General features: G+C 51.8%; 1 protein-coding gene across 2 annotated transcripts; it reads left to right on the plus strand.

Moving 5' to 3' along the window:
• Positions 1-7,310: 7,310 nt before the first annotated feature.
• On the plus strand, positions 7,311-56,991 carry SLC6A17 (solute carrier family 6 member 17). 2 transcript variants are annotated; one of them, XM_057729163.1, is made up of 12 exons: positions 7,311-7,618; positions 23,507-23,880; positions 28,810-28,967; positions 30,608-30,734; positions 31,493-31,674; positions 33,365-33,475; positions 49,595-49,836; positions 50,136-50,328; positions 52,352-52,544; positions 53,116-53,275; positions 54,902-55,064; positions 55,564-56,991. In XM_057729163.1, exons 2-12 carry the CDS (start codon positions 23,595-23,597, stop codon positions 55,930-55,932), a joined length of 2,184 nt encoding a protein of 727 aa, XP_057585146.1. In that variant the 5' UTR covers positions 7,311-7,618; positions 23,507-23,594; the 3' UTR covers positions 55,933-56,991. The 2 variants fall into 2 exon arrangements, with proteins under 2 accessions (XP_057585146.1, XP_057585215.1); XM_057729232.1 differs by lacking the exons at positions 28,810-28,967; positions 30,608-30,734.
• The last annotated feature ends 3,957 nt before the right edge of the window (positions 56,992-60,948 follow it).

The following is a 60,948-nucleotide window of genomic DNA, read 5'->3' on the forward strand; positions in this document are numbered from 1 at the left end:
ACCTGGTAAATTCCCATACCACACCTATTACTCTCCTTTATAATTTCCCTGGATACTTTTGCTGGTTTCTTTTTTCAGATGAAGCTTAGAATCAGCTTGCTTAGTTAAAAAGAAAAATAAAACCCCTTTGTTATTTTCATGGAGATCATTTTAAAATGCAGATTAATTTAGAGAATTAATGTGTTCATTACATTTTGTCTTCCAATCTAAGAACATGTTGTTTCTTTCCTTATGTTCAGACATCCTTTTGGGGTTCTCAGTGGCATTCAGGAGCTTTCTACACATCTTTTAAAGTTTATTTCTAAGTATTTTTCTTTTTTGTTGTTGCTATTGTAACAAGCATTTCTTATATCTTTTTACGGGTTGCTGTAGATCTGAAGGTTATAGATATCTTACATGTTAATTTTGCAGCCAATCACTTACTGAATTATATTAAGTTTTAAGTTGTGAGTTATTTTTTTTTACATCTTTATTGGATTATAATTTCTTTACAATGTTGTGTTAGTTTCTGCTGTACAACAAAGTGAATCAGCTATATGTATATCCCCATATCCCCTCCCTCTTGAGGCTCCCTCACACCCTCCCCATCCCACCCCTCTAGGTCATCACAGAGCACAAGCTGATCTCCCTGTTCTATATAGCAGCTTCCCACTAGCTATCTATTTTACATATTGTAGTGTATATCTGTCAATGCTACTCTCTCAATTTGTCCCAGCCTCCCTTTCGCCCTCATCCACAAGTCTGTTCTCTACATCTAAGTCTCTATTCCTGCCCTGCCACTAGGTTCATTGGTACCATTTTTCTAGATTCCATGTATATGTGTGTGTTAATACACGGTGTTTGCTTTTCTCTTTCTGACTTACTTCACTCTGTATGGCAGTCTCTAAGGTCCATCCATGGATAATGACTCAATTTCATTCCTTTATATGGCTGAGTAGTTTTCCATTGTATATATGTTCCACATCTTCTTTATCCATTCATCTGTCAATGGACATTTAGGTTGCTTCCATGGCCTGGCTGTTGTAAACAGTGCTGCAACGAACATCGGGGTACATGTATCTTTTTGAATTATGGTTTTTCTCAGGATATATGCCCAATAGTGGAATGTGAGTTATTTTTTAAATGAAGTTTTCAGATTTTAAGGAAAGAAAGCACATTATATTTTAAAACCTCCAGGGTAAATGGGCTATTTAATCATTCAATGAGTTAATAGGTGTAAGATGCTTAGAGTAGCATTGAATACATCTTATGAGCTGATAGCAACAGTGGGAATATTGCCTTGAGTTTAAACAGGGTTTTATCTCATTTAATCCTTACAATGACCCCATGAGGTTAGAGAACAGATTGTTTCCATTTTCCAGATAAAGCATCTGTATGTCAGAGATATTAAGCAGTTTGTCAAAGGTCACCTGGCAAGGCAGTGTTGGATCAGAACCTGAGTTTATCTGACTGTATACATCACACTGTCTCAGAGAAAGAGATCAAGGCAAGTCCTTTTGTCACGTGAAGGGTCCTTTAGAATAACTCATCCCACAGGTGGGTTTTGATTTGTGTTCTGGATGTTTATTCAGGGGTATGTTTAGCTGAGGCACCTACCCTGCTTGATACAGGCCCTATGGACTCAGCTGCTCTGGGGACAGCCTTCTAGGCCACTGAGTCCCAATAAGCAGAAGGTCAGGCTGCCTTTGGAGCTGGGCACTGAGGCCTGGACTACCTTTGCACGGTGCCTCTTGTTCCTGTGAAGAGCTGTCCATTCCGCTGCTCCAGCACCGCACATGACCACCTCATGAAGCTGATGCCGGGGGAGGCGAGAAACCAAGCGGTTCACAGGCTCCCCTGAGTCACACCTGGGGAGAAAGAGGTGGCAGGTGCAGGAAAAAATCTGGAGGCCCCCTTGGTCCTCCTGGGCCTCAGACTTCTCACTGCCTCTCTCCCTCTTTGCATTTCCCTGACCCTGTTCACAGCTGGGGTTCTCTCAGACCCAAAAGTGAGGCTTCCACTTTACAGCCTGAGGCATTAAGGTCAAGAATGAAGAGACTCAGAGCTTCTGTGAGGTGGAACCTGGGAATAGAAATTGCTCTCTCCTCTCAGGGAGCAGGAATGCTTCTGAAGGGCTCTGGGTTGCCACCTTCCGTTTAAGTCTAGATAGGAAGTCATCCCTATAATCTCACTATCATGCTCAAAAACTTTCAGTGGCTCTCTATTACCTTCTGACATAAGTAGATGCCTTTTTAGCCTAGCATGTCAGGCCTCCACATTAGCAAATCCAACTTGCCTTCTGGCTTTATCTCTCACTTGTCCCCTAAGCCCACAGCTTCTAAATGGCCTGGCTGGATCCAGACCTAGGTCTGTGAGGCTGGGGACATAGTAAATTTCTTCACAAGCTTGTCTCTGGTTGTTCTCTATTTCTTTAGAGGGATCCTCTAGCTCCAGAGAGGAAGCTAGATAGACTGGTTATAACCATCCTTTCATCTGAAAATGATAATTCTATTAGTGCAGCTCAAACTTACAGTAGCTGCTTTAGCAGCATTTCACATTTCTGCTTCATATTTATAGCTTAAAATAAACTAAAACTCCAGTTGTTTTTCATATAAACTCTGATGGAACTGAGAAGGATGGATTTTGAGATGAAACAGAAATGTAAAAGGGAGTGAAATCATCTGTCTGTGCTGTTTCTACAAAGATTCGTACATGAATCATATATATGTGTGTGTGTGTATATATATACATATATATACATATATATGTATGTATGTATATATATTGTGCAAGCCAAGCAAAGAAAGAGAGGGTTGAGGGTAAGAGATAGAATCCTGTTCCCTTTTCTAAGCGCCATAATACTCAGAGCAAAAACTGAACTGAACGTAACCCCTGGGTGCTAACAAAGTCCCTCTTTTGCTGCTTCAGGAAACATTTGCTTCCTCTTACAGACATAAGATGAAGTTCTTATCCCATCTGGGGCTGCTTTGGGCCTTTTGTTAGGTTCTGGCTTAGGCAGAGGAAAGTTGCTTAGCTCCTAACACCTTCCAAGTTATCCTTGACTGGCTGTAAAAACCCTGCCTCTGAATTCAGCCATGAGCTACTGAGCTTAGTACAGTGCCTGACATGGACTAGCTCTCCCCAAATATTGGGTTGGCCAAAAAGTTTGTCCGGGTTTTCCCATAAGATGTTTTGGAAATATCCAGATGGACTTTTCGGCCAACCCAATACAATGTAGTTGGATTTGAAGACCAGACCGCTGCCTGTAGACAAGAGCAGGTGTGCTCAGAGCTGTATGAGGGGCTGCCGTCCTTCAAAGTTGGCACCAGGTGAGCCAAGAGAGGAGGGACCGCTGCCTGCATGTCCTGACTCTGCCCAGCGAAGTCCCTTCCCCGTTCAGGTTCCTGATGCTCCCTCCTTAACACGTGACTCGTTTGAACGGTGACCTCCTGGATGGCCTGGTTTGCAAGGCAGAGCTCCAGGCGTTGTTCCTTCTGCACGGGACCCCAGGACAAAGAGCTCTGCCTGGAGCACCCCCTTTCCAAGCCCCTGGCCCAGCTGCTCACTGTGTATCATCGTCACCACCACCAACACCACCACCATCGTCATCTCAACACAGCAGCAGTTACATGTACTGAGTCCTCCCTGTGCACCAGGCTGCTGTTAGAAATACTTTACTTGGGGGAAAAAAATCTCATTTAATGCTCAGTATCCTATGAGGGGGTACTATTATTCTCCGTACGTCACAGATGAGGACGCTTGGCCCTGAGAGTTTCCAAGCTAGTCATAAGGGGGTGTGCTATGAATGCTGGCACCTCCACTGCAGGGGCCAAGCTTTTAAGCGCAAAGTTCTCTCTTCTGTGATAGACATTGTCCTCTCACCTCTTGACTCCTCCTCTCTGTCTTCTTTCTTGACCCTTCTTGATCCTCCTGCCCCTTAGCAATAAGCACCGCGCTGCACCCCCCAAATTCTGTCCTCTTGACTGTCTTCCACATACTTTCTCTGCCATCTTTTCCTCCACTTAACCACCCCCGTTATGCTTATGACCCCAGGCTGCATCTCCACCCTCCTTCTTGGACTTTATGCCCATATTTCTAACCACGCTTTGTTTTTTCAGCAAATCTTCATGAAGCGTCCACTCTGTGTTGAAGATGGTCTCTGCCCCGTGGAGCTTCCACCCCAGCCAAGGAGACCATCGCTCAGCCCCCAGTTACACCACCAGGTCCTCAGTTACAATCATGATGAGGGTCACAAAGGAGAAGCCATGTCCACCTGGGAGGTGGACTGGATTCTTCTCCAGGTCAGGAGAGGCATGAAGAAGTAGGATTCGAGGTGCACTCTGTGGGGGAGTGGATGGGGAGCAAGGGAAGAGGAGCGGGATGTAGCAGCTGTCGGCAGATAGGGCACAGGCACTGAAGGCTGAGTCAGGAAGGAGAGGGTGAGCAGGAGAGCTGAGAAGGTCATGTAGGTAGTGGGCAGCAGGGAAGGCCGTGGGGAGAGGGACGTGAAATGAGACTGGAGATGACGAGGGGCCTTGAAGGACACGTTAAAGATGTAGGCAAAAGTCTGCAAGGTGGAGAAGGGTCTGTGCTTCTAAAAGATCATGCTCACTGCTACGTGGAGAAAAGGCAATGGGACTGAAGTCGGAGTCAGGAGGTGATTGTGAGAGTTCACTTGGGTGGTGATTGTTGCCTGGCTAGGGTTGTGGCAGCAGAATTAAAGAGAACTGGCCAGATTCTAGAGGTACTTAGGAGATAAAATCTCCAGGATTTAGTGGTAGATTTTGTGAGGGAGTGAGAAAGAGTTAGGGTCTGGGTTAGGGTTATTGGGCAGGGTGTTCGAAGAGCGTGGAGAAGGTTGGAGTGGCCTTCATCAGAGTGGGGATGTAAGTCGACCAGGGAGCCATAGGAAGGTCATCAGGCAGCAGGAGCAGCCCGCCTGAGGTTGGAGACCACGGAGTCTGAGGGAGGCCCATGTACCCCTGTGGTGTTTTTCTCTATAGAACTTGACCTAGAGAAACCAAGTATTGAGTTCATTCAAGGTTAGGGTTTTACTGGGTAGACGTGCTACAAAGGCAGAGAGGCAAGGACATCTTCTGGTTATGGCTCGATGTCCCCGGATGCTTCAAATCCATTATTTCATTACTTTCTTCCCCAGTGCTCCCCACATCTGCTTCTCTTTCTAGATTTCTTATCTTGGTTAATAACAATACAATTACTCGGTAATGCCACTAATAACAGTAATTTATTAGGCATGTTATATCAGGTGTGATACCAGATATTTTAAAGGAATCATCTCCTCACCATTTTAACTTTATGGGGTATGTGTTATCCATTTTACAGATGTGGAAACATAGAGGTTACATAACTTCCTCAAAGTTTCTAGTAAATAGCAGTCAAGATGAAAAATTAGGTCTGTATGATTCCAAAGTCCTTCCCTTTTCCCCTCACTGCACCACCTTCAAGTTCTCTGCCTTACAACCTCCTGTCTTGGACTCTTTCCCCTTTTCTCTCCTATACCAGGTCAGTCATCACATTCCATTGGTTTACCTCTGTCAAGCCTCCTGTATCACTTGCTACTGCCTGCCATGCCCCTCCACTCTGCTCTGCATCGCTGGCAGGATCCACCAGGGTGGAAGCTCCACAAGGGCAGGGATCCTTAATCTGTCTTGTTTTCTGCCGTACCCTCGGGACCTAGAATAGCATCAGGCAAACACTAGGCTAACACCAGGTAGTGGTTGAAAGAAGAGATAAATGTCTATCAGAAGATAATTCTCCATGTGTGACTCAAGTTTCCACAAGTCTTGTGGGTAGAGGCACTGATGGCTTTTTGTTCCAGACTATCTTTTTGAGGAGGTTTGCATGGCAAACAGCCTTGAAAATAGAGATAGTGTCTTCCCCAGTGGAGGACAGGTTTGTTTGTTATCCAGTATAATAAAGATAATGTCTCCCTTGGGGGCAAAGTTGGCAGGTTGGTAGCCCATTGTAAAAGACTGGGGTTTCCTAAGCGTGGAGTTCCTCAGCATGTGCAGTATCACCTGGGCCCAGCCGTGTGTCCCTCCCATGGGACTTGGAGGTTAGAGAAATTAACTTGCATGTTAAGCTTATGCCACATGCTGTGCTATGAGTACGAAAGTCCTTTGTCTCTGGCCCAGAAGTCTCATGGTAGATTCAAAGGTGAAATCTCAGAGCCTTCAGAATTCACGACAATGGTCCTATTTCCTTTCAGTAGAGCAACTGGTACAGCCTCCACCTCCCATTCCTCCCAGACACCGACCACTAATGCCAAGGTCCCCTTAGTGTCCTCCAGAGCTGAGATAACTCATCCAGACTCCCCACATAGCCCTCCAAAGCCCTGAGGGATGGCTCCTACCTTCCTGACTGCACCTCCTCTCAGCCCACCCCTGCTCCAGCTCATGCGGCCATCCCGACAGCACACCTTCTCCACTCTCTTGCATCCTTGCCCTTATCATGCTGTCCCCTCCACAAAGGTCATCCCTCCTCCTTTCCATTGAAACCCTGTCCATCCTTTGTGGCCAGGAACGTGGCCTTCATAAGGCCTGCCCAGAGCTCAGTCACTCTCCCTTCACTCACTTTACTCATCTGGTTAGGTCCTCCCATCCTTCTGTCTTGAATTGTGGCTTCCTGGGTAAACCCCACTCTGCCTCTCCCCGAAGTTCCATGCCCTCATCTCCCAGAGCGGTGATCTTCACAACTCCTGCAGCCCCTGGCATACAGTAGGAGCTCAGTGGATGAGTGATGTATCAAGGAGTTGAATGGCACAGGGAAGGGTCTTGCAGAATGGTAGGAGGGAAGGACAGTGGAGTGGAAAAGTGAGGAGAAGAGAGTGAACCAAGGCATGGAAGTGGGAGTGGCTAGGGCAGGGGGATAACCACTTTGGCTGGGGTTGAGTTCGTTCCATACCAGGCGACTGAAAGAGATGGGCCTGGAAAAATGAAGGAAGTGAGGTCCAGGGCTCAGGAAGCCTTTGGCCACGAGGCCCCCATTCCTCTTTGAGGGCAGAACCTGGTAATGCTACTCCAGAATCTGAGTCTCTTGGCCAGGGGTTCAAGAGACTGCTCCCGGGGCAGCCCCCTCCCACTCCCTGCACACCCTCTCTGCCTGCGTCGTCCATCAGCGCCACGCTCGCAGCCCCACAGCCTCGCGTTGACGCGGGCCGGTGAGTGAGTCAAGCCTGCGTCACGGCGCCCCGCCGCCAGGGTGGCCTTTTGCAAAGCGAGGGAACAGTGCGCGCTGCGCTGCGCTCCGCCCCGCTCCGTTCCGCTCCGCAGAGCCGGCACGGCCAGGGCGCAGGGAGGGTGACACTCGGCCCCGGCGCCTGCATCCTCACGCGCTCCCTCCGCCGCGGGACCTGGATTCGAGGACCCCTCCCCCGAGGCCCGAGTACACCGCGGGCGGCAGCCGGGCCGGGGCCGGCGGCGAGGGAGGGAGAGAGGAGCGAGCGGAGTCGCGTGCGCCGGCGTGCGGCTCCGGGTGCCCTCCCAGCCCCGGCCGGGGCCCGTCGCCGCCACACTCGGACTGTTCGTGGGAGGGGCTGTGCGCCCGCAATCCGTCGGGGACCGCAGCTGCTCGGTAGGAGTGCAGGGGCCGAGACCGCGGGACGGCCCACGCGGGACAGGTGAGTCGCCGGCCGCGCCCCGCTTAGCTTTATACGGGACCAGCCATCGGAACTTCAGCTATTCCGGCCCCGCCCTAGCCAGGGAGGCCTAAGGGCCGACGTGCGAGGCGGCGCTGCCCGGGTATCAGCCAAGCCCTGCGAGGGCCGGGGGCGCCTCCCGCCACTACAGCCGCGGTTGCCTGGCAACGGAGCCCGGGGGCCCGCGCTCCTCGGACGCTCCGGGGGTGCCTTACGCCGAGCTCACGGGTTGGACACCGGGCTCCAGCTTCCGGGGCTCAGGAGGGCCCAAGAACTCCGGAGGTGATCGGGCAGAGATACAGAGGCAAGCGCCTGCGGTGGACCGGGGAGGAGGCCCGGCCAGAAGCGCCTCCTGGAGCTGCGCGCCCAGGGCGCAGTTCCCGCGGGGAAGCTCCTGCGCTACCGGATACCCCAGTCCCAGTCGCTCGGCTTCAGGCCCGTGACCTTGACAGTAACATTGGCAAGAGAAGCAGAGCGCTCACGCCCGAGATGAATGTTTAATTCCCAATCTTGGGGCTGGTCCTCGCTGAATTCGGAGCTAGCCGGGTGGCCATCCTCCCTCGAGGGAAGCGCATCTGAGAACGGAATAGCGGAGATGAGGGACGTGCGCGGGATGCTGGTCTGGAGGGGGCGCCGCCTCAGGAGAGAGGCCTCTGCCACATTTATACCTGTGGGCACCGTGCTCTCGAGCGATGCTTACAGTGCTCCAGGGAGGGCTGCTCCCGCAGGGGCGCGGCCTCTTCCTCTTTCCTTTTAAAGCTAAAACAGCCCTGTCAGGGCTGCAAGTGTTCAGAAATCCCGGGGCCACTCACCTTACAGGACCCAGTCGCTGTGATAGGGAGTTAAAAAAAAAATCGTTCCCATTCCTCTTTCGTTCTTTGAGAAAATTTTTCACGGACCCTTTGAATTAGGAAATATCTAAACCAGAGCTACCTTTGGGGCAAATTAGCTGTATGAGGCAGATGGGGCCGAATTGGGGAGATAAGTCAGGGGTGCAGAGAAGGAAGATTCTTTTGAAGGCACTGCCCCTGCCTGTTAATAGGAACTTTCAGGGACTAAGAAAATCCTGTAATGGCTCCCCCCAAAATTCAACCAAAACTTTAGTTATGCTGTGGTGGACCTACCAACTGATGTCTGAAGAATAAGGTCAGAGTGTGTGGAGGTTAACAGAGGGCTTCTCCTGTCTCACACTGTGCTTGCATTATCCCATGGTGTGGTGAGGTGGACCCATCACCTGAGCAGGAAGAGCTTTGAGGTCACACCTGCTTGTCCTTGGCCATGGCCCATGCATGGGGACCATCAGAGGCTCAGCTCCTCTGCTGACTTTTTCTCTAGTGGAGCAGCTGTGGCTAAGTAGGTGGTGAATTTCAGCAAATCCCTGCATCTGAGCCTGGAGGGTGACTCAGTGCAGAAGGCAAATTGTGCCCACCAGCTCTGATTGGAGTGAGTGTGTTCGGCCTGAGTCACACACAGAGTTGTGTGTCTGCTGTTTGTGAGTTGAATGGAGTTCTTTACCAGGACTTGTGAGTGGCAATGACCCAAGCTCTCAGTGTTTTGGAGTCACTGACCAGAGATGAGCAAGTCTCCAGAGTGAGCTACTCAGCGCTCAGGCTGTTTGGCTGCTGGGCCAGGGTCCTGGAGCTCTGACCCCATGGGGAAGGTGAGCAGGGCTGGGTGGGAGCGGGGTTGGAAGAGAGGTTCAGGGGTGGGGGGAGGCCTTGTGATTTCAGTGAGAACTTGGCTCAGTGCTCTGCCATGTGCCAGTGTGGGGTGACCTTGGGCAAGTCCCTTTACCTTCCAAGCCTTGGTTTCTTCAGTTGTGAAGCAGGGATGTCAGCGACACCTTTTCTGCAGGCTTATTTTTGAGTCCAGTGCTAGACATGTAGCAGATGCTCATTAAAATTTAGTTCCCAGCCCCTTTCCTTATGGGGCTTAATCATAAGTGATTCTTGCTCTTTCCGTCCTTGTTTCTTGGTGTGAGGGGGGCATGGAGACAAATGAAAGTGGCAACGGCTTTCCATGTGGTTATGAAGGACCCATGACTCAACTTGACTGACCTCAGGTCTCCCCTGGGAGATCCTAAATGGGGAAGCCTGAGTAAGAACAGTACTATCGGGGAGAGGGGGTGCTGGTAGAGTAAGGGTGGGGGATGGGTAGGGCTGTTCTGGGTCTGCTGGGTACACTTGGCTGCCTGCAGTTGTTTCTGGGTGAGACTCTAGCACAGACTGTGACTCCTGAGGACTGTTCATGACTGTGGCCTACACCCAAGTTGCAGCACTTGCTGAACTTGAGGGGTCCCTGCCCTTTGATCAGGTCTTGCCATCCCCCTCCCCACCTGTCCTGTCCATAATGGAGTTGGGAGCTGCAGAAAAACAGTCCAGGAGAGGCTAGGCTGGCCTTCCTAGAGAGGAACAGAGTATGTCTCCTGCCTTTCCTGAAAGATCCTGGGCCCATGGCTTCCTCTTGTAATATGTCTAGACCTGGTGCTGAGCTAAGATGTGTACACCTCAAGGGCAAAGGAAATAAGGGGATCCCCAGGGCAGCAAGAAAGAAGCCATGCTGACCCAGGGGACTTCAGTCTGCTACTGGAAATGTGTGTGTGTATGTGTGTAGGGGGTGATTGGGTGGTACATGCACCCTGGAATCACTGCTCTCGCAGTTGGATCCAGGAGCAAATTCCAAGGATGATAAACACAGAGATGAGAGGATTCCTAAGAAGCAAGTTCATTCTGCCTGTGCAGCATCCCTTCCCTTGTGCTCCTTCCTGTCCAGGTTTGCTGCAGCAGGACAATTCATCATTAATCCCTTCAAAGCTGCTAAGATAAGCAGCAGAACAGTTTAAAAGGAAGATGGATTTCCCCCCCCAAAACCAGATCTGAGTTATTGCTCGGTCTCAGGCTGGGCTGCAGGAAGTCCTCACAACAAAATATCTGGAGCACCGGGATGGAAGAACTCTGTTCCTCAGCCCCTACAAAGTCCTTTTACATCAACCTTCCCCTGACCGATATCGCAGGCTTCCAGAGGTCAGAAGCACAGTACCGTGGGTAGATCTGTGTTAGCGCACTGCCCCAAATGAGGGTGGCATGGTGATCTGTGGGGAAATGCCTACTTGGCCTGCTTTTTGGAGGGGTGGATGCTGGGTTCCAGCAGCTCACTCGGTGCTTGGCACACAGTGACAGTATCCAGGTTTTTATTGAGGCTTGTGCTAAGTGCTTTATTCATACATTATCTCTTTTACCCTTCATTACAGTCCCAGGAGGCATATTATTGCTCTTAGCAGTTTACAGATGTGGGACTTGAGGCTCAGAGAGGTTAAATAATTTGTTCAAGTTCACACAGTAGTGAGTGGCAACCTGAGAATTTGTACTCAGGTCTGTCAGATTCCAGACTTCATGCTCTTGATGTCTATGTGATGTGTCTATAATGAGTTCTTTTTTTTTTTTAATGTTATTATCTTTTTCTCATCTTATTTTTCTTGATTCTTTTTATAATAAGTTCTTAATAAATGTTACTGACAGCCTAGGCATTTACCCGAATGAGGTTGTCTAAACCTGTTTAGTTCTTTAAGCTGGTGCTCTGAGAAGGCAATATGAGCCTCTGTTAATGGGAAATTGGTAGAGAATGAACATACCTCAATTTTTAAGGTTTGGGGAGTACAGTATGTGGTTCCAGGTAGGTTGGGATCCAGAAGAACATCCCAGGCTCCATCTTGTTGCTTTACTGTCCTGTCCATCTTTCTCTTCCTGACCTCTACCACCCCTGACCTCATTCCCTTAAAGTTTGCCCAAGTCTGGGGTTGGTTCTGGGAGCAGTGAGGGAAGAGTCAAAGCAGATTGGAGGTTGCCCTGAGGATTTCTGTGTCTGCAGAATCAAGGACAGCCAGTCACTGGTGGGAGCTCTGATGTGTCAGGTTTCTCTGCTGGAGAGTGTGTGCCAGGGACCTGCAGCAGTTTCTGGTGAGGTCCCAGACCCCAGAGCAAAACTGCTAACACTCCAAGGTTATTTACAGCAGCTGCGGCATGGGCTGTCAAGAGGGATGCTGCTTGCTTCCTGGTCCTGTCCCGTGGAGCCCACTCTCCTTATTCTTGGGGCTCCACTGCTGTGTCCTAGGCTGTTCTGGGAAACTTGGCCTCTGATTCCTCCTGGTTCTCCATCTCTTCTCTCTCTCTGAGAAATCACCTGGAGGAATAGGCCCGTACTGTCCTAGCTTGCCTGGCATCTTCAAGCCATCTTTGATCACCATGGGGAAGTTTCTGAAAGTGAGGGTGGATAGTTAGAATGTAAGCATCTCTCCCAGGCCCGGTGGAACCCTTGCTCCATAGGCAGCCATTTTGAGGAGATACAGCATTTGGGTAATTCTCTCCTTCCATCTCCCATCCCCCATGGGAAATTTTAAAAATTAAAACATCGTTCATCTCTGGATAAATCCAGTTATTTAAAAAATATAAGTAGATATTCACTGTGTACAGAAAAGTCACATGTGAGAACATAAGCTCAGATGCAAGATGGATTACTGTACCAAATTATTCTCATGTTTAAAACAAGGTATATTTTGGTGGAGAATAATTTTGGGTCAGGCGAGGCCTGGGCAACCTGAGTTCCCAGCGTGGGAGCTGAGACTGAAAGGGCTTTTGCTCTGAGGCCTCTTGTGGAGTGAGAGTGGGGGGAGCGTGGGACCAGAGGAAGTAAAACCCCAGCTCCCGGGCCCCCAGGATCATTGCATCAGCTGCATATGACCCACTGAGCTGCCACACTCTCCCAGAGCCTACCCGCAGTTAATTTGAAGATAACAAGTTGCCTCTCACTGTAGTCCATCATTTCTAATCACTGGATTAATTCCACTGGGTTATGTGCACCACTGATTTGCCATCTATTATTTCACTTGCAAATAGCATCTGCTGGTCCACACCCCAAATTTCTGCTGGTTGCATCTTCTGTTTAATTATAAGACTTCTGGTCTCCTGTAGTTTTAAATCCAGCTCCAGGTCAGGGGTGCTCTTTGATAAAGCTGCCTTTCAGGAGATGTGAACAGTCACCTGGAGGAATGGCTCCAGCAGGTGCTGCCAAGTGAGTGTTCAGGGAGGATGTAGACCTCCTCCCCTGGGGGTCTACAGGGAGCAGAGCGAACATACTTCTGTGCTGGGCAAACTGGCCCTGGCTCCCAGAACGGCCCGGTGGGTGCTGTCCACGGTCCTGGCACACCTCTGAGACAACCTGCCTGCTAGTAATTTGGGGACTCCTTTAGAACCGCCGGAAGGAATCTCCTTAACCAGTCCCCCCAATTGCATTATGTCTTTAGCTTTGGGAAAGGACCTGGCCAAGTGAGGAAGCTCCTGACCTTAGTGAGGAATGATGGTAGATGGACTTGTTCCGCTGTTGACTTGTGGAATGAGAGTCATGTTATGTCACTTTGCAGTGTGCCATGGTGCATTGGAGAACTTCCTAATCAGGAACCCAGAGGGGTGGCATGTGGCCCAGAAATAATGACACCTTCATTCCTTGCAATAGCCTTGAGTGGCCTAGGGTGGTCAAGCCTTCCTCCATTTACCCCAGTGTGCCGTAGCAGTATTCTCTTCTCTGTGTGTCATCACATGTGGAAGGTTGGAAAGCACCAACGTATCATAGGAAAGAGCATGGGCTACCAAGCAAGGTAGACCCCAGTTAGAATTCCCTCTCCTCCGCTTCATGGCTGGGTGATCTTGTACATGGTGGTTAGCTTCCCTTAGCTTAGGCTTCTTCATCTGTAAAATGATAATTCCATGTTATCCCAGGTTGTTGCGGGGTGAATAACATATGTAAGCACAGTAGGTCTTCAAACACATGTGCTCCCTCCACTGCGATCTCAGGTGTCCTGAGACTTGCTCCCGACGGAGTGCTTTTCTGCCCACCCCTCCACAGAGCTGCACTGGAGCCTGGGGAAGAAAGAGACACAGGCGTTTCTGGTTCTCAGGAAAGAGACATCATGTGGGGACTGTAATTAAGGGTCTCTGATCACTATTCCTTCAAGTGCTCTTCGGCAGTCTGATGGGTAACTCAGGTAATTGGACACCCTTGATTCCTTCTGTCTCCCTCTGAGACAAGAGAAAAGTGTGGCTGTAAGAAAATCCAGGTCAGGGGATTTGGGCAGATGCTGTGAGGACCCATCTGTCATCACCTTGTCTTCCCATGAATAAGAAAAAAAGGGAGGGAGGCCTTCACGCGTCGCTCCTGGACTTTTTATTTTCACAACTGATTAAAAAAAAATTTTTTTTTCCTAATCAAGACAGTCTCATGGATCTTCTGATTGGGACCTGTGTGTACTTCAGTGCCCTGGGGTCCTTTGTTTCCCTCTTTAAAACCTAAACCTTACCCAACAGCCATCCCAGGTCACCACCATTTCTAACCTGCCCTCCTCTCTCTCTCTTTTTTTAAATTTACTTTATTGAAGCATAGTTGATTTACAGTGTTGTATTAATTTCTGCTGTACAGCAAAGTGATTCAAATATATGTATACACACACACACACACACATATATATACCTTCTTTTTTATATATTCTTTTCCATTATGGTGTATCATAGGATATTGAATATAGTGCTATACAGTAGGGCCTCGTTGTTTATCCATTCTATACGTAATAGTTTGCACCTGCTAATCTCAAACTCCCAATCCATGTGCTTTTTAACTTGTACTATATTGATCCGTTTAAAAACAGTCGGATGACATCACTCCCCTGCTCGAAAACTGCCAACAGCTTCCTGTTAGCTTTGAGAGAAAACCCAAACTCCTTTCCATGGCCACAGGTCCTGCTTGCTCCCGATGTCAGCTATCCTCCTGTCTCAGCACCTCCCACTTTTCCCTGGCTCGATGCTCTAGGTGCAGGGCTCTTCTTTCTAGCCCTTGAACTCACCAAGTGCTGCTCCTGCCTCAGGGCCTTTGCACTTTCTGTTCCCTCTGCCCTGAATGCTTTCTCAGGATATCCACATGGCTTATTCTCCCATGCTCTCAGGTCTTTATCAGAGTTGCTTTCCTAACCCGCCTATATATTGTAGTGTCCCTAACTCACTCCATCCCCTCTATATATTTATTTGATATCACTATGCATATAGTGTATGCCTATATATACAATATTAATTATACATTTGTCTGATTTTTATTTGTCCTCTGCCATAGAATATACATCCCCCAGGGCAGGGACATTGTTTGCTCTGTTCTCTGCTATACTAGGACAGGGTCTGGTGCATCCTTAGTGTTCAGTAAATATCTGTTGAAGGAAGTAAAGGACAGGAAGGAGGGAGAGAGGGAGGGAAAATGGAGAGAGGAATTTTTTAAATCCCATATTTCAGCAGTATCTCTAGTCCATGGGAGTCTCTGGGCTGCATTCTCCTTCAGCCCAAGAGGGAAGTGGGAATCAGTTGGAGCTCCAAGCACCTGCATACCTCCCAGCCCCCAGCACCCCCCTGACGCCGCATCCTCAGGTACCTGTGCACTTGTTCCACACTAGTTCCTGGCCGTTGCGGGATTATGGGTAGATGGGCCTCTGCTCCTGGTTGAGCCCATTTCCCCCATGTTCTTACAAGGAGGGGCAGCTGCTGTGGGTTTACAGTGTGCCCCCTGCGTCATCTCATTTTATCCTCATAACAGCCCCACGAGGTTGGAGCCTCATCCCCATCTTCTCAGCTCCAGAAGCTGAAACCAAGAGAGGTTGTGTCCTTTCCCAAAGACTCATAACTAATAAGTGGCAGCAGGACTCAGACCCAGCTTTCCCTGGCTCCAAAACCCATCATCTTCCTGGGACAGTGTGGTTGGTTGAGAGTCGGATTCCAGAGTCAGGCTGTGTTGGTGGGGACTCTGGCCTCCACTCTTTGACTGTGTGCTATATTTCATCAATTCCAAGATGCTAATTTTGCAGTGTCACATCTTAAAACAGGATGTGCAATCAGCAGTGTCTCAGATCGGCTGTTAGTCAGGTGGAGTGGTGACCTAGTTGGGTGAAAACCTTCCACGGACCCTTTCTGGTAAGTTCAGGAAAGTACCAGCACCAAAGGGTCTTAAGTTAAATGAAACGTACGTAATTAATCCCTCTGAGCCTCTACTTCTTCATTTGTAAAATGGGGATAAGAGTGGCACCAGCCTCATATAGTTATTGGTGGGGTTAAAGGAGATAATGTCTGCTCAGCACAGTGGCTGCTACGGAGTCGGCCCTGAAGAAGTATCACCTATGTGCTGCTGTTGTCATTTTCATTATTACCACCCCCCACTCTGCCCTCAGCACCTAAATTCTAGGGCAAGGCTTAGGCATCTGTGGGGCAGCCGTGGTGCTGCTGTTGCCTGCACACTCACTGGGCGTGCACTTCCCCCTCACATGATATGGTAGAACTGAACCAAAAGATTTTGTTGGCACTGGCCCCACCCACATTTTCCAGTGCCAGTTCCTCCCCCTGTGGACCATCTGCCCCTTTTCCTGCTTTCCTTCCTCCTTGACTAAGAAAACAAAATAGCAACTGCAGAGAACACGCTCAGCAAATGCAACAATAAGGTGAGATGGGCTGCAGAAGATTCCACTGGCTTCTTTGTCTGTTTCTTGCTTGGAATGGTCCACCAGCCTCTGGAAAACTCCATGCCAAGACTGTGCCCATCCAGTGCTTATTTCTCTGCAATGAGGATGGATCCTATCTGCAAAGTGGAGGAAAGGAGGCACTAATCATGGCTCCTTATAAAAGGCAAAGTCAGTGAGCAATGGCCAGACTTCTTGGTTTACCTTAGCTTTAAACTGCCGCTTGGGGCATCACATGTTCCTGGAATCAGAATATCATGTCAGAAAATGGGGAAATTTTGAAGCTGGAAAATTACATCAGATCTTAGGAAATCTGGGGATTTCAAAATACATTAATTCATTGATTCACTCCTTCATTCAGACCATATTTATTGAGCACATGTAGTAGTAAGTCATCCGGATTCGGCCTGGCAGGGGCAAAGAGGCTGTCAACTGGGATGAGGACGGAAGACCACAACACAAACCCAGCAGATCTGTGGAATGGAGTCATAAGTGACCGTTCTTTTGATTCGGCTTCTCGGTACGCTTTTCTTTCTCTTTCTCCTTCTATCCATGTGGAAACCAGATGTGGTTGATAGGTAAGCCCTGTTCCCTATTTTCCAGATGAATAAGGAATAGAAAGCTGTCCTCTAAGGCCTGGGGTCCTCCTCACACGTGCTGCAGGGCTGTGCCGGATAAGAGCCCCCATCTGGGCAGGCGACTTCTGGTGGCTTTACCACCTCCCTACTCAGCGCTGTTAGCTTTGCGCCCCAGCCTCTTTGTTTCAATGGCAAAAGCAGGGGTTCAGATTTCAACAGAGGAAGCAGGTTGTTCTTGGAGGGTGGGCAGGCGGGGACTCCGGGGCGTCTGTAAAGACCGCGTGCTGTTTGGTGTGCCAGGCCCTGCTGGGCCCGGGGCAGTGGGGAGGCCACACAGCTGAACACACCTTGGGTCCTGCCCTCAGCCTTGTGCTTAGAAAAGGCATCAGGCTTGTAAACAACTAGCTATACTAGAACGTCAGATGGTAAAAGTATCAAATAGTCTTATAAGGAGGGCGCGGAGGAGGGGAATGAAAAGGACGTTCATTCTCATATAGAGAATTGCAGAAGGTGACACAGGCGAGACGGTGGGCCTTCAGCTGGATCTTCAAAGACTAGAAGGGCCAGGAGGCAGAGGACGGGGAGTGGTGGGTGGACCAGGGAAGAAGGGGGAGCGGAGGCTGGGGAAGCAGAAGGGGGCCCAGAGGAGGAGCGGCACATGTCTCAGCCAGGGCAGTGCGGTGGCAGTGGGCATGGGGGGATATGGTATCCAAGAAACCACCTCTGAAGGCCTGGAGGAGAAGTGAGCTGGGAGCTTGCTGCCAGCCTCTAGTGGAGAGAAGGCCCAAGCCAGAGCACGAGGGGTGGGAGAGGACAGATCTTAATCCACTGACAGGACTTGGTGACGTGGGGATGGAGGGTGAAGGAGGGGGAGGCCAGAAATGGTGCTTGGTCCCTGCCTGTGCATCCTGGGTGAGAAAACTCAAGGTGAGTGGCCCCCATGTCCAGGCCAGTGCCTGCCAGGAGCAGTTTGCACCAGGTGACTGCCAGAGGTTCCACTAAGACATTTGAAAATAATTTGGAGGACACTTTGAGTCTCTGATAACAGGCCAACCTGTTTCAGGCTCAGTGGAAGCCCAGAGGCTCTGAGGTAATTAGGAGAACTGTGTGGGCCACCACCACTTGTCACCTGGAAATAGGAAGCTGTCAAGTCCCCTGAGAGAAAGGGGCCTGACCTTGCTTCCTTCCCACCACCACTTAGTCCTGAGTTGGACCTTGGCTTTATGGCCCAGGGAGCTGGGCGTCCTCCACGGCTCTCCTTTTCTGGGGGCTCTCATGGCTTCCCCGCAGTGGAGGTTTGCATTTACAAACGTGCAGCACTCTCTCCAGAGCCCCCCAGCCAAGGGCCGCAAAGCTGGGCAGGCCTCCTGAGGCTCCGTGGAGCCAGCCCTCAGAGCCTGTAGTCTCATTGGCTCCTCTTTTCCCGAGATGGCAGCGTGTCCACTCAGCCACTCAGCCCCCCTGGGGTTCTCCCTCTAGTTAGCTGGTACAACCTTCCTGACCCCAGGAGGCAGGTGCTCAGAGGGCCCCCTCCCCCTCTCTGGCTGCTGTTGGGTGGAGAGGCCTCTGGCTGGGCCTTGGTTGCAGGGTGAGCAGCCACCCCCTGGGGTCACGGCTGAGTGCTGTGCTTGGAAAGTTGTGGACCCATCAGCCCTCTGGCAGGAGATATTTTTACCTGTCTGCCTCCTAGTCGCACTATTCTGTCTCTTTTGAAGAAGATTCACAGTTCACTCGCTGGGCCTGCTTCTCTCACGTGTGCTATTCTGAGCTGTAAGCTGCATCTGTTGCTAAGTGACAGATCTGGCACTGAGGGCTTTCTCGGCGTTCGAGCCCCTCTGCATTGCACTTTAAGTAATTGAGGCGTTCCTTTCAGAGAGTACCACGGCACTTCATCATCTGATGCACTGCGCTGCTCGTGAAAGCAACTTTACAACCCACCCCCAGCTACTACAGGGGGATAATCCAAGTATGGCTGGACTGGCTGTCAGAGCATCCCCATGACGTCCCACTGAGCTCTCAGCTGCCAGAGGGTGGCCTGACAGACAAGCCCAAGGACCTGCAGTGTCTAGTGGCTGGGCCAGGTCACACCTTGCTCGCATGCACATGTAGGAGGGGCACTCCCTGGATAGATGCAGAGAGGAAAGGGTCTCAGAGATCACCCAGACCAGTTCATTGCACACACAGGGAAGTCGAGGTCCAGAGAGGTCAGGGTGATGTGCCAATTTGCACAGCTGGCTGTTGCTTGGTCAAGACCAGCACCGAGTGGGGCTCCCGCTGCCTGAATCATGGCTGGCTCCACGGCCGGCAAAGGCAGGGGCAGAGAGGAATCTGCCCCGCCTGGGTCCTCTCTGCTCCTGGTGCTTGTCCCTGGAAGTGCTTTGCAGTCACTGTCTGGGTACACGTTGGGTTCCCAGGCCCTGGTCTGAAAGCTCACCTCTCCCTGCACGGGGTCTCCAGGCTTCAGGAACTGGGGGGTGCCAGGAGGGAGGGTTGTCCTGAGTCGCGGCTGCCACCTCCCCTTTTAAAGGCACAGGAGAGAGGAGACCTGGGTGCTGACAGCTGTGTGATGTGAGCCACGCCCTGTCCCATCCTGGGGCACAGCGGTCCACCTCACTTCCCCGGGCCGCCTGTGAATCCAGTGAGATGATAAGAAGAGGTGATGTTTGTGGGCGCTTGCTGGGGGCCGGCCCCCTTCTGAGACCTGTACAAACTGTCCTCCCCACAACATTGCGGCGTGGGCACTGCTCTCCTCGCTGCCTGGGAGGAAGTGAGCTCAGTGAGGTGAAGAAGCTGCCCAGGCCGGCAGTTGGTAAGAAGCGGAGCTGCGATTTGAACCCAGGCAGTCCGGCTTTGGAGCAGAATCATCCCCCCATACGGTGCCCAGAGGCTGTGTAAAACATGTTTTTAGATGGTTTCAAACTATTACAAATACGAGCTACGGTTTGACTGAAAATATTGCCAGGCTTTACTGTGAGGCCATGTTTTTATCAGGAGTCACCTTTCTGATCTTTGGGCCCAGGACCTGGCGCCGCACGGCCCTTCCCTGCTTCCCTCGGACCCTGGGGCGTGGTGAGCGGGCCTGGCCGTCGCAGGGTGCTGCCCCACCAGCCTCAGGGTGGTGCCGCTGCTCCCTAACGGAAAAAGGACATCCCTGAGCGGGTGGTGTTGCAAAATGCTCTCCACCCTCCATCCCACTCCCCCCGCAGCCTCATTTTGGCTTTTCCTGAGGAGAAACAGGGCATTTACGTAACGAAATATAAATAGGGGGACTTACGTAGTTTTGCATGAATAAAGACACACAACACCCGGCTTCTAGGTAGCAGCCCCTACCATGTGGGTCCTTCCTGGTGCCAGGCCCTGCACCAGGCACGTCGTATGCTTCTGCTCACTGAATCCTCACGCAGCCCTCCCTGGGAGGAGGGAACTGTCATCAAAAAGAACCTTTTCCCGGGGGGGAGGGAGGGAATACGGGGATATGTGTATAAAAACAGATGATTGAACTTGGTGTACCCCCCCCCAAAAAAAAAAAAAAACCTTTTCCCCCACGAGGGGGCTGATGCCCACATAATTCAAGTGAGGTGGCTGCCCACCTCTCTCAGGGCACCAGCCAACGTCTTTACAGTTGGCGCGGGGGGTGGGGAGTGGGAGGTGGGGGGAGGTGAAGGAAGGTGGGGGGGGAGGGCAGGGGCTTTGAAGTCAGACAGGCACTTCATTCATTCACTCGTGCACTAGGTATACATTTCCTGAGTGCCTCTGCTCACATGTCCCCTCCTCAGGGATGCCTTTCCGGACCATAAAACACCAAGCAGCATTCCAGCTTGCAAGCCACCCTGCTCTCCACTGCGTGATTTTGGTCTTTATAGCAAAAATCACCACTGGCTATTTTATATGTTTATTTCTTTCTTTAGTATCTGGCCTTTCCACGAGAAATATAACCTCCACAAGGGGAAGCGCTGGGCTTTTTTTTTTTTTGCTGCTGTATCCCTCACACCTAGAGCAGAGCCTGCTACAGAGAAGGCACTCAGTAAATGTATGTCGAGTCAATGAATGAATGAGCGAGTGAATGAATGAATGAATGAAATGGACTCTCAAACCTGGGCCTCTCTGACTTCAAAGCCCCTGCCCCTTACCATGAGAGATGACTGTCTTCTTCCTGTGTCCCGCCGCCCTGCTGAGTCTGACCCAGTGGCTTTTGGCAATTCACTTCCTCTCTCTGGGCCTCAGTTTCCTCATATAGAAAATGAGAAGGTTCCTGGGATCCCTCAAACTTTAACCCACATGTTGGACTCCTTGTTACATGAGCATATTCGTAGGGCACAGAAGGTTCCAGTCATGATTGCAGCCCAGCCCAGGGTCTCAGCTTGCAAATTTGCACCTGCACTTTGCTTCTTGCAAACCCGATGGCCTAGGAGGACCCCCATTCTGCAGTTCAGGATGTTCATGCACATCAGGGATTCCTGGGAAGAAGGAAGAAGCTCATATTGAGCTGATGCCTGTGGTTTCCGTGATGCTGCTGTGGACATCCTTCTCTGGATTTACCAGAATGTGTTAATTTCATCCTTGAGCCCTCTTTGTTTCAAATGATGCCTTCCTCCCCTCTCCCAGCCCCTCATGCTGGTGACAGAGCTGCCACTCACTAATCTGTTTATAAGGAAGCTTGTTCTCTAATTGGTCAGCCTGAAGATAAATTCTGCAGACTTGCAGGAATCCCCCTTGGTGTTCTCCAGTTGGGGCAAGATGAACAGTGTATCATATCTAATGCATTGCAGGTTGTTCTGATCAAATCCTGCTGCAGGCCAAGTACCTGCAGAGAGGCTCCAAGCTCAGGCACCCTAGTGATTGCGGTTGCAGGAGGGACCCGCCCCGACTCTCCTCCCCAGCTCTAGTTTTTAATGAAACTCTTGGCGTAAGCTGAGGAGAGACGGAGTAGCTGGACAGGCAGCCACTGCATGTGTCTTAGGTTTTGTTCTCCATTTGAGAGCCTGGGGACAGGGACCTGCTGACCGGGGAGGGGGCAGGGCCTGTCCTGGCAGCCCAGGCAAGAACACAGGCCTCCCCCTTGCACAACTCCTAGGGGCACCATTTGCTTCTGTAGCACAAGCACCATAGCAGCCTGGGGGGAGGCTGGGGGTGGAGGGTCCACAGACACACAGTCCCACCTTGGTACATACACCCTCTAGGACATGATGGAGTGTTCAGCTGACCCACCGTGAAGCAGAGTCCCGACAGGGCGTTTCTTGCAGGGAATTCTGAGGTCTTTCAGGCAGGCTGGCTCTGTCCCAGTCACTCCAAAGCCCAAGACCCGGACTGTGCCTGGGGGTGGAAGGAAACAGTCGCTAAAGAATCACTGTGCCCCTTAGATGAGGAGGGCAGGAAAATGTCACCTGCTTGTGTGTTCCAAGGCCTGGCCTGGGGAGGGCTGGCTAACCCTGCAGACCGGGGTGGACACTTGTTCCCACCTGCCAGGCCTTCTAGCTTCATTATGTGTGTAACAGGATCTGGCCAGCTGTGTCTCCTCGAAGGTCAAGTGTTGGCTGGAATCAGCCAGGAGGTCTGGGTTAAGCCCAGCAGGAGGGGCAGCCCTGCACGCTTCTGCTACACAGGGACCTTGCCCATGTGTTCGGGTGGCTCATGCGAGGAGAACAGAGGCAGCTCCTTCCCTTCATAAAATAATGACAGAGCCGGATAATTTACATCCCTAGAAAGATGCAGGGCAACTGCAGGCCGGGGTGTACGTGGTTTAATTTTAAATCCTCCAACCTTCCCTTAATGAGGAGGTGCTTAGAAACAAGCAGAATGTTAGGATCTTTCAAAGGACTCATTTCCTTGGTGCTTTATTTGTTTAAGGGAAAGCATGAAAGACGGATGGGGAATGGTAGGAGCAAGGAGGCTTTTGCTTCCCCCGCCCGCGTTGTGCAGACATTATCTGCTATAAAACTGTCACTGAAGGATGGAGAACTGGCTCTTGGCTGTGGTGGCCTTCAGATAATGTCACTGCTGAGCGATGGTCCAGGATTTGTTGGCTCTGAGCAAACCCCTCTCTGGCTCTGCTGCCAGAATCCTTAGCTGAGCCTGGTCAGCGCTCCTGCCTGGGGAGGGCTGGAGCCGGGGATGCTCGTGTCCAGGGCCTCCATGGTAAGAGCTCTACTTTTTTTTTTTCCCAAACATTAATGTCCCTCTGAATCACCTGAAGATTCCGTAGAAATACAGAAAATGATTCAGTAGGTCTGGGATGGGCCTGAGAGTCTATGTTTCTGACAAGTTCCCCATGATGCCACTCTTCCCAAAACTGCATTTTAAATGCAGGTGCTGGCTTCCCTGGGTCCCGCCAGGTGGTTTGACTAAATAGAACACAGGAGGGCTAGGACTTGGCTACACCCTGTGCTCCCCTGGGAGGGGAAGGCTGTGGGGCCTCCAGATGTTCTTGAACATTCTAGGGTCTGTGATTATGAAAGGGGGCAATGTTGTCGTAGACGACCCTTTATTTGGGTTTGGTGCATGGTGTTGCCTCTTCCGTCCTGTTAGGCTTGTCTTTCTGATGATGCTCGGGTTAGGAGGCCAGTGGGGAAACTGAGTGTGCAGACCTTGAGCTCCTCAGTGGGCATCTCGATGGGGAGGAAGGCGAGCTTGACATTCAAGACCACTGACCAGCCTCTGAGTGTGTGACGGGGAGTTGAATTGATTGGGTCATGTTCACTTGGGCTCCCCACCTCTCTGGTGTAGTCAGCTAATCCTCTCCTGCTCTTCTGGTTTCAGAGGTCCCTGGATGAGAAGCAGCTGACAGCAGCTGAGTCCTACCTTCTCTGCGTGCTGGGGAGCAGGGCTGCATCGCCCAGGTGGCCCAATGCCGAAGAACAGCAAGGTGACCCAGCGCGAGCACAGCAGTGAGCATGTCACGGAGTCGGTGGCCGACCTGCTGGCCCTCGAGGAGCCCGTGGACTATAAGCAGAGTGTCCTGAACGTGGCTGGCGAGGCAGGCAGCAAGCAGAAGGTGGTGGAGGAGGAGCTGGACGCGGAGGACAGGCCAGCCTGGAACAGCAAGCTGCAGTACATCCTGGCCCAGATTGGCTTCTCCGTGGGCCTTGGCAACATCTGGAGGTTCCCCTACCTGTGCCAGAAAAATGGAGGAGGTAAGAGGCAGCTCTGCTTGCCCTGGGGGTGCCCTGCACATGGGCTGGGATCAGGGGAGAAAAGAAACACCCCTTTTGGAGGCAGAACCAGAGCCCTTGTAGGCTGGAGCTCAGGACTCCAGAGTGTGACTCCCCAGGAATAGCTAGCAGCTAACAGCTCTCCAGAGGCTGCAGGCATGATGACAAGAATGTGGGCTCTGGCCCTGGACAGCCTGGGTTCAAATCCCAGGGCAGCCAGTCAGCTCTGAGACTCTGTGCAAGTTGCTTAATTTCTCTGTGCCTCACTGTTCTGCATCTGTAAAATGGGAATAATAGTACTTCTTGCTTCACGGGATAGTTGGGAGAATTAAATGAGCTTTACATGTAGAATGCTTACCACTGTATCCGACACATAGTAAAGAACAACTATTGGCCATTGTTATTAAATGCTTATAACTGCCGGACACTGTTGTAAGCACTCCCTGGATATTAGGCTGAAATATATGAAACTGCTGACATGTGAGCATCTTGGAACAGCCAAAGCACTGATTTCATATGGTTTAACTATCATATCCTCCCAAAAAACCTGTGTGAGGAAGAGTTATTCTCATCCTCATTTTAGAGACTGTAAAACAGGCACAGAGAGGTTAGAGGACTTGCTCAATGTCACACAGCTAGTGGTAAGGTCAGGATTCAAACATGGACAGCTTGGCCCCAGAGCCTGAGTGTTTAATCACTATACCTGCTGCCTTCCAGGTAGGAGGGGCCCTCATACTGCCCCCTTGAGTTTCAGTTCCCCCCCAGAGGATCTTGCCCCTGGTATCAAACCTCTTCTACTCACTGCTTCTAGCTCCCAGGGTGGGTAGAAGCCCCCAGACCTTATCCCCCAGCACCTGAATGTAGGCAAGAATGTTCCAAAGGCAACTTGCTTTGAAACCAGGGGGAAACTAACCAAAAATAAGCAAAGAAAAATCCAGTGGACTAAAAACAGTGATGCTTCCAAGCTCAGACCTCTGGTCCTGGGAAAGTGACTTGAGCCAGCAAAGAGCTTTGTGCCCCTGAGTCCCTGTGCCCTGGGACTGTCACCCTCCAGCCAGAAGGTGTGGCTGCAGCTTTGCCGGCATTTTAACCCTGCTGCCTCCCTCCCTGCCCCACGGGACTCTTCCATGTAGCCTCTCCCAGAGATGCAGCTCTATTCAGGGACCCTGCTTCCTCTCCAGGACACTCTCCCTGGTCCAGAAGGCAGAGTCTGGCTGGAGGCTTCCCCTCCTTTGCACTTTCTAGTGAAGGGCAGGGAGTGAGAATGCCCACCTGACTTAGGCCAGAAACTTCCATCTTTCCACCAGGGCACAGTCTATTCCCTCCATGGTCTCCTGGCTTTGAAGGATCTTTTTTTTCCTCCCCCAATAAATAACTGCCAATCAGAGCCTTCAGTGCGTATGGCATGGCCAGGCCCAGGTCGCTGAGCTGATATAAGACCAGCCCAAAGCAAAGATACAAATAGAAGTATGTGGTTCCCTTAAGTGCTGTGAGATGTTTGGAGCTCAGAGCACCCGAAACAACTTCGAAGGATGCGTTGCATTTGGGGACTTTGGCTGACAACCTCCAACCTTGTCCTTTGTGGCCAAGATAATCAGTCTGCCTGAGCGCTCGGTGCTGAATCACAGAGTCCTTCTCCCCACCACACATTCTGCCTCCCCCCTCCACCTCACGATCCCCTGGGCAGTGTTCTTGCCAAAGTCTGTTAGTTCCCAGCGTCACCAGACAGTTGCCACGGCACCAGACATCACGAACAACCCCCTGAAGAAAAGTGTTGTCAGGTCTCAGGACTCAGCTCCCCGTTCCATATTCCTACCTTCATTTTCCCATCCTTTCTGATTCCTGGAATCCCTCTTTATTTCTGCCTTTAACTCTCCTATATTTTACCGGTTTTATAATAAGTCATCTTAAATGTCTTTTGGAAGGAGGCAAATTATCACAGGAAGGAGATGGTTGGTCTGAGAGTCAAAACTCTGGTTTTGAGCCCTGGGTGTTCCAGTCAAGATTGCTTAATTTTGGATGGAAACTCTGGAACTCTGCCTAGCTCCCCGAGATGTTGATGGTTTCTTGGTTCTGCATCCTCTCAGTTTGCTTTCTTTTCTCTTTACTTTTATGAGAAGGAGGCAAATGGTCATCGAGTGCTTACTCCGGGTAAGTCACTCATTTAATCCTCACAACAGCTGTGTGCAATAGGTATACAGTTGAAGCATATGAAATGGCCATTTTCATTAGTCAAAAATGATGAAATATCAGCAATTTCATACGGTTCTACTTAATATTTTTATCCTCTTTACATAGATGACAAAACAGTGGCACAGAGAGGTCAAGCAATTTGCCCAAAGTCATACAGCTAGTAAGTGGCAGAACCAGGATTCAGATCCAGGAGGTCCGGCTCCACGGTCTGGATCTCAGCCCTGACTCAGTGTGCATCTCAACAGGCTGAGATCAAGGTGGTCTTTCAAAGCCCAGGATTAACCTTTGGGTTTGCTAGAAGTGGGACATGTATAGACCGAGACATAGACTATTAGAGATCCAGGAAACATCCGAGATCCCAGAAACCAACTTTCTACAGCAGTGTTCTGCTAATTCCTAACACCTTGAATGATGCTTCCAGCTGTTTAGACTAATGACCCAAGGCCCCCGAAAGCCACTGAAACATCAAAGGAAGTCCAGATGTGTCCCAAGTTGTATTTTGTAAGGTAGAAGAGGATACATTTCCAAATGATTTCAATAAGGGTTGATATGAAAAAGTACCTGTGATTAACCCAAAACTCTGCTCAGCCAGACCTCTGTCCTCTGAGCACTATGGTTAGCTAGACCTCAGTGTGTTGGAGAGACCTGCAGTCCAGTCAGCTCCCTGGAGCCTGAGTGGCAGCTGGTGGGGGCTGGGTCTTTGCTGCAGGATCTGTCTTCGGACAGCACTTACCTGGAGACTTTCCCTGGTTCTTTGGGGAGAGGAGAGAAGCATCCGCAGAAGATGCCACCCTACTTCTCTGACCCTTGAAACCCATCTTCCTGCACATCTTGCCTGACCTGAGGTCTCACGGGTGAAATACAAAACCAGGGACCAGCTGTATCCCTGTGCTTTCCTGCAGCTCACTTCTCTCCTCTTCTGCTTCCCTGAGCTGGAGATCAAGAGACAGAACTAGGTTAAAAGATAGAGCCAGGAGTCCATCAGGCCCTCCTCCTTTTAGGATTGGGATGCGGCAGCTTGTTACTGACAGGTTGAATTTTTTTTTTAAGGGAGGGTTTCGTAGGCATTTAATTTAATTTAATTTTTATTTTTGGCTGCGTTGGGTCTTCGTTGCTGCGCGCAGGCTTTCTCTAGTTGCAGTGAGCAGGGGCTACTCTTTGTTGCAGTGCTCGGGCTTCTCATTGCGGTGGCTTCTCCTGTTGCAGAGCACAGGCTCTAGGCGCTTGGGCTTCAGTAGTTGCAGCGCGTGGACTCAGTAGTTGTGGCACAGGGGCTTAGTTGCTCTGCAGCATGTGGGATCTTACTGGACTAGGGATTGAACCCATGCCCCCTGCATTGTTAGGCGGATTCTTAACCACTGTGTCACCAGGGAAGTCCTAGTGACAAGTTGAATTTATGTGTGCATGTGACCATGTGCACCTGTGTGTTTAATGAATGAGATGCTATTATATAAGGTGTGGGGGGTTGCTCACCTGGAAGCCTTTCCTGATTAGCTCCACTGGACCCACGCCCCTCCCTTAGCACGCATGTGCTCAGTTGGCTGTGTGTGATGTGCGTGTGCATGTGTGCATGTGCTGACATTGCTTGTGTGAACCTGAGGGTCCCACCAGCTCTCCTGGGATAGCGTCTGTGCCTCCTGTTGCCCTGATATCCCCACTGCGCATGCCTGGTACAAAGTAGATTATGGCTGACTGTTGCCAAGTGCAGGGTCATGTGCTCCAGAGATGCCTGACCCCTGGGCCCATTGGCAGATAGGGCACATATTGGGGACCTTGTGGGATGTCATGTTATGGAGGGCAGAGCAGTGTGGTGGGGGGGGGTTTTCTGGAGATTCCCAGTTTTTGGGGCTTGGTCTGGGGGTCCTGGGCGACCATCAGGGCACTGGTGATGGGGCTGGTCTGACACTTTTAACAGGCAGGCAGGGCTGTGCCAACAGCAGGGCTCACAGGACTAGGTTGCTGGCACAACTCTCTGCGGGGATCGCTCGTCTGTGTCTAGACATGGTTTTAATTCCCCTGCTAAATGCCCTGTCACTTGGAATCGAGATTGTGTCTGCAGTGAGGCCTGGGACAGCGAGCTTAATTTATCGTTGGGAATCTTTAGTGAGATCCGTTCTATCCTTTATGATCCTCCCGGCTATGCTTTCCTGAACTGCTCATTTCTCTCCCGTTCCTCCCAATTAGCTGTGGATTAATGGCGATGCTGGTCTGTCCCTCCGTCCCTGGAGAGCGTCCAAGCTCTGCTTCCCTGGAGCTGCCAAGTCTGCTGCGTCAGCATCTGGTTCCCCAGATGCGGGGAACACTGTGCCCCAGGGTCTGTGCCTCTGGGGATTCAGTGATCAGGGGCCCACTCCCTTTGGGCCCCCTCCTCTGTGGGTGGGAGGGGGTGTGAACAGGTGTCCACAGAGTACGCCAGGAGGTGGCTGTGTCTGTCTTTGAGCCTAGCCTTGCAAATGGGAGGTGTTGACATACATCTGGATCCTCCTTTAGTGTTTCGGGTTGGGGAGCCAAGGGGGAGAAGGAGATCTGGGCGGCCAGTGTGTGGTAGGGCACACGTGTGAGCCAGATCCTTTCTGGAGGAGCTCGGGGACTGGTGACAGTTTGAGGATGATCGGAGACGTTGGCCGAGGCTATAGGACCTGGCTGCCAACCGCCCCACCACCCTGCTGCTGTGCTTCAGACGCCCTCCGACATCCCTCCCTCCACTCCCCTCCCCAGGTGCCTACCTGGTGCCCTACCTGGTGCTGCTGATCATCATTGGGATCCCGCTCTTCTTCCTGGAGCTGGCTGTGGGCCAGAGGATCCGCCGCGGCAGCATCGGCGTGTGGCACTACGTGTGCCCCCGCCTGGGCGGCATCGGCTTCTCCAGCTGCATAGTGAGTCGGGGGCTGGCGGCGGGCACTAGCCAGGAGGCAGAGGGGCTGCTCTTGGGCACAGGGTTTACAGACCAGAGGTCTGGTTAAGGGTGGGGTCAAGGGCAGGGAGGGAGACCCTCATTGTGAGAATTGCATCCAGCTGGTGTCTCAGGACCATGTATCTCCTAAACTGCGAATGGGCAGCACAGCTTGAATGCTGTACTATTTGGGATTGTTATGGAGGAAAGGCCTGGGACATCTCAGCCAGAGTTCTCTGGGGCCATGTGCACCATCCTCTCTGCTCACTGCCCATCACCTCCCTCTGTGAGGGAGGCCTGTCGTTTCTCCTGGGCTAAGGAGTATTTTATTTGGGTAAGTGGGTGGCACGAGAAAAGGCAGCCCTGGGGGCGTGGTGTCTCCTTGCCAGTCTGCTGTGGGCATCAGCAGAGCTGGAGAAGGACTCAGGAGCCCGTGGCCGACCCAGGAGGGGTGAGGCTTTGGAAGAGTGGGAGACAGGGAGACCCCACTGGGCTGGATGGGGGACTGGTCCATGGGGCTGCAGACAAGGCCCTGCTTGGCTCTCTACGTGAGGAAACCGAGCCTCCCTTAAGGGCAAAGCCCGCAGGTGCCCATGCTCACATCTGGGGTAAAAACTGGAGTCTGCTTCTGGAAGGGACTGAGGATCTGTCAGGCCTAGCAGCAGGGACAGCCCAAATCTGCCTCACGCAGAGACTGGGAGAGATGGCCTCTGCAGAGGTTGACATGGCTGAGTACAGCGCCCTCTGCTGGGGCTGGCCAGGCTTACATGCACGAGTGTGAGTGGTCTCCCCCTCAGACTGCTTGGATTAAAAGCATCCAGGTAAAGGCAGTGGGTGTCTCTCCTTCTATATTCCACATAAGGTGTGCTGTAGGAGTGTCTGCTTGTGCATACCCGGGCTCAGGTGACATTAATAAAGCAAGGGGCTCTCAGCTCTCATGCTGCCCAGCCGTGTCACTGATGCATCACATAGCTGGGTCCCTGGAGACAGAAGGGATCTCTCCATGTCCAGAGTGGATACAGCAAATCTCTGCATGTAAAAGCATTGCTTTCAGAGAAACCCCTTGAGCCCTCAGTGAGAATCCATGTGCTCCTATTTTAAATACAATTCTACCAAGGTTGGTTGTCGTTTCCAAGAAACGAGAAGTGATGTCTTTCTAGAGGCAGGCCGCTGACAGTGCCAAACAGAAAGTAGCATCCTGAGAGAATGAAGGACGTGGGAAACCAATGCGAAGCATCTACAAAACCTCAAAAAGCACAGCAGTCCGGGGCCATTTACTGTAGCGGCAATAGCTGTGCATGCCTCCGTAGCCCCGGAGGGCAGCTCTGGAATTGTAATCCTGAGTCATCAGGAAATGATGGGGAAGTGCTTCAAGCATCTTAGAAGAATTTCAAACTGGAAAGGATTAACATTTTAAGAGTTTATTGCTTTAAAGGAGAGAACTTTAATATCTGAAACATTCCTTTGTGGATTCCCCGAATAGCAGATGAGGGGAGGATTAGAAGCAGGCCCTCAGCCGCCACCGTCCCATTCCTCCTCCTCCTCCTTCGAGGCTGTACGTGGGCAGGGGTGGGGGTGGAGTTGCCGGCAGCCTCCATGACCCTCATGGACCCCCGTCTGTAGGTCTGCCTCTTTGTCGGGCTGTACTATAATGTGATCATCGGGTGGAGCATCTTCTACTTCTTCAAGTCTTTCCAGTACCCACTGCCCTGGAGTGAGTGCCCTGTCACCAGGAATGGGACCGTGGCAGGCAAGTATGGTTCTTCCAGGGAACCCGCCAGGGGATTCTAGCCAGCTCTGTCCCAGGAAGGAGTTGAAGGAGGTGAAGAGGCGAAGGCACAGATTTGGGATTTCATTGACTTGCTGTGTCACCTTGGATAAGCCACCTACCCTCTCTGATCCTTATTTCCCCTTCTGATGCTCTCTTGCCAGCCTATCCCACAGAGTTCTTACAGGGATTGAATGAAACAGTGAGTGTGGGTATAACTCTGAAAATTGTGACTTTTGTTTAGTTATTATTAGCTACACTGTGTTACCCTAACACCATCCTATCTGGAAACAATCTTAATTTGCATGCCAGTCCTATAAAAGGCTGGATGGCTTATCCTGCCCACAGATGGGTAAACTGAGGCCCAGAAACAGCTTTCCCATGGTCACACCACTGATTTAAGCAAGGATGGAGAATGAGAATGCAGGTCTCCAGCTCCTAGCTCAGAATCTTTCCTAAGGAACTAGAGGCCAGTTCTGCCTAATCCTTCCTGCCCTCCATGGATGGATGTGGGCAGGGGGATGACATGAGTGAGAATTCAGTCAGATCAGTGTATCCTGAAGCCTCCCAGGCCCCTTGGGAGCCCAGGAGTCCTCAGGGTCTGCCAGATCCTGGCTAATCCAGAATGATATAATTCCTCCCTGCTACCCATGCTCAGCTGCCCTGGGGAGGGGTCCAGCGGAGGAGGTGGTCCCACTGGCCCCGCCACTGAGGCCCTGTGGCGTTTGTTGCCGTTTTAGTGGTAGAGGCAGAGTGTGAGAAGAGCTCGGCTACTACCTACTTCTGGTACCGAGAGGCCCTGGACATCTCCAACTCCATCTCAGAGAGTGGGGGTCTCAACTGGAAGATGACCCTGTGCCTTCTCGTGGCCTGGAGCATCGTGGGCATGGCCGTCGTCAAGGGCATCCAGTCCTCAGGGAAGGTGAGCGGGGGGCGGGGGGGGGGCACTCACACCTGCACAGGGGAAGGGGTGCTGCAGAGAAGCGTGGAGGGCAGGGGTGGAGGACTCTGGGTCCCCCCTGCAGGCTTCTTGGGGTGGGCTTGGCCTCTGGATAGCTCAGGATGAGGACACAGGCCCCCGAGGAGGTGATGGGAGTGTCACTGCTGCAGTATCATTTCCTGTGGATAGCTTGCCAGGGGTGGGCTTGCAGAAAGTCATTGCTTTGACCCCAGCTGCCTCCGTGCTCAGATAACTCAGGGCTGCTCCACAAACTTTAAAGAGAAGGAAAACCAGGAGTATGGAGCTAGGACATTCGGCTAGATCCTGGCCCCTCAGCTTCCCTAGGAAAAGCCCTAGTAGAGCCTGCTCAGCAATTTTTGGTGAAAACCCACAGCTCACTCTATCTACAACTAATGGGCTCTGTAAGCAGGTGGGCGCTGTGAGTGAAGAGAGTTTTGGGGGCCACTGAGGGTGCAGACCAGCCAAACCCCACACACCTTCTCCCAGTAGGTGAGATTGCCTTCAAATAAGGACCCTTTCTTCTATGTCATGTATCAGTATTCGTGGACTGCCAGCACTGGAAAAGAGGTTAGAGATCCGATAGCCCAACCCACCCATTTTACAGATGAGGAAACTGAGGCTCAGCAGGGGGCGGAAATCTTGCCTGAGATCAGGCAGCCAGTCAGTCAGCCCCAGAGCTGGAACTAGAACGCTGGCTGTCTGTCTGAGGCTCCAGGTTCTTCAGTGGAGTTAATGAGCAGGGAGAGGAAAAGCTAAGCCCTGGTCTAAGCCACCATCTCTTCTCTCTCCAAAGGCCAAAATAGTAGCTGGCACTTTGTGGCACTGATCAGGCACTGCCACACATATGAGTGCATTTGGGCCACAACAACCTTAGGAGCTGGGAATTATTATACCCACTTTACAGATGAGGAAATGGAGGCACCCTGGGGTTAAATAAATAGCTCAGTGTCCTGTGGCTGAAAAATGGTAGAGTCAGGATTAGAACTCAGGTGGTCTAGCTCTGGACATGCATGCTTTTCACCTTTACACCATCCTCCCCAAACAGCCTTCTTGATTTATTTCAGTGCAGCAAAATTTCGGTAAGCGTCTCATTTGTGGGAGGCTCTGTTCCAGGCACATGGGGATATAGAAATGTTCAAGAAATGCATGTGCTAGAAAATAGCATACAATTTATAATCACAAGAGGCAGGACCTTCTTCTGATGCTTTTGCTTGGGAGCCATGCCTATAACCTCCTGGATGCCTTCTGTCAAAGGAGTTCCAAGGACAGGGGAGATCCTTAGGGGGTACACTGGAGTCAGGGACAGAAAAGCAGGCATGAGACATGAAAAAAAGAAGAGGGGAGAGCAAAGAGTTCCTCACCCCCTTGGTGGCCCTTGAGGGTGGGGAGGCTGCGAGCCCAGCCCCACCAGCCCTTGAAAGGAGAAAACAAGCCTTGGGCACAGCCGTGCTGACTCCAGCTTGTCTGTGTGCTGGCTTCTGCCTTGGCTGAATGCCGGACGTGCAGTGGGTTTGGCCCTGTGCCCAGGGGTCCCAGGGCTCTGCTTTCTGCTGTCATCAGAAGAGGCTCGTGCACCCCAGCTGGGAGCAGGGAGGGGATGCCAGCTGCAGGAGGGGCTCTGCCCCACGGTGGGTCCCTGTCCTCTCTGCAGGTGATGTATTTCAGCTCCCTCTTCCCCTACGTGGTGCTGGCCTGCTTCCTGGTCCGGGGGCTGCTGCTGCGGGGGGCTGTCGATGGCATCCTACACATGTTCACTCCCAAGGTAAGGGTCTCGGGCTCCCTGGGAACACCGACAGCCCTGTTGGGCCTCGTGTGTCTCATGCAGTTGAACACTGACTGAGGACATGCTGTGTGGCGGGCACTGTGGCGGGCATTGGAGGGAGGCACCAGGGAAGGGGGCATGGGCCCTGCCTGCACGGTCCCAAGGAGAGGGACACCACATCAGTATGGGTGAAACCAGAAGCTTCAGGGAGGACATGACATCTGAAATGAGCCTCAGGGAGCAGATAGGATTTCAGTGGGTGGCAGTAGGACGTTGCAGTCAAAGGAGCTGTGTGATCAGAGTGTGGAAAAACCCTGGGCGTGCTTGGGGCCATGGTGCGAAGTCAGTTTTGGCTGGGGTGTGGGGGCAGGGAGGGGGTGGTTCATTGAATGGATCTGTGACAGCAGGAACCAAGAAGATGTCTAAGAGAAGAACACTCCCTGGGAATCCCAACTTGTACCCAAATCAGGGGAATGAGGTTACTATCTTATTAAAAATAACAGACCACGTGGATAGTGATTTTACCCTTACCAAAGCCATCCACATCTCTCATTTAATCCTCCCAGTAGTCCAGTGAGGGATGCGCAGGTCCGTGGTGCATGGTTCACAGGGCTGCCTCAGGGGCATAGGTGTCCTAAAGGTGAACACCCAGTTTCCTAAGTAAGGTCTCTGCCCACCAGGTGGCCCTGCCTCTCCGTTGCCCTCCAGACCACTGGGCACAGCTGGCATAAGCCAGTCCACTGAGGAATAAGAGAATTTCAAATGCAGATTGGCATGTCCTTCAAGGTAACCCTAAGCAAAGTACATTAGTCACCCTGGCAGGCAGGCTGGGAAGTCCGCCTCCAAATGCCAGCTAATGAGCAAGACACACCAGGGGCCTGGTAAGGCTCCAGTCCACAGGCACAGGGCCAGAACCCTGCCGGGCCAGCTTGAGGCCCTCGACATTGTCCCTCAATAGTTCCATCTCACGTGTGTGTGCACAAACACACACGCACATACATACACACACACATTAATGCTTACACAGAGAGTTCATACAAATGACACAGGGAGAAGAATCCAGATCGAGTGGGGTTTGAAATCCCCACTCCCTCCCAAACCCCCTCCCCTGCAGCTGCAAACAGCTCCTGATGTGGGGAGGGCACAGGTAGCAGTGGGCACGACACAGACCCCCCTGTATTCACTGGACAGGGCGTAACTGGCCCTCAGCGTCCTTGGATGTAACATCCGAGGTTTCTGCGTGAACAAGCACGGAGGCCCGCTTTATGAAGCACTTAGTGAATCTCCCAAGGCATGAATGTGACTGCCGAGCCACTTGGCTGGGGTAGAGTTGTTGTGAACATGTAATGTCTGACAAAGAAGAGAAAAATCCAAACCTGGTTTCTTTGGGGGAAAACAGCCATGAGAAGAAGTCCGATGGTTTTTATGAATGAATTCAACTGTATTTCTGAATCGTGATCAGTCTAATGTCTTCACTTGAGTCTTTCCGTTATATTTTATATAATATCCGTTTGTACCTTTATGAGAAAATTATATACTGTGAAGATGTTCATAAGTGTGGAGATTCACACAGGTCTCCAAATGGGCCCCTGGGTGGTGTTAAGAGAGCTTGGTACTTAACTCCAGAAACGAGCAGAAGCCATTCATAAGATCAGCTGCCAGTCCCAGGACACACAGTACTGCTCCCCTTCTGATTCAGACACTCTTTAAAACTTTTTTTTAAAGTGAAACACCTCAGACATATAAACACACATATAATAATATAATAAAAATTCTTAAATAAAATATTACAGGTGTCGTAAAAGCGCCTGTGTAGCTGGCCCTCATCCCATTCTCTTCCCTTCCCTAAAATAACCACTGTCTTGAATTTGGGGCTTAGCCTGCTAATACGTATTTAAAATTTTGTAATACATATATGTGTATCCTTAAACAAAATGTAGCATATGTGCATACTTTTAATCTTTTATATAAACTGCATTATAGGCAGCCTTCTGCAACTTGCTTTTGTCTTTGCTAAACACTCTTTTCTGAGATTTTAGCTATACTGATTTAGGTAGCTCTGATGCATCCATTTTCATGGCTGTGTTGTATTCCACTATAGCACTAAACTAAAATGTATTTATTCGTTCTCTAGTTGATGGTCATTTAAGTTGTTTCCAGTTCTTCCCATTGCTAATAATGCTAATAAACATTAAGACACAGGTCTTCATGTGCACACCTTTCTCTAGGGCGTATATGTTTCGGAGTGGAATTGCTATCTTGAAGGGTACGTATGTCTTCAGCTTTACTAGCTGTTGGCCAAATTGCTCTCCAAAGTGTTTTGCATCTATTGATATTAACACTCCTACCAGTTGTATATGAGATTCCCAGTTGCTCCACATGTGTTACACTACAATTTTTGCCAATCAGATGGATGCAAAAAGGTTGAGGTACACTTTGAATAACAGGGGCACTCCTTTCCCAAACCTTTTCCTGGAGGTTCAGGAAACAGTGTGGTTCCACTTTAGCATTTGCAGTGGCCCAGAGTCTTCATGAGGTGAAACTTAAAGAAATCAAATCCAGAAGGCCCTAGAAGAGCCAGGTCACCAAGAACCAGCAGGCGTGGCCTCTGGTCCATCTAGCTCTTGTGATCTTCAGGTATGGATAGAGCCTATGGGGCCCATCTTGAGACCTTGTCCACTGAGCAGTGCCATGGGGCAGCTCCTGCCCTTGACCCCAGAGGGATGTATAGAACAGGGAAGGGGAGGCTTGAGGGCCTCAGAGGCCAAACCCCTCCATCAAGGATCTCCTTCACAACCTGTGCCACGGTTTGTTTTAGGCAGGTGAGGCCTGGTGGTGATAGCTGGGGTGAAGTTCTTGTTTACAGATCCTTCCAAATCATCTGCAAAAAGTGTAGACCCCCTCTCAGACACAAATGTCTGACTGTCCATCCATGGCAAACTGCTTTTTTCAGCACGGGATTGGTGAGATATGAGGAACCCAGGAGCCGTTTCAAGTCCTTGCTTTGTAGAGTGCTGCAGAGTGCCAGGGTCACTGCCCACAGCTGCCCAGCCTGTGCACTGCTCCATTCAGATCGACCACAATGTAAATGACATCACCAGGGGTCATGCCACTTGGCAGCCATGGCAGAGTCTAAGATGATTTTTGGCCAGGGCATCTCAGAATCCACCTGAAAGAAGCACAGGCTCTCCATGGGTATGCCAGCAAGATGCCCCCTCCTATACGGACATAATCCAAGCTGGAGGACCTGGACCCTCAGTCCATGCCTTCAAGCAGCTACTGGGTGTGAGGAATGCACTGTGGCCCAGATACCATCATGACCCACTAGCACCTTTGATGGAACAGTAGCTCATGTTAATGGCGGATGAACTTGAATTCCTTGGGCTACTTCTCTCCATCCAGTTAAAAACCCCGGGTCAGTATGGTGTACCATACAATTAACTGTGTTATTTGCTTAATATAAAATGGATTATGGTAAATTTTCTAACCGCCAAAACTTCCAGGGAATATTTATCAAAATTACAACTGTTCACATCCCTTGGCCCAGCAATTCCCTTTCTAGATATTCATCCTACAGATGTACTCACCCACAAATAAAATGATCCGTGCACAATATTGGTCATTACAGCATTTGTTCTGGTAGCGAAAAAATGTAAGCAACCTGAATGACCATCATTTATTTATTTATTTCTTCATTCAATAAAGGTTCATTGAATTCCTGTTATGTTCTGGGCACTGCTGTGGGTCCTGGGATCTAGCAGTGAAGAGAGCAGATAAACTTCCTGGCCCTGTTGGAGCTTATATTTTAGTAAAAGGAGACAGATTATGTAAGATAAAGGAGTTGTTGGATGGTGTTGCTAAGAAGAAAAATAGAGCAGTGAAAGAAGGATTTGGGGCACTGGGGGGAGGATTGCTTAGCTCGTGTGCTCAAGGAGGGCCTCCCTGAGAAAGTGATATTTGAATGAAGATCTGATGGAGGTGAGCGAGCAGGCCGTGTGGATATTTGGAAGTAGCACATTCCATTTTAAACAGAGAGAACAGTAAATGAAAAGCCCTTGAGTCTGTACACGTCTCAAGGAGGCTGTTGTGGCTGGAGTGGGAAGAGAGAAATAGGACCTGCAGCCAATGGGGCAGTGGGGAGTCAGACCAGGAGGGTCTTGTAGGCCAGGTAAGGACTCTGGTGTTTACTCGGGGTGAAATGGGGGCCATTGGAGAGCTCTGAGCAGAGGAGTGACATGATCTGGCTTCCACCTTCCAAGGATCACTCTGGCTGCCATAGAGAATCTGAGGGGGCAAGGGTAGGATAGGAAGACCTGCTAGAAGGCTCTACCCGGATGCTAGAATTCATCCAGGTGGGAGATGACTGTGGCTGGAGCCCAGGTGATGTCGCTGGAAGTGATGAGAAGTGGTCATGTGGAGGCTATATTTAGAAAGTAGAGTCAACAGGATTTGCCGCTGGGTTGGGTGTGAGGTGTGTGAGAGAGGGGCGACAAGGATGACTGCAAGGCCTTTTGCCTGAGCAGCTAGAAGGGCGGAGCTGACATTTATGGAGTTGGGGGAAGATGGTGGGGGGAGCAGATTTGGTGGGGAACACCGAGAGTACTATTTTGAACATGGCAGGTCTAAAACATCTAAGAGATATCCAAGTGGAGATGTTGAGTAGGTGGTTGGATAGATGAGTCTGGAGGTCGGATGGAAGTATACATTTGGGAGTCTAAGAATTTCAAGTCGTGGACTGGTTATAGTTACCTGGAGAGTGAACATAGAAAAGAGGACTAAACACTGAGCACTGGGGTCCCAACATTTAGAGGTTGGGGAGAGATAGTCAATAAGGGATGAGGAGAAGAGAGAGAGAGAGAGAGAGAGAGAGAGAGAGAGAGAAGTCTACAGAGGCCAAGTGGATAAAGTGCTCTAAGAGGGAGGGAATGGTCAGCCAAGTCCAAAGCTGCTGAGAAGTCAGGTGATGAGGACAGAGAAAAGGCCAATGAGCTTGGCAGCAGTGGGGTCACTGGTAGTGCTACAAGAGCTGTTGTGGTGGTGTGCTGAGGACAGCATCTAGTAACAATGGGTTCAAGGGAAAATGGGGGGGGCGGGGAGGAACTGGAGACAAGTAATAAAGACCACGTATCTTCGTGAGTTTTGCTGTAAGGGGAGAAGAGGATTGGGAAATGGGGTGGTAACCAGAGAGGACCGTGGGATCAAAGGTGTTATTTCGGAATTTTATATGATGATAAAAGCAACCCATCATGCATGGCTGCTGGAGATGTAAAATGGTGCAGCCGCTTTGGAAAACAGTCTGGCAGTTCCTCAAAATGTTAGACAGTTAGTGTATGACCCAGCAATTCCACTTCTAGGCGCATATCCAAGAGAACTGAAAACATATGTTCAAAAACTCGTGTACCAGTGTTCATCGCAGCATTATTCATAATAGCCAAGAGTAGACACAACTCAAATGTCCATCAACTGATGAATGGAAAGATAAAAGGTGCTGTGTTCACACAATGGAATATTAGCTGGCCATACAAAGGAGTGAAGTACGTGCTACAACATGGATGAATTCATCCTACAAGACATTATGCTGAGGGAAAGAAGCCGGTCACAAAAGATTGCATATTGGGACTTTCCTGGTGGTCCAGTGGTTGAGACTCTGCGCTTCCACTGCAGGGGGCACGGGTTCGATTGCTGGTTGGAGAACTAAGATCCCGCATGCCATGCAGCGCGGCCAAAAAAAAAAAAAAATAACCCCACATATTGTATGATTCTGTTTATATAAAATGTCCAGAATAGGTGACTCTGTAGAGACCGAAAACCAATGTTAGTGGTCACTTAGGGCTGGGCTTGTGGGAAGGTTGGGGGAGAAATGAGGAGTGACTGTTAACGGTGTGGGCTTTCTCTTCGGGGTGATGAAGATGTTCTAAAATTGATTATGGGAATGGTTGTGCAGCTCTGTGATATACTAAAAACCATTGAACTGTACACTTTTTAAAAAATCCAAAAAAGAGAGGGAAATTGCTGCTATGGGAGAGGAGGGAACCAAAGTCCTTGAATAAGCAGGAGAGGTGGGACCCAGTGCCCAGGTGGAGGAGTTGGTCTTAGCTCAGAGCACACACTGTCCCTGAAGGAGCAGGCGGGACGGACCAGCCTGTGGCACAGATGCTGGCAGCTGAGAAGCGGTGGTGAGGAGCTTCTCACTGTGGGAGCTCTCTTCTCATGGGGTCATTTTTCACTGTGAAGTAGGCAGCAAGGGCATCGGCTGAGAGTAGAGATGGTGGGGGAGGTGTTGGAGGCCTAAGGAGGGGTGAGTGTGATGTAACTGTGCATGGGATGGGGATGTGCGCACATGGGGGTGGGGGTGGGGGGAGCTGGAGGTTAGGGGTTTGAGGAGCAGTGAAGGCAGCCAGTGGGGTTCCAGTTACACCATGGATAGTTCTTCACATTTTACCGTCTCTGAAGGCAGGCTCTTCCCACAATCAGTGAGGCACTTAGAACAGTCATGTGTTTTCCAGCAGACGGAGCTTACTATGTGAGGCATCTTACATATATGAACTCATTTAAACTCATAACAATTCTAGAAGTATTATTATTATCACTGTTTTCCACTTGGGGAAGCTGAAGCACAGAGAGGTTAAATAATTAGTCCAAGGTCCCACGTGTCCTGGGCCCAAGGTGTGCATTGTGTCCAGCTATGCTGCCTGGGGACAGGCCCAGAATAGATGGAGGGCTGGACATCACCAGGTTCAGGAGCTTATCCAGCGATGACAATGGAGACATGCAGAGGAGATGAGAGTGTAAGCAAGGAGTGATGAGAAGGACGGACATTGACTAAGACAGTGACAGAGGGAAGTTAGGACAGAAACAGGGCGAGGGGCAGTGGGATGGAGGTAGGCCAAAGGATTGGAGGTCCCAGCAAGGCTGAAGAATTTTTAGAGCTTAGATACTAGAGTTGAGCTGGAAAGACAGGGTGCTTTGGAGTAGGGGATCCTTAAAACTGAGGTTTAATTGGAGCACAGCTACTAGTCATGACAAAGGCCATGGCTTGACCATAGAAGTGGGGGGAAGAACCAGAGTACTGGAAATGTTGCAGGAAAATGGGGCATGAGAGGATAGTCATGTCCCAGGTCTTGGGTGAGTCCCTGGGACGGGCTGCCAAGTGAAGGTCCTTGGCTTCATGCAGGAAATTAAGAGCGAGCCATAGTAAAGTGAAGGCAGATTTACTGAGATACAATTCCATAGGCAGAATGCGGTCTGTCTCAGGAGGCAAGAGTGCCCCTGAGGTGTGGGGGTGGTTAGTTTTTATGGGCTGGGAAATTTCATAAGCTAACATGTGGGAGGATTATTCCAACTATTTTGGGAAAGGGGCAGGGATTTCCAGGAACTGGGCCATCACCCATTTTTTGGCTTTTTATTCTTGGCCTGGGAACTGTCCTGGTGCCTGTGGGTGTGTGATGTAGCTAATCTATTACAATGACCGTATAATGAGGCTCAAAGTCCGCTGGAAGTCGAATCTTCTGCCATCTTGGGTCTAATTGGTTCTAACCAGTTTTCGTTGTGTCCTCAACAGCTCTGTCATTCTTTTAAAGGTTGTGCCCTGCTCCCTTCCCTCCTGTCTCAGAAGGGAGGAGGAAAGGGACCTAGAGGCAGATTGTTGGAGGGGATAGTGATGGAGATGTTAAAATCACTCAGATGAGGGCAGCAGTAGTGTTGGGAAGAGAGACGGTGCGCAGTGCAATGCAGGGGAGAGGCCTGGAGAGCAGGCAGCACCCTGACCACTCAGGCCCAGTGGTCCCAAGGGTGCGAGAAGACAGCCTTTATCTGATGAGAGGCTGCAGGGGCTGCCTCTGCCTCAGGGCCATTTGCTCAGCCCTTCCCTGCACATCAGGCTCCCCTGGGGGCTGTAACGACCAGGAACAACTACCAGTGCTCAGGCCCACCCCTGACTAATGAGAATCCAGCAAGCAGACTCATTAGTCAGGATGGCTGGGTGTGATGTCCAGATGGTAGTAGGTCGGCAGGGCTCCCCAGGTGATGCTGACGTGCAGCCAGGCTGGAGAGCCGCTGAGTCACAGCCAGAAGGTGCACAGAACGTCCGGAGATGGGCTGTAGCCATGGAGGAGTGCGTGATGACAGAGCCCAGGGGTGGGGTGCAGGCAGCTGGAGGGGCGGCATGGAGGCTTGAGGCAGAACAGGGGACAGACCTGGCCATCTGGGGATGAAGTCCAGATGAAGGGTGACCCAAGAGTCGTGGGCATCTTGCAGCAGCAGAGCTAAACTGGGCCCTGGGACTGAGGACCTGGCCTGGTGGTCCCTTAGGCAGACTGTGGGGACGAGGCGGTGAGTGGGCAGGGGCAGGGGGGCAGCTTACCAGGACCCCTGGAACGCTGTGGATTCCCGACTCAGCAGGGTGAGGAAGTGCTGAGGCTGGGGGCAACATCTCCAGTAGAAAAAACGGGGAGGGGTACACACAAACACACACATTTATATGTGTGTGTGTGACGTGTGTGTGTGTGTGTGTGTGTGTATCTATATTGCTTGTATACATATAAAATATCACTGGACGGGCAGGCAAGAGACTGGTACCGTGGTTACATCTGGGGAAGAGGAACTGACTGTTTGGGATACAGGGGCGAGAAAAAGAAGACCCTTTGATGCCTTTTGAGTTTTAAACCACATAACGCTGTAATCAGTCGAGATGGAAGCCGCACTAGTTTTTTCCGGGCTGGGGCCTTGGCACAACCTGAGCCATGCGGGAGCTGCGGGCATCCGCTCTGTGGCCTCTAGCGCCTAAACAAGTGAGCGGCTCTGCCTGGCGAGGACAGGCCGCAGAGTCAAGAGTGTGCCTTAACCCTTAGAGAAGAGACGTGGGGTCCCTGCAAAGGCGCAGGTGGAGCGGTGAGTGGAGGACCTTCGTGACCCCTACAGTTAGAGTAAGGCTTCCGAGCAGGGTGGCGGGGTGGGCTCTGGAGCCGGACAGTCTGGCTCAGATCCCAGCTCATCACTCCGTCGTGGGAGCGCAAGTTCCTTGGCCTTTAGGGGCCTTAGTTCCCTCAGCTGCAAGACGGGGTGAACCACGGCAGCTCCCTCACAGCGTCATCAGGAGAGCACGTGGGACGGTTCCGGGATGCAGAGAGCGCATGGTAAGCGTTAGCTATGATTCTTCTCGTCCGTCGTGAAGGTGACACGGTTCTTGGGCAGCAGGAACCAGGTGCCCCAGTGCCATCTGGTGTCTGCAGGCTCGCCTGTGCTGAGAAGCAAGGGCGGCGTGCGCTCCTGTCACGCGTCAGCCCGGGCTAGGGCTCGGCAGCTGCTTGTTGGTTCAAAAAGCATCTTCATGCCGCTGAGTCAATGGTGTGGAACACCTTGCTCCCTGCGTAAGGAAGTGACTCAGCCGTGTGCCAAGGAAATGGCAGGAAGCCATTGCTCTCTTTCAGGGTGGGCACCCCGAGGCAGGTTTGAGCCTTGTCTTCCGTGAGGAAAGCCGGTTTCCTGCCTCTCCTCTTGCAGTCACTTCCTGACGTCCAGAAAGGACACTGGGCTTCCTGAGGTCTGGCCGTGGGTTCATCCTCTGTTGACACTATGATCGGGACCTTGTTGAAATCAGGCACCATTCTCCCTGAAATCCTGAAAGAGACCCTTTAAATTCAAGGAACACAGGCATTCAATCCTGCAGGTGCCTGACTCTGTTTACCTCCAGGTGAGCATTGGGCTTCCGGTCATTTCCACCGGCAAGAGTGCCCCTCCACGCTGTGGGCTGGCAGGGGGGATGCCTAGGGACCACTCACACAAAGGTCAAGCTTTGGCCCTTTCAGTTGCTTTCCTGGGGCCTTATTAATGTCAGATTTGGATCCATCAACTTACTTCAAAATAATCTAGAGGTGGGCAGGGGGAAGGGTGAGGATATAGAGGAAGCAAGATTAGTCATATGTTGATAATTGTTGAAGCTAGGTGACAGGTCCATGGTGGCTCATTACATTATCTTTCTACTTTTATACATTTTGTAATCAATATTCCACAATTTTTAAAAATGGAAAAAGAACAGCAAATAGATACAATCTTCCAAAACAACTTTTGTTTCCATCCAAAATCTTTGTGCATAAGACGATCCTACCCTATCCTCTGAGAAATCCCGCACGCTATAGGGCCAGCTCTGATGGCGCAGTTTGGGATTATGGTGTCCTCCTTGAGGTAGCTGCCTTCCTTTATGAAATTTGGCCCTGATGGTGCCTGGGCCTAGGAATTTGTCCACATCTTAGTTTTACACTTAGGGAGTGATAAAAATCTTGATGACATGTTTGAGTCTCACAAATGGCCCAGACCTTTTTGTAACAACTTTAGCAATGACTGACATAGATAAGAAAGGAAATACTTATAAAAAGAGAGAGAAAAAAGAGAAGGAAAGGAAGCCAGAATTAAAATAGCCTAGTTTTAGAAAGTAGAAGTTTAAAGTCCTCTGGATCTTCCTGTCCTAGAAGATTGCATCTTAGCACAAAAAGGCTGGTACAACTTCATAGCCCCTGGTCTGGTCCTTTCTACTCAGCTCACCTTGAGGACACAGGTCAACCTTTGACTGTCTCTTTCTTGCCCCCCACTCTTTCCTTCTCGCCTGTGTGCCAGTCACTGCTCACACAAAGATGAGCAGGAGATGAACTCCACCCCTATCTAGCACCAAGTGTGGAAAGGAAGACAGACGCATAAACCTGTAATGCAGGTATTGACAAGAGCTGTGAGAGCCCAGGGACCACGACTAGCTCTGCCAGAAGCAGTCAGGAAAAGCTTCAAAGAGCAGGTGATATTTGTGCTGGGTTTTGAGAAGTAAATAGGAGTTCACCAGAAACTGAGTAGGTGGAAGGGAATTCCAGGCAGAGGGAGCAGCCTGGGCAAAGGCCAGAAGTACAAGACCATGGTGCTTTGCAGAGTAGTTAGGATGTTCAGAACATAGAATGGAAAAAGATTTTCTGGTAGACAGTGGGGAACCATCGAAGATGTTTCAACATGCAAATGGCATGGCCAGCACTGTGTCCATCTCAAATCTGCCCTCTCTTACAAAATCTTGTGCTTCTTGCTAGTTGGAACTCTGCAACTACCGAGAGCCTTCCCACTAGGTCCAGGTTTCTAGCCTGAGGTTCCAGCAGATTGCTAGGACTGTCGTGACTGACATCTGTGAACTTCAGGGAATGACAGCATGCCTTCTAGGCATAAGTAATCCACCCATTTCTGGAAACTTCTGGGAGAAGGGAGGTGCAGATGTTCGTTCCCAGTGGGACTATGATTATTTTGCTCTCCTTTTTTAATAATATCCAAATTTCTATCAGGAGCATGTATAGGCCCCTATTTCTTTACTCACAATGCCAAAATCCAAATAGCCTTAAAATTAAAAAAAAAAAAAAAATTTTTTTTTTCTTTCTCCTACAACTCATTTGGCGGCAAAATGACCTGAACAGATGTGAGGCTATTCATCGTCTTTATTGACTCATTTGGTGCGAATATTCATATTCTGCTGCAGAAATACTACTGGTCTGATTACAGGGTGCTGCCCCAGACCCCACTGGGGTGTTATGTAATTGTGTGGCATGTGCACCCTATTACCTTTCTGAAGTGAAATTAGAAACAAAGCCTGATTCCCAAAACCAGTCTGGCCCCAAGGCTTTTAGATGAAGAGATGCAGGTCTGTATTACTTTTGTAAAGAAGGTGACACTGCAAGTGCAGCAGGCCCTCAACAGTGTGGGGTGACCCTGTGCCATTTCTCTGGCCACATTTTTCTCCCCGTGTTCCATGGTGAGTGTTTCAAACCACTTCCACTGCCTGAAACTTCTGACCTCTCCTCCCAGCGCTCCTTACCGCCAACAGATGATTTTGCCTCCTGCTTTGTGGGAAGGACAGAAGCCACCCAGACTGAAACTCCCTTAGATGATGGAGACAGAAACAGAATATATTGGGTTGGCCAAAGAGTTCGTTTGGGTGTTTGCATGACATCTTACGGAAAAAACTTGAACGAACCTTTTGGCCAACCCAATACAACCCTGCCTGCAGCTGCCCCATCCTGTCTTCTTCCCCTCGTCTCCCAGATGAGCAGCTCAAGGGTCTCCTACGGAGGACAGCACCTCTTCCCTCCTGTAGGGCCCCTGCTCTCCAGCAGCTTTATGTATTGTCAAGTCACTGCATTAAAAAGAGCAACGAGACAACAAATCAACAAGCAACCCTCCATCGATTGCATAGCCTTCTCTGCACACTGCCCTGTCTTTCATTCCAAGCCTGGCCTCTCCACAGTCTTCACCATTTCTTCCCCTCTGCTTCTCAACTCTCCTCATTCCTACTTGTCTTCTGGCCCCTTTGCTCCCTGTACAGCTCCAGCTAAGCCCACCCATGACCTCGTGGCTGTAGCATCTTTCACTGCATAGCCTGGGTCCCCACTCCTCCCTGGCGGGCTTTCTTTCTCCATGATCCAGCCCTCTCTTGCTTTTCCTCCTGCCTCTACTGCTGCGGCTCCTCTCCCCCCCTGTAAGAGCCTCTTCCCTGCTTTAAACGTGCAGATCTTGACTTGGCCCTAGGCTCTTGCCTCTTCTCACTCTACCCACAGCCTCAGCTGCGATCACTGCTGGTACACCTGCCTACTCACACATCATACCTCCAGCCCAGCGCTCTCCTCAAAACTCCAAACTCACTTGCCTAACTGCTGGCTTGACACCTCCTTGTAGATATCTTAAGGACACCTTAAACTCAGCATTTCTAGAAGGGATGCTTTGATCGTTCCTGTTCTAACCCTGCCTCTCTTCCACTGTTTCCACCTTCACCCACTCAGGTCTGCAGGCCAGAGCTGTGGCCGTCACCCTGGCTTCTCCCCCTACTGTGCACCCCCATCTCCGGTCTGTCACTAAGGTAGACTTGGTTTTTCCTGCTATAGCCTCTCCATCTTCACCATCCTGACCCGAGGCAATGCCACCATTACCTCCCACCTGTACCCCAGGAGGCAGGTCTGCTGCACCCAAGCACCCCTTCCTTGCAGGTCTGCTGCATCCACTGGTTTCTTTTAGAAATGCCCATCTGATCACTTCCTTCACTCCCCTTAGTGCTTTCCCTGGTTAAGTGCTTTTTTAGGATCAAGACAGGGATCCTTATGGACCTTTTCTCTTACCCCTCTGATTCTCCCAGCCTCCCTGATCCACTCCTGCCTTGTCCTCGCCGTGCCAGCCGGCCTGGCCTCCTTCACTTCCCTTCACACATTGCTCCCCGTGTGAGGAGTGTGTCCTCCTCTGCCCCGCCTTGGGGCTTCTGCACACACTGTTCCTTCTGCCTGAATGCTCTTCCCTTTAGCGATGGCAGCTCAAAGATCCCTTCCTCTGCAAGCCTTCGCTGACTGCCTGACTCATTCAGATCCCCCTCTCACAGGCTCTCCCAGCATTAGGTATCTGGCTTTCCCAGCCCTTGTCACTTTTGCAACGTAACATCTATTGATGGGGTCATTTGACCAATGTCCATCTCTCCAACTAGAATGTCAGCTCCACGAGAGCTGGGACCTTGCCTGCTATTGCTGCCCGTGGTTCGCCACCACTTAATACCAGGCCTGGCCCACAGTAGGTGCTCAGGGTTTGATACACAAGTGGCTGCACGTCATACCCACAGGGAGCCCACAGCACGTTACAGCTGTTGAGTGTACAGCAAGGGGGAGTGGGTGGGAGGGTGTCCCCTCCTCATGGATGCCAGGGGGCTCTTGGCTCCTTAAGGTCTGGACTCTGGGCTTTCTTGGTGGACCAAAGATGGCTTTACCTCTTCTGTGCAGGGTGGGGGACAGTAATCTCCCCTGGAATGCACATACTAGCGGCCAGGCAGTCCTCCTGGGCCTCCATTTGTGTGCAGGATCCCAAGCCCAAGGGCTCTACTGCCATCTCCCTCCTCCTCCTCCCCTAGCCCATCACTCTGCCAGCCTCCAAGCTTGCCAACGCTTCCTCCGCTGGAGAGTGACTCCTGGTGCTCAGATGTGCCTGGGAAGCTGCTGAGATGGTGGGCCTCCGCCCTAGATGTCAGGGCTGCAGTATTAGAGCTGGGTGAGCCCTAAGCCCATCACTTTACTGTACACACAAGGAACAACTCACCCATAGGCGTGCAACAAGGGGCAGCCGGGCCAGGACCATGTGGGGCTTGTGCCCACAGAGGGAGAAGATTCTCTAGTTCGCTCCTTGCCTCCTTCATCTGTGTGGAGTGAAGTCAGCTGGGCCCACCCCAGCAGCAAAGGTGCAAAGGGAAAGGGGCCTGAGGAGTGCAGTTGCCGGCTAGCTGAGTCAGGAAATGATGGTAGGAGGGCGCCATGGCCCCGTATCCGATTAGCTGTATTTTAGTAACTCCTCTGCCCCAGCTGGCTGGCTCCAGTTCTTTGAGTGAGTTATTTCACCTTTGGGTCTCAGTTCACACTTTCCAAATGTGAATAACAATTTCTGGTAATTCCCTGGTGGTTGAGTGGTTAGTTCTCCGTGCTTTCACTGCCAGGGTCCAGTTTCAGTCCCTGGTCAGGGAACTAAGGTCCCACAAGCGGCAAAGAAAACAAAAAAATTTCTTCCCTTCTGGAAAAAACAAAAAAACAAAAAATCACCTCTGTCCTGACCAGTTCAGAGGCATTTTGTCAGGATTAAATGCTCCTATGCACCAGGCACTACTTGAGACTGTACATTTGATCCTCACAATCACTTTGGGTGGGAGACTCTGTTATTATTCCCATTTTTGAGATGAGAAAACAGAGGCTCATAAAACAAGCACTATCACTTGCCTAAGCGTTCTCAGCTATTTAAAGAGGGAGTCAGACTTACACCTCAGTCTGTCCAACTCTAAAACCCTATGCTGGGCCCAAGCCCTAGTCCCTGCCCTGAAGAACAAACAGTAAAAGGAAAACAGACATATAAACTGTTTGGAAATTGCCCCGTGCCATCTAGATGCTGTGGAGGTCCTGGCTCCTGTTGGGTCTGAGGGCAGATGGAGGGTCAGGCAGGGGCTTCCCTTTCCAGGAAGTGTTGGGTTCTATGCTTCAGGTTAGGTGGGTTTGGGGTGATTCTTCTGTGATCTAGGGCATGTATCTAGAAAAAGTACATGAATGAACTTTGTTTGTTTGTTTCCTTTTTTGGAAAAGGGAGTTTGGTGGGCAGGAAGGAGAGGTTGGTATCTTTTTTCGCAGTTTGAGGTGGAGGAGGTATCAGGGAGACATTGGTGTTCTTAGTTGTCTTGTACTGTTGTGCAGGCTGTGTACTGCATGACTCCAGGAGGCACCATTCACACTATAGTCTAAGTGAATGGCACTCCCTAGAGTTCACCCTACACATCATTCCTGATGGCCTTGAAGATGTTCCTTGCTATGATAGCTCCATGGTAAGTAATGATAGCAGTTAAAATTAAGGGAGAACTTACTACGTAAGCATGTAGCATTTATTTTATCTTACCCGGCCTCAGAACAATCATCTAAAGTGGATACTCTTTTCTTTTTAATTGAAGTATAGTTGATGTACAATATTATATACTTACAGAGGTACAGTATGATGATTCACAATTTTCAAAGGTTATGCTCCATTTATAGTTATTATAAAATATCGGCTCTATTCCCTGTGATGTACAATATATCCTTGTAGCTTCTTTTATACATCATAGTTTGTACCTCTTAATCCCCTACCCCATGTTGCCCCTCTCCCTTCCCTCTCCCCACTGGTAACCTCTACCTTGTTCTCTATATCGGTGAGTCTGTTTCTTTTTTGTTATATTCACTACTTTGTTGTATTTTTTAGATTCCTGATACTCTTGCTATCTGTGTTTTACCCGTAGACCTGAGGTTCGGGGGATTAGGGGCATTGCCGAGGTCACACAGCCGCAACTCTTTACTGTGCTGCCTCTGGACTTTGTGAGGCTGAGGAAAGGGGGTGTGGTGGGAATTTCATTGCACATGAATAAAGCCATTATCTTTTTTTTTTTTTCTTGGTTGCACCATGTGGCTTGCAGGATCTTAGTTCCCCAACCAGGGTTCAAACCTGGGCCACGGCAGTGAAAGCACGGAGTCCTAACCACTGGACCACCATGGAATTCCCTAAAGCCATTATTTACGTGTCTCTTTTCTTCCCCCTGCCATGGTCCCCCCTCCCCAACCGTAGCTGGACAAGATGCTGGACCCCCAGGTGTGGCGGGAGGCAGCCACACAGGTCTTCTTCGCCCTGGGGCTGGGCTTCGGGGGTGTCATTGCCTTCTCCAGCTACAACAAGCAGGACAACAACTGCCACTTTGACGCCGCCCTGGTGTCCTTCATCAACTTCTTTACCTCGGTGCTGGCCACGCTCGTGGTGTTCGCTGTGCTGGGCTTCAAGGCCAACATCATGAACGAGAAGTGTGTGGTCGAGTAGGTGGCACCTCTCTTCCTGTCCTTTCTTCTCCCTGTCCAACTTCCCCTGGGAGAGGCCCCCTCCACCTGGGCTGGGGGATGGAGATCAGAGGAGCTCTCTGTCCCCAGCCCTGGACCACAAGGACAGCTTTAGAGATGTCTCTGCCGATGGCCAGTGGCATCCTGCCTGGGTATCTAGGAGGTCCCCCCAGGATGGTACCCAGTCTTGCCTTTTCACCTGCACTTTTTTTAACTTCTTTTCGGACTCTTTTTTTTTTTTAAAACCTTTAGACTTTACCCTTCCCTTTGTGTTACAGGAATGCTGAGAAGATCCTAGGGTATCTTAACTCCGACGTCCTGAGCCGAGCCCTCATCCCTCCCCATGTCAACTTCTCCCACCTGACCACCAAGGACTATGCAGAGATGTACAAGGTCATCAAGACGGTGAAGGAGGACCATTTCTCAGCCCTGGGCCTCGATCCCTGCCTTCTGGAGGATGAACTGGACAAGGTATGGGGCAGGCTGTCCTTCCAGGACAGGCAGAAAGGCAGATGTGGGAGTACAGGACCCAGAGACAGGCGATGGGTGGCTGGAGCTTGGGTGCAGAAAGCCTCCAAGGACTCATCCTTTTACTTGATAAGCGAGGACCTACGATATGCCCAGAGAGGGACAGAGGGAAGATATCGGCCAAAACCCCGGCCCTGAGGTAGGCTGAGTCTCTCTGAGAAGACGAGGCAGACACACAAGTCCCAGAAATCACAGGGAATGGGGATGGCTTTCACGTTTCTTGAATGGGTTTCCTGCGTACCTGTCCCTGCCACGTGTAATGCATTTGGAACAGGGCCTTGGGCCCAGCACGCAGAAAATCAGCGTTTAGATTAGCGTCTGCCCTTTGCTGTCTCTCCCCCCGGGCCCTCACGACAGCGCTGCGAGCTGAGTGTTAATATCGTCTCCTTTTTTACAGGTGAGCAGCCTGTAAGTTGGGAGCCTGCTTGAGGTCTCACAGCTGAGACGTAGGGGAGCCAGGGTCCAAATCTGGATGCCTCTGCCCCTCGCGCAGCTGGAGATGCTTCGCCCCTGGGGGGGCAGGGCGATGCTTCGCCTCTTTCACGTGCAGGCCCAAGTGTGGATGCCTTGCTTCCATCCCCATCTGCACAGCTAGAACCTTTTCTTCTTTTTTCTTTTTTAAATGAAAAAATCAATTCATCATTAGAAAGAGTAGACAAGCGACGATAGCATTCCTCACAGAAACGTTCGAAGTGACTATTCTGTTAGAAGGGGCAACAGGAGAGAGACACAGCCAGGGGGTCCTGTGATCCAGCTGGTGCCAGGGTTCCCATGGGGCTGAGCCAGCTCCTGTCAGGCAGCCTCAGTCAGTCACCCTGTCCTTCTCCGTGGAGCCAGGGAAGGTGACGCTTGCCCTGCGCTTGTTGGGAAGTCAGCTGCCTTCTGCTGGCACCAGCCTCATGCTGAGGGGCTGTGTCCCCTGTGAGCTCTTCCCACGTGGTCAAGAGTGAAAGGGCCCTGTCTGGGCACCCCTGCCCTGGTTTCTTCCCCAGGTAACTGGCAGCATAAAGGACTGCCCCCTTCCTTGAGACGCTGCCCCATTCTCGCAGGCTTGGTCCTCTGAATAAAAGTAGGATGGTAACAGGTTTTTTTTTTTTTTTAATTTATTTGGCTGTGCCAGGTCTTAGTTGCAGCACACGGGATCTTTAGTTGCAACATGCATGCGGGATCTAGTTCCCTAACCAAGGATCGAACCCGGGCCCCCTGCCCTGGGAGCATGAAGTCTTAACTGCTGGACCACCAGGGACGTCCCGATAGCAGTTTTTTCTATATAATACAATCTTGATAACATCCAAATGACGAGAACTACACTCTCACAGTTGGGGGAGGTGTTCCTTCACAGACCCCGGACCCTACAGGACAGGACAGAAGTGATGTCAGCGGACAGTATGTGGTTGGTTCCAGTGAGCAAGGGCCTGAGGGTTAAAGCAGTGGTTCTCTACCGTGGCTGCCCATCAGAGACCCCTGGGGGCTTATAGAACCCTGATACCCAGCTTTACCCCCAGGCCATGCAAACCGTTTGTCTCTGGGGAGAGACCCGGGCATCGGTGTTTTTTAAAGGCTCCACTGTGAGTCTGTTGGGCAGCCGAGGCTAAGACCACGACCGTAAGGTGTGGAGTTCAGAGCTGGGGGCGGCCGCACTGCTTAGCGGAGGAGAGTCTTGAGCTGGGTGTGCTTCTAAAAGTGAGCATCTTCATCTGAGTCACCTGGGGTCCTTGGACAACTCGTGGATTCCAGGCCCCACAGGTGAAGTCCTGAATTAGTGTTTTACTCCCTCGGGGGTATTCTGATGCCCACTCAAGTCTGAGACCCACTGGCCAAAACCAAGAGGATCTGGGGGGGGCAGGGATTCCTGTGAAAGAGGGAACAGCTATTCCTAAAGCTCTGAGGGCAGAGGTAAGGAAGCAGGGGGCTCCCAGGTGGGCGTGGACTCTCACTGAGCCCCGCCCTCTGCTCCGCGCTTCAGTCCGTGCAGGGCACAGGCCTGGCCTTCATTGCCTTCACCGAGGCCATGACGCACTTCCCTGCCTCCCCGTTCTGGTCCGTCATGTTCTTCCTGATGCTCATCAACCTGGGCCTGGGCAGTATGATCGGGACCATGGCGGGCATCACCACGCCCATCATCGACACCTTCAAGGTGCCCAAGGAGGTGTTCACAGGTAACTCCTCCTGGCAGCTCCCACTGGCCTTGTGGGCTGCCCAGGGGGACGGCAATCAGGTTGTGGCTCTGACTTTGGAAAGACTGGGTTCCCACTGGGTTATTCATGACTCCACACTTAGAAAGCTCCACGCCCCCACACCCAACCCGGGACGCAGCTGGAGCCTGGCTACGCCACCCAGAGAAGAGCACCTAGGAGCCGGAGGGAGAAGGCTGTTTGGGAATCTGTGCCAAACCTGGGCTGGCAGAGAGGCCTCTTCCTCGGTTCATTTGCCCCTCTTCCCAAGGGCCTGCTGAGGTGTCTTGGCAGGGGTGGCCTCCCTCCGTGCTGGCCCTGCACCCTGTTCCATCCCTGTCACTCCCAGCCCCGGGGTGCTCCCTGCCCAGTAGAGTGGGAGCCCAGAACCTCAGCATCCGGACCCCCTCCCCACGTCCATGTAGGGCTGGGCCTACTGGAGGGTGAGCTGCTGGGGGGAGGGTGGGATGGGAGGGAGCTGGGCGCCCCCAAGACCCCGCCGGGCCCCACCCAGCCTGCACCTTTGCCCCCACACCGGCCTCCCGGCTCTCTGTAGTGGGCTGCTGTGTCTTTGCATTCTTCGTGGGGCTGTTGTTCGTCCAGCGCTCCGGAAACTACTTTGTCACCATGTTTGATGACTACTCAGCCACCCTGCCGCTCACTCTCATCGTCATCCTTGAGAACGTCGCTGTGGCCTGGATCTATGGAACCAAGAAGTAAGGGGGATGTGGGGGAGAGGCGGGGACAGGAGGAGGGGTCTGTCCCATCACGACTCCCTGGAGAGTGTCGTGTTCCCAGGTCTGCTCGTGAGTGGGGCAGGAGATCACAGAGGCAGAATGTCAGCCAGTAAATGCCCTTACAGATCACTTAGGGAGACTGAGTCTCAGAAAGAGAACATGACTGTCCAAGGCCACTGGGCTGGTAAGAGACAGAGCCAGGTTGAGGACACAGGTCTCCTGGGTTCAGGTCCTGGCATCATCCTAAATGGGCTTAAATTAACATAGGCTCTTTCCTCGGTACCAACTCTTCAGAATTCTGTCAAGCTCATTAAGCACTTGGCAGGTGCACAAGAGGCCCCTGCCTACCTGCCAAGGGTGGGCTACAAAGGGGTGTGAGACAAGGTGTGGTTTGGGCCCCAAGTCTGGTGTTGGGTGGGGTAAGAGAATTCAGTCATATGAAAGGATCGGGTCTCCTGGCCCGAGCCTCAGGCAAACCTATGCACACTGTCAGCCCAAGCATTCCTCATTTCAGGACAAATCTGTGTCCCCAGGAAGTCCTTTCACTCACACAGCGAGGCCAGGGGCTCCTCTAGCCCACTCAGCACAATCCTCCCTGATGTCTGGACCTGGTCTTAGAATCAGGCTCTCTCATGGGCCCTGCCTGCTATAGCCATGTAATTCCTAGGAGAGTGCAGGAGGGGATGGGGTGATAAGACGGGGAGCAGCCCTGTGAGCCAGGGTTGGAACATGCTGCTGAAAAGGCTCTCACTCTTCTGCACTCTGGTGAAGCCCCATACCCCTTCTCAGACTATTACTTTTTAATGCATAAGGTAAAATATATAAGATTATATAGGAAACCAGTTATATTGAAAATTAGCAAAATAATGTTTAAAATTTATGATATAGTAATATGTGTACTTTGTTTTGACTGCATTGTTACAAGATCTAGCTGTGGGTCTAATAACAATGGTAATTTCAAAGTAGTGGTGAGCATAAATGACGTTCGTAGGTATCTCAATTGTAATCTGATAGGAAAATATCTGTGATTGAATCAATTGCTTCCAGTGTCATGGATACTGTTAATACTACTCTCATGGCTTGCACTTATAATAGAGTGAAATGCAAGATTTCAGTTCGGTGTTACTGAGGTAAAGATGATTTTTTTAATACCATTCACATACACAGTCTGCCAGCCTCCCGGAATCCCACCCACGTGCCCAGTGGTTAGAAATCCCTGTCAGGGCAGCCTTCTGCCTTTGGACACTAGGAATGTGCGCTTCCACCTCTCTGCCAGCAGGGGGAGTCTACAGCCAGGCCAGCGTGAGTGGGGCTGGGTGCCCAGCAAAGCCCTCTGGAGCCTGTCCACCTTTCCAGGGTGTGTCCTGTGGGGTCTATCATACCCCTGGGTGAGGTGTGACGTGACATAGTCAGGGGAAGTTAGGTGAGGACAGCAGAGCCTTTTCAGAGGCCACCGGGGCCACAGAATAATGTATTGAATGTGAAGAATATAAGAGCCTGAGAGGGAGGGACTGGTCTGTGAAGGCTTCCTGGAGGAGGAGGCTGGGGGCATTGTGCAGGTGCAGTGGGGGTGCCAACTTGTGGACCGTCTGCTGCGCCTGGCAGGTTCATGCAGGAGCTGACGGAGATGCTGGGCTTCCGGCCCTACCGCTTCTATTACTACATGTGGAAGTTCGTGTCTCCACTGTGCATGGCGGTGCTCACCACGGCCAGCATTATCCAGCTGGGGGTCACACCCCCAGGCTACAGTGCCTGGATCAAGGAGGAGGTGAGACGTGGGGGCCCGAGACCCCAGGGACGTGGGCATCGTCCCAGGCCTTGAATGCAACAGCTGATAGAGATAAGCCCTTACAGGGCAACTTCTCGGTGCCAGACCCTGCCAGGGGCTTTGCACACCTGATCTGTAACCTTTGCAACAACCCAAAGAGAGAGGTGGTGTTATCGCTATCACACAAATGGGGACACTGAGGATCAGAAAGGTGAACGTACTTGTCCAGTATTTCTCACCCAGGTTTTCTCTCCACGTGGAGTCTGTGGAGTGGAACCACCCCAACTTTTTATAGGTGCAGAAACTGAGGCCCAGGGAGGCCCAGGCCCTTAGCCAGGGTGACCCGCTAATCCAAGGAGCAGCCCCTGATGACCGCATCTCTGCCAGTGCCTGGCCAGGATGGGTGGGATGGGAGAGGGCCGGAGGAGGCGGTCCTGGAGTCTGAGCAGGTGAGGCTGCTGCAGGGCTGGCAGCAGCCCTCCTCTATGTCCGTCCGTAGGCTGCCGAGCGCTACCTGTATTTCCCTACCTGGGCCATGGCTCTCCTGATCACGCTCATCGCCGTGGCCGTCCTGCCCATCCCTGTGGTGTTCGTCCTGCGGCACTTCCACCTGCTCTCTGACGGCTCCAACACCCTCTCCGTGTCCTACAAGAAGGGCCGCATGATGAAGGACATCTCCAACCTGGAGGAGAATGACGAGACCCGCTTCATCCTCAGCAAGGTGCCCAGCGAGGCGCCCTCTCCCATGCCTACCCACCGCTCCTACCTGGGACCAGGCAGCACGTCACCCCTGGAGACCAGCGGCAACCCCAACGGACGCTATGGGAGCGGCTACCTCCTGGCCAGCACCCCTGAGTCGGAGCTGTGACCACGGCCCTGCCCTGCCTGCCTCGCTCCCCACACCCAACCAGCCCGCGTGTCCTGGCCTGGCCTCTCCTTCCAGGCCAGGCCCTCCACACCCAAGGGGAGGGGGTCAGCCCTGCCTCATCCCTCACCCCAATCCCAGTCGATTTCTGCTCCCTAGATCTGAGCGGGGACTTGGAGAAGCTCTGTCCCCCAACCTAGGCCCCCAACGCAGCTAACCTTCTGAGGTCCTCTTACCAGACTACAGCTGAGTACCTGGGACCACCTAGAAGTCCTGATTCCCAGAACAAGGGAGACTCCAAGTGGCCCCTCTAGGCGTCACTCTACCCTCCCTCTCTCCCTGGCACCTGGCACCTGCAGTTCTTAGGTCTCAGGATCCCTTAGGTCTGTGCTGCCAGGTAGTGGTGGAGGTGAGAGGCGCAGGGATGGGTTGGGTGGGGTGTCCCTTCCCAGAGGTGCCCAATTTAAGGTTGAGGGTGGGACAGATGTACCAGAACTCAGGGCTCAGACTTTGGGATGCAGTCTGCAGAATCCCCAAGTTCTGTTTGATGAGGCAGTTGGTGACCTCTGGTTTGAGCACAAGCCTTGGCAGCAGGGGTGGTGGGATGAGGGGGCTCAAGGTGGACCCTCCAATGTTCTTGGCCCTGCCTGGGGTGGGTGGGGTGTGCTCCCGCATCCTGCCTGGAGGGCGATGACTGGTCCCGAACCCTTCCCACCTCTGTTAGGGCTTAGCCTGGCCTCTCCCCCACCCCTACCCTGGAGCCCAGGGTGGTGGCCTCTGCCTCTGTCCTGGAGAGAGGAGGGGTTCCCAGAGCACACCCGATGGGGTTCACAGCACAGTTCGGGTGGTTTGGAGCACAGTTCTGAAGCACACGCCCTCCCCTCTCGCCCGGGGCCAGACTTTCTTGCTAGCCGCAACTTCTCCCCTGGAACAGGGTCCCTGGAATTCAGGGGCTCACACCCGGGGAAAGAGATAACTTCACGGCCCCTTTGGGCCACCGCCACTCTCCTTGTACAAGCACAGCCACCTGGTGTGCATGTCATGTGTGGACACCTCGGAAACTTTTCCCAAGCTGCCCGGCCCGTGGCGGGGGTGGGGGGGGGGCCACAGGCGTTGTTACAGACACTGGAAGCTGCCCAGGGCAAGGGCCAGGCCTCTGTCCTGCGGCTCAGCCATGCAGCACCCCACCCGTGCTTTACCTGTGCCTCCCCCGGAAGAGGGCTGCCCTCAGAGTGTAGGCTAAGAGGATTAGAACCCGGTTGGAGGTCAAAAGTCTGCAGAGTGATGAATGGAATGATGAAAGGATGCAAGGATGGATGAATGGAAGGCAGAAAGGGAGGAGGGGGGGAGGGAGGGAGGGAGGAAGGAAGGGGGACTGGCTGGGACAGCAAGCCTCCCTCTGTGAGAGCTGTGGTGGGTGCGTGGCCTGGCTCCCTTCAAAGAGGGTCCTGGGTCACTCTTGTGCCTCTCACTACTCTCAGCCCTGGGAGGGACACACGAGGCCCAGGGTTCCCTCCTCCAGCCCTTAGTCCCTTGGTTTCCCCCACCAGCCTTGGGGTCCACGCGCCACCTCCCTCCCCCATTCCTCTTCCACACGTGCTCCCATCTCCAGCCCTCTCCGCCCCGCCCATCCTTCCTGCGCGTGTGAGGGGAGGGGGAGACCCACATCTCCACAAAGACATGAGTTTTGGGGCACAACATCCCGCCTTAGTCCCCCTCACCTGACAACACCTCCTCCCTGGCCCTGTGCCTGATCCCAAGCAGAAATAGCAACAGGAAAAGCAAGGCCCCAGGAGAGACACTACTATATATACTCTGCTATATATTCTATTTCTATTGTATATTCAATCTGTACATGTGGGTGTAAATGCTGTTAAATGACAAACCCAATATTATACTGTGGCTGGTGGACTATTTTCATCCTCAGTGCTGTATAGATCTATTTTCATTGTATATTTGATATATTTTTAATTTTGTAGCGTGTGGCTGGACCAGGCCCCATCGCACCAGCCTGCGACAGGGCGGCTGAGCTGGGGCCGTCTGCCTGGTCCTCGTGGGCTGGGTAGTGCTCGTGGCCGGCTGCTGTAGGCTGGGCCCCGTCCCGCTGTGTCTCTGCCATTAGATGTAGGGCCCGGAGCTTGGTGTGTGTGCGCGTGTGCGTGTGCGTGTGCGTGTGTGTGTGCTCACGTATGCGGGTGTGGGTGTGCACAGGGTGCTGACTTGTGATTCCCAGTGTTCACCACGTTCTTGAAGCCCACGCTGCCCTCCTGCCGCCTCCTCCCCCCCTCAGCTCTGCCAGGCGAGGCCTCAGGCAGGGTGCCGTGGGAAACCCCTGTTGTGGGACAGGCACATGCCTCTCGCGGGTGACGCAGCGCCTTCACATCACAGGGCGTGCCAGAAACAGGGAAGGAGGGGGCTTAGGGGAGTGAGAGACGTCCCCACATTTATTCTCCAGCTAACCTCTTGCTGTGCCCACTGGAGTCACAAGCTCTTCCTCTCCAGGGAAAGTGCTGGGTTCCTTAAGATGGTGAGACCCCAAGAGGGCATCATCCCACAGCGCCTCTGTCCTGCGTGTGTCCTTGAGACATCCCGGCAGTGTTCCGAGGGAGCAGCTGCCCCTCCCCTGTGTTTCTGACACAGACACCCCTGCTCACTCCTCAGGGGCGCTGGGAGGGGGTGGGGCAAGTGGGGTCAAGAACAGGTCGGGCATCTGATGAGGAAAGATCTGGCCGCGGGTTCCCTGGAGGAGCAGGAGGTGGCCAGAGAGGGCCAGGCCCCCACGTTCCTGCACAGAGTCCCCGCCCCACGGACTGGTGCTGTCCATGCAGCGCCCACAGGGGGCAGAGCAGACGCCAAGGCAGGGCCGGGCAGGGCGGGCGCGTGCCTGAAAGAGTCTCTGGTCCTGCTTCTGCCCACCCCCCCCCCCAGCCCCAGTCACCAGCTTCTTGTTCAGGGAGCCCTCTGCGCTGAGGTGGCGTGAAGCCTGAGGCCCAGGTGAGGTAGACGGGTGGGCACACAGGTTGATGCCAGCTGGGTTAGCTTTTGCCCTCGAGGACTAAGTCTGCGGGGACTGCTGCTTTCTTAGTGCCAGGGGGAGCCCTCTCGAGTCAGCCTATAGAGCATGAGGCTGGGGTCAGAAACTGCGTGGCCCCAGGCCTGAGCAGGCCTGCAGTGATACGAGCAGAGGGCTTCCCTCTGCCCTTCTTCACAGCCACATCTTGGGACACACCCGACTCCCTGAGCGCCCACCAGGCCCCGGAACTGGGGATCTGCTGCCCCTTCACTGGCGCCTAGTGACTAGGGATGGGGGAGGAGGGCCCAGCGTCCCTTCTCATTCCAAGCACTGCTTTGTACAGACCCAAACACACACGGCCCGTGTCACTTTAGGTTCTGGCGCAAGTTCAGAACAATTCCAGTCCACGTGCCCCATGCTGGTCAGAGCCCTGGGGCAGGACCACTCGGCCCAGGGGAGGAGACGAGGCATGGTCACTCCCGGAGCCCCTCCTCCCTTTTACCCCTCCCACGGTGTACAATAAAGTGTCTGTTCTTACCAGACTCCTCTTGCCTTTCTGACCTGCTCTGGGATCAGGGAGAGGGGATGTGGGAGGCCACGGATCCCGAGAGCAGCTTTGGGGTGAAAGCCTGGATGGGAGGGCTCGGCGAGGATTGCTGGGGGGGGTTGGGGGCGGCCTGGCTGCCTGGGAGGAGTTTGAGGAGGATGAGGAGGGGCGTGTGTTTATTTTTCTAGGAATGGTCCGGGATAGTTAACAGTGCACACACGGGTACCAGGCCTCACGGATTCCAAGCACTTCACACGTCTAACCTCATGAGATCACAGAGCAGCAGCTCTGTGAGGGAGGTACATTGTCCACGTTTTTCCAGGTGCTGCAGATGAGGTTCTGTCTGATGGGAGGATGGTGTTTGGTGTGCATTGTACGGGGCCTGGCCGGGGAAGTTCCTGCCCTGCCTTACTGCCAGGAAGCGAGCCATCTAGACTGTCAGTTCTGCAAGGGGGGAGGTAAGAAGGGCTGGGGGTGGGAGGGCGCCAGTGTCCAGAGGCCTGAGAGTGAGGTGGGGGATGACCGGGGACTTGAGGGTTCGCCGGGAGCAGGCCACGTAAATTCTGAGGGAAAGGGTTAGAGGCCAGTTTCTTCAAGGTAGCTATCTCTTTTGCAAACTTCAGCAGAAGATAAAGAATGAATACGAGATGGTACAATGCCTACTTTCACAAATTTCAATCTCGAGTATTTCCTGAGCACCTATGAATGCTCGGCTCTGAAGAATAAAATGAGCTGAGGGTAGGGGAAGCACTGATTCTTTGCTTACCCTCAAGGAGCACAGACACTGGAAGAGACAATAAGTCCGGCTCCTGGGGGAGGCCTCACCCCACGGCACTCCACTCCAGGCTAGAATGATGCTGCCTGATACCTGACACAGTCAAAGTCCCCCAAGGAACCTTCCATTTCCTTCTCCTGCCACAGAGAAGAAAGTTGTTCCAGGAACAACCACAAGATGGCAGGAAAACCTTCCTCTCCAGGTCTTGGTCTGCTTACCCAACTCTCCGACTCCATCACTTATTCCTTTGTGGGCTAATTTTTTCTTGAACAAACATTTATTAAGTATCCGCCATGAACAGGCTCTGTGCCAGCTATGGACACACAAAGATAAATAAATCAGCGCCCACTGTCCTGATTTTGGGGGAACGAACCCCTCCTCTCCTACCTGCCATCTCCAAATCTCTCCATATATCTCTCAAACAGGGGAATGTCTTGGTGCTAAAAATATCACTCCTTGAAAATTAATTCAATTATTTGTTTAAACATAATGTTTTGGGTTGAAATGCCAACCCTCCTGCCAGGAGAGACACCTAGATCCACTAAAAAGCAGTAGCACAAATGCCTGGGTTTGAGGGAGTTATGGAGTCAGACTTCCCAAGTTCAAGTGCAAATGCCAGCTGGGCCTCCTGCTCCCTGAAAGACCTAGGGAACGTTATTTAATCCCTCTGAACTTAAATTTCCT

This window comes from Hippopotamus amphibius, chromosome 1 (assembly GCF_030028045.1).
Source record: "Hippopotamus amphibius kiboko isolate mHipAmp2 chromosome 1, mHipAmp2.hap2, whole genome shotgun sequence".
Taxonomy (NCBI): domain Eukaryota; kingdom Metazoa; phylum Chordata; class Mammalia; order Artiodactyla; family Hippopotamidae; genus Hippopotamus; species Hippopotamus amphibius.

Bases quoted from the DNA above. Each gene is read 5' to 3' on its own strand.
- SLC6A17 (XM_057729163.1), top strand. From the start codon at position 23,595: ATGCCGAAGAACAGCAAGGTGACCCAGCGCGAGCACAGCAGTGAGCAT. The intron at 30,735-31,492 runs GCAAGTATGGTT...TTGCCGTTTTAG, and splicing joins CAGGAATGGGACCGTGGCAG to TGGTAGAGGCAGAGTGTGAG. The intron at 53,276-54,901 runs GTAAGGGGGATG...TGCGCCTGGCAG, and splicing joins TGGATCTATGGAACCAAGAA to GTTCATGCAGGAGCTGACGG.